Source organism: Salmo salar, chromosome ssa23, assembly GCF_905237065.1.
Source record: "Salmo salar chromosome ssa23, Ssal_v3.1, whole genome shotgun sequence".
NCBI lineage: Eukaryota > Metazoa > Chordata > Actinopteri > Salmoniformes > Salmonidae > Salmo > Salmo salar.
In genome coordinates, this window is record NC_059464.1 from 31,476 (window position 1) to 103,137 (window position 71,662).

Sequence of the window (71,662 nt, forward strand, 5' to 3'; positions counted from 1 at the left end):
GCCTGTCCAGAATGTCGATAGTTTGGCATGATCGGAGTCATCGTTTTTGGTGACAAAAATAGAAATATACAATTTTTTGTGAAAATGGTTTTACATTTTTTTTTTAGGCCTGTCCAGAATGTCGCTAGTTCGGCATGACCGGGGTCACTGTTTTTAGGGACAATATAGAAATCTGCAATTTTTTGTGAAAATGTTTTTAAAATGTTTTTTTAGGCCTGTCCAAAATCTCGCTAGTTCGGCATGATCGGAATCATCATTTTTGGTGACAAAAATAGAAACTGCAATTTTTTGTGGAAATGGTTTACATTTTTTTTTTTTAGGCCTGTCCAGAATGTCGCTAGTTCGGCATGACCGGGGTCACTGTTTTTGTGTCACGAAAATGAAAAAAAAATATCTGCAATTTTTTGTGAAAATGGTTTTACATTTTTTTTTTTGGCCTGTCCAGAATGTCACTTTTTCGGCATGATCGGAGTCATCGTTTTTAGGGACAATATAGAAATCTGCAATTTTTTGTGAAAATGGTTTTAAAATGTTTTTTAGGCCTGTCCAGAATGTCGCTAGTTCGGCATGACCGGGGTCACTGTTTTTGTGTCAATAAAATGAAAAAAAATATCTGCAATTTTTGTGAAAATGGGTTTTAAAATGTTTTTTTTAGGCCTGTCCAGAATGTCGATAGTTCGGCATGACCGGGGTCACTGTTTTTGTGTCACGAAAATGAAAAAAAATCATCTGCAATTTTTTGTGAACATGGTTCTAAAATGGGTTTTTTTAGGCCTGTCCAGAATGTCGATAATTCGGCATGACCGGGGTCACTGTTTTTGTGTCACGAAAAGGAAAAAAAAATATCTGCAATTTTTTGTGAAAATGGTTCTAAAATGGGGTTTTTTAGGCCTGTCCAAAATGTCGCTAGTTCGGCATGATCGGAGTCATCGTTTTTGGTGACAAAAATAGAAATCTACAATTTTTTGTGAAAATGGTTTTAAAATGTTTTTTTTAGGCCTGTCCAGAATGTCGCTTTTTCGGCATGATCGGAGTCATCGTTTTTAGGGACAAAATAGAAATCTGCAATTTTTGGTGAAAATGGTTTTAAAATGTTTTTTTAGGCCTGTCCAGAATGTCGATAGTTCGGCATGACCAGGGTCACTGTTTTTGTGTCACGAAAATGAAGAAAAAATATCTGCAATTTTTTGTGAAAATGGTTTTAAAATGTTTTTTTTAGGCCTGTCCAGAATGTCGCTTTTTCGGCATGATCGGAATTATCGTTTTTAGGGACAATATAGAAATCTGCAATTTTTTGTGAAAATGGTTTTACATTTTTTTTTAGGCCTGTCCAGAATGTCGCTTTTTCGGCATGATCGGAGTCATCGTTTTTAAGGACAATATGGAAATCTGCAATTTTTTGTGAAAATGGTTTTAAAATGTTTTTTTTAGGCCTGTCCAGAATGTCGCTAGTTCGGCATGACCGGGGTCACTGTTTTTGTGTTACGAAAATGAAAAAAAAATATCTGCAATTTTTTGTGAAAATTGTTTTAAAATGTTTTTTTAGGCCTGTCCAGAATGTTGCTAGTTCGGCATGACCGGGGTCACTGTTTTTGTGTCAAGAAAATGAAAAAAAATATCTGCAATTTTTTGTGAAAATGGTTTTAAAATGTTTTTTTTAGGCCTGTCCAGAAAGTCGCTTTTTCGGCATGATCGGGGTAACAGTTTTTGTGTCAAAAAAGAAAAAAAAGAATTCTGAGCTTTTTTTTTGAAAATGTTTCTAAAATGCTTTTTAGAAACATTTTGTGTCACGAAAATGAAGAAAAAATATCTGCAATTTTTTGTGAAAATGGTTTTAAAATGTCACTGTTTTTGTGTCACTGTTTTTGTGTCACGAAAATGAAGAAAAAATATCTGCAATTTTTTGTGAAAATGGTTTTAAATTGTTTTTTTTAGGCCTGTCCAGAATGTCGCTTTTTCGGCATGATCGGAGTCATCGTTTTTAGGGACAAAATAGAAATCTGCAATTTTTTGTGAAAATGGTTTTAAAATGTTTTTTAGGCCTGTCCAGAATGTCGATAGTTCGGCATGACCGGGGTAACAGTTTTTGTGTCAAAAAATTAAAAAAGAATTCTGAGCTTTTTTTTTGAAAATGTTTCTAAAATGCTTTTTTTTTTGGCCTGTCCAAAATGTTGATAGTTCGGCATGATTGGAGTCATCTTTTTTGGTGACAAAAATAGAAATCTACAATTTTTTGTGAAAATGGTTTTAAAATGTTTTTTTTAGGCCTGTCCAGAATGTCGCTTTTTCGGCATGATCGGAATTATCGTTTTTAGGGACAATATAGAAATCTGCAATTTTTTGTGAAAATGGTTTTACAATTTTTTTTTAGGCCTGTCCAGAATGTCGCTTTTTCGGCATGATCGGAATTATCGTTTTTAGGGACAATATAGAAATCTGCAATTTTTTGTGAAAATGGTTTTAAAATGTTTTTTAGGCCTGTCCAGAATGTCGCTAGTTCGGCATGACCGGGGTCACTGTTTTTGTGTCACGAAAATGAAAAAAAAAATCTGCAATTTTTTGTGAAAATGGTTTTTAAATGTTTTTTTAGGCCTGTCCAGAATGTCGCTTTTTCGGCATGATCGGAGTCATCGTTTTTAAGGACAATATGTAAATCTGCAATTTTTGTGAAAATGGTTTTAAAATGTTTTTTTAGGCCTGTCCAGAATGTCGCTTTTTCGGCATGATCGGAATTATCGTTTTTAGGGACAATATAGAAATCTGCAATTTTTGTGAAAATGGTTTTAAAATGTTTTTTTAGGCCTGTCCAGAATGTCGCTAGTTCGGCATGACCGGGGTCACTGTTTTTGTGTCACGAAAATGGAAAAAAAAAAATCTGCAATTTATTGTGAAAATAGTTTTTAAATGTTTTTTTTAGGCCTGTCCAGAATGTCGCTTTTTCGGCATGATCGGAATTATCGTTTTTAGGGACAAAATAGAAATCTGCAATTTTTTGTGAAAATGGTTTTAAAATGTTTTTTAGGCCTGTCCAGAATGTCGATAGTTCGGCATGACCGGGGTCACTGTTTTTGTGTCACGAAAATGAAGAAAAATATCTGCAATTTTTGTGAAAATGGTTTTAAAATGTTTTTTTAGGCCTGTCCAGAAAGTCGCTTTTTCGGCATGATCGGAGTCATCGTTTTTAGGGACAAAATAGAAATCTGCAATTTTTGTGAAAATGGTTTTAAAATGTTTTTTTAGGCCTGTCCAGAATGTCGCTAGTTCGGCATGACCGGGGTCACTGTTTTTGTGTCACGAAAATGAAAAAAAATATGTGAAATTTTTTGTGAAAAAGGTTTTTAAATGTTTTTTTAGGCCTGTCCAGAATGTCGCTAGTTCGGCATGACCGGGGTCACTGTTTTTGTGTCACGAAAATGAATAAAAAAATCTGCAATTTTTTGTGAAAATGGTTTTAAAATGGTTTTTTAGGCCTGTCCAGAATGTTGCTAGTTCGGCATGACCGGGGTCACTGTTTTTGTGTCACGAAAATGAAAAAAAAAAATCTGCAATTTTTTGTGAAAATGGTTTTAAAATTTTTTTTTAGGCCTGTCCAGAATGTCGCTTTTTCGGCATGATCGGAATCATCGTTTTTAGGGACAAAATAGAAAGCTGCAATTTTTTGTGAAAATGGTTTTAAAATGTTTTTTTAGGGTTGTCCAGAATGTCGCTAGTTCGGCATGACCGGGGTCACTGTTTTTGTGTCACGAAAATGAAAAAAAAATATCTGCAATTTTTTGTGAAAATGGTTTTAAAATGTTTTTTTTAGGCCTGTCCAGAATGTCGCTTTTTCGGCATGATCGGAGTCATCGTTTTTAGGGACAAAATAGAAATCTGCAATTTTTTGTGAAAATGGTTTTAAAATGTTTTTTTAGGGTTGTCCAGAATGTCGCTAGTTCGGCATGAAAGGGGTCACTGTTTTTGTGTCAAGAAAATGAAAAAAAAATATCTGCAATTTTTTGTGAAAATGGTTCTAAAATGTTTTTTTTAGGCCTGTCCAGAATGTCGATAGTTCGGCATGATCGGAGTCATCGTTTTTGGTGACAAAAATAGAAATATACAATTTTTTGTGAAAATGGTTTTACATTTTTTTTTTAGGCCTGTCCAGAATGTCGCTTAGTTCGGCATGACCGGGGTCACTGTTTTTAGGGACAATATAGAAATCTGCAATTTTTTGTGAAAATGTTTTTAAAATGTTTTTTTAGGCCTGTCCAAAATCTCGCTAGTTCGGCATGATCGGAATCATCATTTTTGGTGACAAAAATAGAAACTGCAATTTTTTGTGGAAATGGTTTACATTTTTTTTTTTTAGGCCTGTCCAGAATGTCGCTAGTTCGGCATGACTGGGGTCACTGTTTTTGTGTCACGAAAATGAAAAAAAAATATCTGCAATTTTTTGTGAAAATGGTTTTACATTTTTTTTTTTGGCCTGTCCAGAATGTCACTTTTTCGGCATGATCCGAGTCATCGTTTTTAGGGACAATATAGAAATCTGCAATTTTTTGTGAAAATGGTTTTAAAATGTTTTTTAGGCCTGTCCAGAATGTCGCTAGTTCGGCATGACCGGGGTCACTGTTTTTGTGTCAATAAAATGAAAAAAAATATCTGCAATTTTTGTGAAAATGGTTCTAAAATGGGTTTTTTAGGCCTGTCCAAAATGTCGCTAGTTCGGCATGATCGGAGTCATCGTTTTTGGTGACAAAAATAGAAATCTACAATTTTTGTGAAAATGGTTTTAAAATGTTTTTTTAGGCCTGTCCAGAATGTCGCTTTTTCGGCATGATCGGAGTCATCGTTTTTAGGGACAAAATAGAAATCTGCAATTTTTTGTGAAAATGGTTTTAAAATGTTTTTTAGGCCTGTCCAGAATGTCGATAGTTCGGCATGACCGGGGTCACTGTTTTTGTGTCACGAAAATGAAGAAAAAATATCTGCAATTTTTTGTGAAAATGGTTTTAAAATGTTTTTTTTAGGCCTGTCCAGAATGTCGCTTTTTCGGCATGATCGGAATTATCGTTTTTAGGGACAATATAGAAATCTGCAATTTTTTGTGAAAATGGTTTTACATTTTTTTTTTAGGCCTGTCCAGAATGTCGCTTTTTCGGCATGATCGGAGTCATCGTTTTTAAGGACAATATGGAAATCTGCAATTTTTTGTGAAAATGGTTTTAAAATGTTTTTTTAGGCCTGTCCAGAATGTCGCTAGTTCGGCATGACCGGGGTCACTGTTTTTGTGTCACGAAAATGAAAAAAATATCTGCAATTTTTGTGAAAATTGTTTTAAAATGTTTTTTAGGCCTGTCCAGAAAGTTGCTAGTTTGGCATGACCGGGGTCACTGTTTTTGTGTCAAGAAAATGAAAAAAAAATATCTGCAATTTTTGTGAAAATGGTTTTAAAATGTTTTTTTTAGGCCTGTCCAGAAAGTCGCTTTTTCGGCATGATCGGGGTAACAGTTTTTGTGTCAAAAAAAAAAAAAAAGAATTCTGAGCTTTTTTTTTGAAAATGTTTCTAAAATGCTTTTTAGAAACATTTTGTGTCACGAAAATGAAGAAAAAATATCTGCAATTTTTTGTGAAAATGGTTTTAAAATGTCACTGTTTTTGTGTCACTGTTTTTGTGTCACGAAAATGAAGAAAAAATATCTGCAATTTTTTGTGAAAATGGTTTTAAATTGTTTTTTTTAGGCCTGTCCAGAATGTCGCTTTTTCGGCATGATCGGAGTCATCGTTTTTAGGGACAAAATAGAAATCTGCAATTTTTTGTGAAAATGGTTTTAAAATGTTTTTTAGGCCTGTCCAGAATGTCGATAGTTTGGCATGACCGGGGTAACAGTTTTTGTGTCAAAAAATTAAAAAAAGGATTCTGAGCTTTTTTTTTGAAAATGTTTCTAAAATGCTTTTTTTTTTGGCCTGTCCAAAATGTTGATAGTTCGGCATGATTGGAGTCATCTTTTTTGGTGACAAAAATAGAAATCTACAATTTTTTGTGAAAATGGTTTTAAAATGTTTTTTTTAGGCCTGTCCAGAATGTCGCTTTTTCGGCATGATCGGAATTATCGTTTTAGGGACAATATAGAAATCTGCAATTTTTGTGAAAATGGTTTTACACATTTTTTTAGGCCTGTCCAGAATGTCGCTTTTTCGGCATGATCGGAGTCATCAATTTTAAGGACAATATGGAAATCTGCAATTTTTTGTGAAAATGGTTTTAAAATGTTTTTTTTAGGCCTGTCCAGAATGTCGCTAGTTCGGCATGACCGGGGTCACTGTTTTTGTGTCACAAAAATGAAAAAAAAATATCTGCAATTTTTTGTGAAAATTGTTTTAAAATGTTTTTTTAGGCCTGTCCAGAATGTTGCTAGTTCGGCATGACCGGGGTCACTGTTTTTGTGTCAAGAAAATGCAAAAAAAATATCTGCAATTTTTTGTGAAAATGGTTTTAAAATGTTTTTTTTAGGCCTGTCCAGAAAGTCGCTTTTTCGGCATGATCGGAGTCATCGTTTTTAGGGACAAAATAGAAATCTGCAATTTTTTGTGAAAATGGTTTTAAAATGTTTTTTTTAGGCCTGTCCAGAATGTTGCTAGTTCGGCATGACACTGTTTTTGTGTCAAGAAAATGAAAAAAAAAAATCTGCAATTTTTTGTGAAAATGGTTTTTAAATGTTTTTTTTAGGCCTGTCCAGAATGTCGCTTTTTCGGCATGATCGGAATTATCGTTTTTAGGGACAATATAGAAATCTGCAATTTTTTGTGAAAATGGTTTTAAAATGTTTTTTAGGCCTGTCCAGAATGTCGCTAGTTCGGCATGACCGGGGTCACTGTTTTTGTGTCACGAAAATGAAAAAAAAAAAATCTGCAATTTTTTGTGAAAATGGTTTTTAAATGTTTTTTTAGGCCTGTCCAGAATGTCGCTTTTTCGGCATGATCGGAGTCATCTTTTTTAAGAACAATATGTAAATCTGCAATTTTTGTGAAAATGGTTTTAAAATGTTTTTTTTAGGCCTGTCCAGAATGTCGCTTTTTCGGCATGATCGGAATTATCGTTTTTAGGGACAATATAGAAATCTGCAATTTTTGTGAAAATGGTTTTAAAATGTTTTTTAGGCCTGTCCAGAATGTCGCTAGTTCGGCATGACCGGGGTCACTGTTTTTGTGTCACGAAAATGGAAAAAAAAAATCTGCAATTTATTGTGAAAATAGTTTTTAAATGTTTTTTTAGGCCTGTCCAGAATGTCGCTTTTTCGGCATGATCGGAATTATCGTTTTTAGGGACAAAATAGAAATCTGCAATTTTTTGTGAAAATGTTTTTAAAATGTTTTTTTAGGCCTGTCCAGAATGTCGATAGTTCGGCATGACCGGGGTCACTGTTTTTGTGTCACGAAAATGAAGAAAAAATATCTGCAATTTTTTGTGAAAATGGTTTTACAATGTTTTTTTTAGGCCTGTCCAGAATGTCGCTTTTTCGGCATGATCGGAATTATCGTTTTTAGGGACAATATAGAAATCTGCAATTTTTTGTGAAAATGGTTTTAAAATGTTTTTTAGGCCTGTCCAGAATGTCGCTAGTTCGGCATGACCGGGGTCACTGTTTTTGTGTCACGAAAATGAAAAAAAAAAAATCTGCAATTTTTTGTGAAAATGGTTTTTAAATGTTTTTTTTAGGCCTGTCCAGAATGTCGCTTTTTCGGCATGATCGGAGTCATCTTTTTTAAGGACAATATGTAAATCTGCAATTTTTTGTGAAAATGGTTTTAAAATGTTTTTTTTAGGCCTGTCCAGAATGTCGCTTTTTCGGCATGATCGGAATTATCGTTTTTAGGGACAATATAGAAATCTGCAATTTTTTGTGAAAATGGTTTTAAAATGTTTTTTTAGGCCTGTCCAGAATGTCGCTAGTTCGGCATGACCGGGGTCACTGTTTTTGTGTCACGAAAATGGAAAAAAAAAAATCTGCAATTTATTGTGAAAATAGTTTTTAAATGTTTTTTTTAGGCCTGTCCAGAATGTCGCTTTTTCGGCATGATCGGAATTATCGTTTTTAGGGACAAAATAGAAATCTGCAATTTTTTGTGAAAATGTTTTTAAAATGTTTTTTTAGGCCTGTCCAGAATGTCGATAGTTCGGCATGACCGGGGTCACTGTTTTTGTGTCACGAAAATGAAGAAAAAATATCTGCAATTTTTTGTGAAAATGGTTTTAAAATGTTTTTTTTAGGCCTGTCCAGAAAGTCGCTTTTTCGGCATGATCGGAGTCATCGTTTTTAGGGACAAAATAGAAATCTGCAATTTTTTGTGAAAATGGTTTTAAAATGTTTTTTTTGGGCCTGTCCAGAATGTTGCTAGTTCGGCATGACACTGTTTTTGTGTCAAGAAAATGAAAAAAAAAATCTGCAATTTTTTGTGAAAATTGTTCAAACATTTTTTTTTAGGCCTGTCCAGAATGTTGCTAGTTCGGCATGACACTGTTTTTGTGTCACGAAAATGAAAAAAAAAAAATCTGCAATTTTTTGTGAAAATGGTTTTTAAATGTTTTTTTTAGGCCTGTCCAGAATGTCGCTTTTTCGGCATGATCGGAGTCATCTTTTTTAAGGACAATATGTAAATCTGCAATTTTTGTGAAAATGGTTTTAAAATGTTTTTTTAGGCCTGTCCAGAATGTCGCTTTTTCGGCATGATCGGAATTATCGTTTTTAGGGACAATATAGAAATCTGCAATTTTTTGTGAAAATGGTTTTAAAATGTTTTTTTAGCCCTGTCCAGAATGTCGCTAGTTCGGCATGACCGGGGTCACTGTTTTTGTGTCACGAAAATGGAAAAAAAAAATCTGCAATTTATTGTGAAAATAGTTTTTAAATGTTTTTTTAGGCCTGTCCAGAATGTCGCTTTTTCGGCATGATCGGAATTATCGTTTTTAGGGACAAAATAGAAATCTGCAATTTTTTGTGAAAATGTTTTTAAAATGTTTTTTAGGCCTGTCCAGAATGTCGATAGTTCGGCATGACCGGGGTCACTGTTTTTGTGTCACGAAAATGAAGAAAAAATATCTGCAATTTTTTGTGAAAATGGTTTTAAAATGTTTTTTTTAGGCCTGTCCAGAAAGTCGCTTTTTCGGCATGATCGGAGTCATCGTTTTTAGGGACAAAATAGAAATCTGCAATTTTTTGTGAAAATGGTTTTAAAATGTTTTTTTTGGGCCTGTCCAGAATGTTGCTAGTTCGGCATGACACTGTTTTTGTGTCAAGAAAATGAAAAAAAAAATCTGCAATTTTTTGTGAAAATTGTTCAAACATTTTTTTTTAGGCCTGTCCAGAATGTCGCTTTTTCGGCATGATCGGAGTCATTGTTTTTAGTGACAAAATAGAAATCTGCAATTTTTTGTGAAAATGGTTTTAAAATGTTTTTTTTGGGCCTGTCCAGAATGTCGATAGTTCGGCATGACCGGGGTCATTGTTTTTGTGTCAAAAAATGAAAAAAATAATTCTGAGGTTTTTTTTGGAAAATGTTTCTAAAATGCTTTTTTTTGGCCTGTCCAAAATGTTGATAGTTCGGCATGATTGGAGTCATCTTTTTGGTGACAAAAATAGAAATCTACAATTTTTGTGAAAATGGTTTTAAAATGTTTTTTTAGGCCTGTCCAGAATGTCGCTTCGGCATGATCGAGTCATCGTTTTTAGGGACAAAATAGAAATCTGCAATTTTTGTGAAAATGGTTTTAAAATGTTTTTTAGGCCTGTCCAGAATGTCGATAGTTCGGCATGACCGGGGTCACTGTTTTTGTGTCACGAAAATGAAGAAAAAATATCTGCAATTTTTAGTGAAAATGGTTTTAAAATGTTTTTTTTAGGCCTGTCCAGAATGTCGCTTTTTCGGCATGATCGGAATTATCGTTTTTAGGGACAATATAGAAATCTGCAATTTTTTGTGAAAATGGTTTTACATTTTTTTTTTTGGCCTGTCCAGAATGTCGCTTTCTCGGCATGATCGGAGTCATCGTTTTTAAGGACAATATGGAAATCTGCAATTTTTTGTGAAAATGGTTTTAAAATGTTTTTTTTAGGCCTGTCCAGAATGTCGCTAGTTCGGCATGACCGGGGTCACTGTTTTTGTGTCACGAAAATGAAAAAAAAATATCTGCAATTTTTTGTGAAAATTGTTTTAAAATGTTTTTTTAGGCCTGTCCAGAATGTTGCTAGTTCGGTATGACCGGGGTCACTGTTTTTGTGTCAAGAAAATGAAAAAAAATATCTGCAATTTTTTGTGAAAATGGTTTTAAAATGTTTTTTTTAGGCCTGTCCAGAAAGTCGCTTTTTCGGCATGATCGGGGTAACAGTTTTTGTGTCAAAAAATAAAAAAAAGAATTCTGAGCTTTTTTTTTGAAAATGTTTCTAAAATGCTTTTTAGAAACATTTTGTGTCACGAAAATGAAGAAAAAATATCTGCAATTTTTTGTGAAAATGGTTTTAAAATGTCACTGTTTTTGTGTCACTGTTTTTGTGTCACGAAAATGAAGAAAAAATATCTGCAATTTTTTGTGAAAATGGTTTTAAAATGTTTTTTAGGCCTGTCCAGAATGTCGATAGTTCGGCATGACCGGGGTAACAGTTTTTGTGTCAAAAAATTAAAAAAGAATTCTGAGCTTTTTTTTTTGGCCTGTCCAAAATGTTGATAGTTCGGCATGATTGGAGTCATCTTTTTTGGTGACAAAAATAGAAATCTACAATTTTTGTGAAAATGGTTTTAAAATGTTTTTTTAGGCCTGTCCAGAATGTCGCTAGTTCGGCATGACCGGGGTCACTGTTTTTGTGTCACGAAAATGAAAAAAAAATCTGCCATTTTTTGTGAAAATGGTTTTACAATTTTTTTAGGCCTGTCCAGAATGTCGCTTTTTCGGCATGATCGAGTCATCGTTTTTAGGGACAAAATAGAAATCTGCAATTTTTGTGAAAATGGTTTTAAATTTTTTTTTTTTAGGCCTGTCCAGAATGTCGCTAGTTCGGCATGACCGGGGTCACTGTTTTTGTGTCAAAAAATGAAAAAAAGAATTCTGAGCTTTTTTTTTAAAAATGGTTCTAAAATGCTTTTTTTTAGGCCTTTCCAAAATGTCGCTAGTTCGGCATGATCGGAGTCATCGTTTTTAGGGACAAAATAGAAATCTGCAATTTTTTGTGAAAATGGTTTTAAAATGTTTTTTTAGGCCTGTCCAGAATGTTGCTAGTTCGGTATGACCGGGGTCACTGTTTTTGTGTCAAGAAAATGAAAAAAAATATCTGCAATTTTTTGTGAAAATGGTTTTAAAATGTTTTTTTAGGCCTGTCCAGAATGTCGCTAGTTCGGCATGACCGGGGTCACTGTTTTTGTGTCACGAAAATGAAAAAAAATCTGCCTTTTTTGTGAAAATGGTTCTACAATTTTTTTAGGCCTGTCAGAATTCCATTTTGTCGGTCATCGCAAAATAGAAAAATCTGCAATTTTTGTGAAAATGGTTTTAAAATTTTTTTTAGGCCTGTCCACTGTCGCTTTCGCATGTCACTGTTTTTGTGTCAAAAATGAAAAAGAATTCTGGTTTTTTTTAAAATGGTTCTAAAATGCTTTTTTAGGCCTTTCCAAAATGTCGCTAGTTCGGCATGATCGGAGTCATCGTTTTTAGGGACAAAATAGAAATCTGCAATTTTTTGTGAAAATGGTTTTAAAATGTTTTTTTTAGGCCTGTCCAGAATGTTGCTACTTCGGCATGACCGGGGTCACTGTTTTTGTGTCACGAAAATGAAAAAAAAAAATCTGCAATTTTTTGTGAAAATTGTTTTTAAATGTTTTTTTTAGGCCTGTCCAGAATGTCGCTTTTTCGGCATGATCGGAATCATCGTTTTTAGGGACAAAATAGAAATCTGCAATTTTTGTGAAAATGGTTTTACATTTTTTTTAGGCCTGTCCAGAATGTCGCTTTTCGGCATGATCGGAGTCATCGTTTTTAGGGACAATATAGAAATCTGCAATTTTTGTGAAAATGGTTTTAAAATGTTTTTTTAGGCCTGTCCAGAATGTCGCTAGTTCGGCATGACCGGGGTCACTGTTTTTGTGTCACGAAAATGAAGAAAAAAAATCAGCAATTTTTGGTGAAAATGGTTTTAAAAAATTTTTTAGGCCTGTCCAGAATGTCGCTTTTTCTGCATGATCGGAGTCATCGTTTTTAGGGACAAAATAGAAATCTGCAATTTTTTGTGAAAATGGTTTTAAAATGTTTTTTAGGCCTGTCCAGAATGTTGATAGTTCGGCATGACCGGGGTCACTGTTTTTGTGTCACGAAAATGAAGAAAAAATATCTGCAATTTTTTGTGAAAAAGGTTTTAAAATGTTTTTTTTAGGCCTGTCCAGAATGTCGCTTTTTCGGCATGATCTGAGTCATCGTTTTTAGGGACAAAATAGAAATCTGCAATTTTTGTGAAAATGGTTTTAAAATGTTTTTTAGGCCTGTCCAGAATGTCGCTAGTTCGGCATGACCGGGGTCACTGTTTTTGTGTCACGAAAATGAAAAAAAAAAAATCTGCAATTTTTGTGAAAATGGTTTTTAAATGTTTTTTTAGGCCTGTCCAGAATGTCGCTTTTTCGGCATGATCGGAGTCATCTTTTTTAAGAACAATATGTAAATCTGCAATTTTTTGTGAAAATGGTTTTAAAATGTTTTTTTAGGCCTGTCCAGAATGTCGCTTTTTCGGCATGATCGGAATTATCGTTTTTAGGGACAATATAGAAATCTGCAATTTTTTGTGAAAATGGTTTTAAAATGTTTTTAGGCCTGTCCAGAATGTCGCTAGTTCGGCATGACCGGGGTCACTGTTTTTGTGTCACGAAAATGGAAAAAAAAAAATCTGCAATTTATTGTGAAAATAGTTTTTAAATGTTTTTTTTAGGCCTGTCCAGAATGTCGCTTTTTCGGCATGATCGGAATTATCGTTTTTAGGGACAAAATAGAAATCTGCAATTTTTTGTGAAAATGTTTTTAAAATGTTTTTTTAGGCCTGTCCAGAATGTCGATAGTTCGGCATGACCGGGGTCACTGTTTTTGTGTCACGAAAATGAAGAAAAAATATCTGCAATTTTTTGTGAAAATGGTTTTAAAATGTTTTTTTTAGGCCTGTCCAGAATGTCGCTTTTTCGGCATGATCGGAATTATCGTTTTTAGGGACAATATAGAAATCTGCAATTTTTTGTGAAAATGGTTTTAAAATGTTTTTTAGGCCTGTCCAGAATGTCGCTAGTTCGGCATGACCGGGGTCACTGTTTTTGTGTCACGAAAATGAAAAAAAAAAAATCTGCAATTTTTTGTGAAAATGGTTTTTAAATGTTTTTTTTAGGCCTGTCCAGAATGTCGCTTTTTCGGCATGATCGGAGTCATCGTTTTTAAGGACAATATGTAAATCTGCAATTTTTTGTGAAAATGGTTTTAAAATGTTTTTTTTAGGCCTGTCCAGAATGTCGCTTTTTCGGCATGATCGGAATTATCGTTTTTAGGGACAATATAGAAATCTGCAATTTTTTGTGAAAATGGTTTTAAAATGTTTTTTTAGGCCTGTCCAGAATGTCGCTAGTTCGGCATGACCGGGGTCACTGTTTTTGTGTCACGAAAATGGAAAAAAAAAATCTGCAATTTATTGTGAAAATAGTTTTTAAATGTTTTTTTAGGCCTGTCCAGAATGTCGCTTTTTCGGCATGATCGGAATTATCGTTTTTAGGGACAAAATAGAAATCTGCAATTTTTTGTGAAAATGTTTTTAAAATGTTTTTTAGGCCTGTCCAGAATGTCGATAGTTCGGCATGACCGGGGTCACTGTTTTTGTGTCACGAAAATGAAGAAAAAATATCTGCAATTTTTTGTGAAAATGGTTTTAAAATGTTTTTTTAGGCCTGTCCAGAAAGTCGCTTTTTCGGCATGATCGGAGTCATCGTTTTTAGGGACAAAATAGAAATCTGCAATTTTTTGTGAAAATGGTTTTAAAATGTTTTTTTTGGGCCTGTCCAGAATGTTGCTAGTTCGGCATGACACTGTTTTTGTGTCAAGAAAATGAAAAAAAAAATCTGCAATTTTTTGTGAAAATTGTTCAAACATTTTTTTTTAGGCCTGTCCAGAATGTTGCTAGTTCGGCATGACACTGTTTTTGTGTCACGAAAATGAAAAAAAAAAAATCTGCAATTTTTTGTGAAAATGGTTTTTAAATGTTTTTTTTAGGCCTGTCCAGAATGTCGCTTTTTCGGCATGATCGGAGTCATCTTTTTTAAGGACAATATGTAAATCTGCAATTTTTTGTGAAAATGGTTTTAAAATGTTTTTTTTAGGCCTGTCCAGAATGTCGCTTTTTCGGCATGATCGGAATTATCGTTTTTAGGGACAATATAGAAATCTGCAATTTTTTGTGAAAATGGTTTTAAAATGTTTTTTTAGGCCTGTCCAGAATGTCGCTAGTTCGGCATGACCGGGGTCACTGTTTTTGTGTCACGAAAATGGAAAAAAAAAAATCTGCAATTTATTGTGAAAATAGTTTTTAAATGTTTTTTTTAGGCCTGTCCAGAATGTCGCTTTTTCGGCATGATCGGAATTATCGTTTTTAGGGACAAAATAGAAATCTGCAATTTTTTGTGAAAATGTTTTTAAAATGTTTTTTTAGGCCTGTCCAGAATGTCGATAGTTCGGCATGACCGGGGTCACTGTTTTTGTGTCACGAAAATGAAGAAAAAATATCTGCAATTTTTTGTGAAAATGGTTTTAAAATGTTTTTTTAGGCCTGTCCAGAAAGTCGCTTTTTCGGCATGATCGGAGTCATCGTTTTTAGGGACAAAATAGAAATCTGCAATTTTTTGTGAAAATGGTTTTAAAATGTTTTTTTTGGGCCTGTCCAGAATGTTGCTAGTTCGGCATGACACTGTTTTTGTGTCAAGAAAATGAAAAAAAAAATCTGCAATTTTTTGTGAAAATTGTTCAAACATTTTTTTTTAGGCCTGTCCAGAATGTCGCTTTTTCGGCATGATCGGAGTCATTGTTTTTAGTGACAAAATAGAAATCTGCAATTTTTTGTGAAAATGGTTTTAAAATGTTTTTTTTGGGCCTGTCCAGAATGTCGATAGTTCGGCATGACCGGGGTCATTGTTTTTGTGTCAAAAAATGAAAAAAATAATTCTGAGGTTTTTTTTGGAAAATGTTTCTAAAATGCTTTTTTTTTTGGCCTGTCCAAAATGTTGATAGTTCGGCATGATTGGAGTCATCTTTTTTGGTGACAAAAATAGAAATCTACAATTTTTTGTGAAAATGGTTTTAAAATGTTTTTTTTAGGCCTGTCCAGAATGTCGCTTTTTCGGCATGATCGGAGTCATCGTTTTTAGGGACAAAATAGAAATCTGCAATTTTTTGTGAAAATGGTTTTAAAATGTTTTTTTAGGCCTGTCCAGAATGTCGATAGTTCGGCATGACCGGGGTCACTGTTTTTGTGTCACGAAAATGAAGAAAAAATATCTGCAATTTTTAGTGAAAATGGTTTTAAAATGTTTTTTTTAGGCCTGTCCAGAATGTCGCTTTTTCGGCATGATCGGAATTATCGTTTTTAGGGACAATATAGAAATCTGCAATTTTTTGTGAAAATGGTTTTACATTTTTTTTTTTGGCCTGTCCAGAATGTCGCTTTCTCGGCATGATCGGAGTCATCGTTTTTAAGGACAATATGGAAATCTGCAATTTTTTGTGAAAATGGTTTTAAAATGTTTTTTTTAGGCCTGTCCAGAATGTCGCTAGTTCGGCATGACCGGGGTCACTGTTTTTGTGTCACGAAAATGAAAAAAAATATCTGCAATTTTTGTGAAAATTGTTTTAAAATGTTTTTTTAGGCCTGTCCAGAATGTTGCTAGTTCGGTATGACCGGGGTCACTGTTTTTGTGTCAAGAAAATGAAAAAAATATCTGCAATTTTTTGTGAAAATGGTTTTAAAATGTTTTTTTTAGGCCTGTCCAGAAAGTCGCTTTTTCGGCATGATCGGGGTAACAGTTTTTGTGTCAAAAAATAAAAAAAAGAATTCTGAGCTTTTTTTTTGAAAATGTTTCTAAAATGCTTTTTAGAAACATTTTGTGTCACGAAAATGAAGAAAAAATATCTGCAATTTTTTGTGAAAATGGTTTTAAAATGTCACTGTTTTTGTGTCACTGTTTTTGTGTCACGAAAATGAAGAAAAAATATCTGCAATTTTTTGTGAAAATGGTTTTAAAATGTTTTTTTAGGCCTGTCCAGAATGTCGATAGTTCGGCATGACCGGGGTAACAGTTTTTGTGTCAAAAATTAAAAAAGAATTCTGAGCTTTTTTTTTGGCCTGTCCAAAATGTTGATAGTTCGGCATGATTGGAGTCATCTTTTTGGTGACAAAATAGAAATCTACAATTTTTTGTGAAAATGGTTTTAAAATGTTTTTTTTAGGCCTGTCCAGAATGTCGCTAGTTCGGCATGACCGGGGTCACTGTTTTTGTGTCACGAAAATGAAAAAAAAAAATCTGCCATTTTTTGTGAAAATGGTTTTACAATTTTTTTTTAGGCCTGTCCAGAATGTCGCTTTTTCGGCATGATCGAGTCATCGTTTTTAGGGACAAAATAGAAATCTGCAATTTTTGTGAAAATGGTTTTAAATTTTTTTTTTTTAGGCCTGTCCAGAATGTCGCTAGTTCGGCATGACCGGGGTCACTGTTTTTGTGTCAAAAAATGAAAAAAAGAATTCTGAGCTTTTTTTTTAAAAATGGTTCTAAAATGCTTTTTTTTAGGCCTTTCCAAAATGTCGCTAGTTCGGCATGATCGGAGTCATCGTTTTTAGGGACAAAATAGAAATCTGCAATTTTTTGTGAAAATGGTTTTAAAATGTTTTTTTAGGCCTGTCCAGAATGTTGCTAGTTCGGTATGACCGGGGTCACTGTTTTTGTGTCAAGAAAATGAAAAAAAATATCTGCAATTTTTTGTGAAAATGGTTTTAAAATGTTTTTTTTAGGCCTGTCCAGAAAGTCGCTTTTTCGGCATGATCGGGGTAACAGTTTTTGTGTCAAAAAATAAAAAAAAGAATTCTGAGCTTTTTTTTTGAAAATGTTTCTAAAATGCTTTTTAGAAACATTTTGTGTCACGAAAATGAAGAAAAAATATCTGCAATTTTTTGTGAAAATGGTTTTAAAATGTCACTGTTTTTGTGTCACTGTTTTTGTGTCACGAAAATGAAGAAAAAATATCTGCAATTTTTTGTGAAAATGGTTTTAAAATGTTTTTTTAGGCCTGTCCAGAATGTCGATAGTTCGGCATGACCGGGGTAACAGTTTTTGTGTCAAAAAATTAAAAAAAGAATTCTGAGCTTTTTTTTTTGGCCTGTCCAAAATGTTGATAGTTCGGCATGATTGGAGTCATCTTTTTTGGTGACAAAAATAGAAATCTACAATTTTTTGTGAAAATGGTTTTAAAATGTTTTTTTTAGGCCTGTCCAGAATGTCGCTAGTTCGGCATGACCGGGGTCACTGTTTTTGTGTCACGAAAATGAAAAAAAAAAATCTGCCATTTTTTGTGAAAATGGTTTTACAATTTTTTTTTAGGCCTGTCCAGAATGTCGCTTTTTCGGCATGATCGAGTCATCGTTTTTAGGGACAAAATAGAAATCTGCAATTTTTGTGAAAATGGTTTTAAAATTTTTTTTTTAGGCCTGTCCAGAATGTCGCTAGTTCGGCATGATCGGAATTATCGTTTTTAGGGACAAAATAGAAATCTGCAATTTTTTGTGAAAATGTTTTTAAAATGTTTTTTTAGGCCTGTCCAGAATGTCGATAGTTCGGCATGACCGGGGTCACTGTTTTTGTGTCACGAAAATGAAGAAAAAATATCTGCAATTTTTGTGAAAATGGTTTTAAAATGTTTTTTTAGGCCTGTCCAGAAAGTCGCTTTTTCGGCATGATCGGAGTCATCGTTTTTAGGGACAAAATAGAAATCTGCAATTTTTTGTGAAAATGGTTTTAAAATGTTTTTTTGGGCCTGTCCAGAATGTTGCTAGTTCGGCATGACACTGTTTTTGTGTCAAGAAAATGAAAAAAAAATCTGCAATTTTTGTGAAAATTGTTCAAACATTTTTTTAGGCCTGTCCAGAATGTTGCTAGTTCGGCATGACACTGTTTTTGTGTCACGAAAATGAAAAAAAAAATCTGCAATTTTTTGTGAAAATGGTTTTTAAATGTTTTTTTAGGCCTGTCCAGAATGTCGCTTTTTCGGCATGATCGGAGTCATCGTTTTTAAGGACAATATGTAAATCTGCAATTTTTTGTGAAAATGGTTTTAAAATGTTTTTTTTAGGCCTGTCCAGAATGTCGCTTTTTCGGCATGATCGGAATTATCGTTTTTAGGGACAATATAGAAATCTGCAATTTTTTGTGAAAATGGTTTTAAAATGTTTTTTTAGGCCTGTCCAGAATGTCGCTAGTTCGGCATGACCGGGGTCACTGTTTTTGTGTCACGAAAATGGAAAAAAAAAAATCTGCAATTTATTGTGAAAATAGTTTTTAAATGTTTTTTTTAGGCCTGTCCAGAATGTCGCTTTTTCGGCATGATCGGAATTATCGTTTTTAGGGACAAAATAGAAATCTGCAATTTTTTGTGAAAATGTTTTTAAAATGTTTTTTTAGGCCTGTCCAGAATGTCGATAGTTCGGCATGACCGGGGTCACTGTTTTTGTGTCACGAAAATGAAGAAAAAATATCTGCAATTTTTTGTGAAAATGGTTTTAAAATGTTTTTTTTAGGCCTGTCCAGAAAGTCGCTTTTTCGGCATGATCGGAGTCATCGTTTTTAGGGACAAAATAGAAATCTGCAATTTTTTGTGAAAATGGTTTTAAAATGTTTTTTTTGGGCCTGTCCAGAATGTTGCTAGTTCGGCATGACACTGTTTTTGTGTCAAGAAAATGAAAAAAAAAATCTGCAATTTTTTGTGAAAATTGTTCAAACATTTTTTTTTAGGCCTGTCCAGAATGTCGCTTTTTCGGCATGATCGGAGTCATTGTTTTTAGTGACAAAATAGAAATCTGCAATTTTTTGTGAAAATGGTTTTAAAATGTTTTTTTGGGCCTGTCCAGAATGTCGATAGTTCGGCATGACCGGGGTCATTGTTTTTGTGTCAAAAAATGAAAAAAATAATTCTGAGGTTTTTTTTGGAAAATGTTTCTAAAATGCTTTTTTTTTTGGCCTGTCCAAAATGTTGATAGTTCGGCATGATTGGAGTCATCTTTTTTGGTGACAAAAATAGAAATCTACAATTTTTGTGAAAATGGTTTTAAAATGTTTTTTTAGGCCTGTCCAGAATGTCGCTTTTTCGGCATGATCGGAGTCATCGTTTTTAGGGACAAAATAGAAATCTGCAATTTTTTGTGAAAATGGTTTTAAAATGTTTTTTAGGCCTGTCCAGAATGTCGATAGTTCGGCATGACCGGGGTCACTGTTTTTGTGTCACGAAAATGAAGAAAAATATCTGCAATTTTTAGTGAAAATGGTTTTAAAATGTTTTTTTTAGGCCTGTCCAGAATGTCGCTTTTTCGGCATGATCGGAATTATCGTTTTTAGGGACAATATAGAAATCTGCAATTTTTTGTGAAAATGGTTTTACATTTTTTTTTTTGGCCTGTCCAGAATGTCGCTTTCTCGGCATGATCGGAGTCATCGTTTTTAAGGACAATATGGAAATCTGCAATTTTTTGTGAAAATGGTTTTAAAATGTTTTTTTTAGGCCTGTCCAGAATGTCGCTAGTTCGGCATGACCGGGGTCACTGTTTTTGTGTCACGAAAATGAAAAAAAAATATCTGCAATTTTTTGTGAAAATTGTTTTAAAATGTTTTTTTAGGCCTGTCCAGAATGTTGCTAGTTCGGTATGACCGGGGTCACTGTTTTTGTGTCAAGAAAATGAAAAAAAATATCTGCAATTTTTTGTGAAAATGGTTTTAAAATGTTTTTTTTAGGCCTGTCCAGAAAGTCGCTTTTTCGGCATGATCGGGGTAACAGTTTTTGTGTCAAAAAATAAAAAAAAGAATTCTGAGCTTTTTTTTTGAAAATGTTTCTAAAATGCTTTTTAGAAACATTTTGTGTCACGAAAATGAAGAAAAAATATCTGCAATTTTTTGTGAAAATGGTTTTAAAATGTCACTGTTTTTGTGTCACTGTTTTTGTGTCACGAAAATGAAGAAAAAATATCTGCAATTTTTTGTGAAAATGGTTTTAAAATGTTTTTTTAGGCCTGTCCAGAATGTCGATAGTTCGGCATGACCGGGGTAACAGTTTTTGTGTCAAAAAATTAAAAAAGAATTCTGAGCTTTTTTTTTTGGCCTGTCCAAAATGTTGATAGTTCGGCATGATTGGAGTCATCTTTTTTGGTGACAAAAATAGAAATCTACAATTTTTTGTGAAAATGGTTTTAAAATGTTTTTTTTAGGCCTGTCCAGAATGTCGCTAGTTCGGCATGACCGGGGTCACTGTTTTTGTGTCACGAAAATGAAAAAAAAAAATCTGCCATTTTTTGTGAAAATGGTTTTACAATTTTTTTTTAGGCCTGTCCAGAATGTCGCTTTTTCGGCATGATCGAGTCATCGTTTTTAGGGACAAAATAGAAATCTGCAATTTTTGTGAAAATGGTTTTAAATTTTTTTTTTTAGGCCTGTCCAGAATGTCGCTAGTTCGGCATGACCGGGGTCACTGTTTTTGTGTCAAAAAATGAAAAAAAGAATTCTGAGCTTTTTTTTAAAAATGGTTCTAAAATGCTTTTTTTAGGCCTTTCCAAAATGTCGCTAGTTCGGCATGATCGGAGTCATCGTTTTTAGGGACAAAATAGAAATCTGCAATTTTTTGTGAAAATGGTTTTAAAATGTTTTTTTAGGCCTGTCCAGAATGTTGCTAGTTCGGTATGACCGGGGTCACTGTTTTTGTGTCAAGAAAATGAAAAAAAATATCTGCAATTTTTTGTGAAAATGGTTTTAAAATGTTTTTTTAGGCCTGTCCAGAAAGTCGCTTTTTTCGGCATGATCGGGGTAACAGTTTTTGTGTCAAAAAATAAAAAAAAGAATTCTGAGCTTTTTTTTTGAAAATGTTTCTAAAATGCTTTTTAGAAACATTTTGTGTCACGAAAATGAAGAAAAAATATCTGCAATTTTTTGTGAAAATGGTTTTAAAATGTCACTGTTTTTGTGTCACTGTTTTTGTGTCACGAAAATGAAGAAAAAATATCTGCAATTTTTTGTGAAAATGGTTTTAAAATGTTTTTTTAGGCCTGTCCAGAATGTCGATAGTTCGGCATGACCGGGGTAACAGTTTTTGTGTCAAAAAATTAAAAAAAGAATTCTGAGCTTTTTTTTTTGGCCTGTCCAAAATGTTGATAGTTCGGCATGATTGGAGTCATCTTTTTTGGTGACAAAAATAGAAATCTACAATTTTTGTGAAAATGGTTTTAAAATGTTTTTTTAGGCCTGTCCAGAATGTCGCTAGTTCGGCATGACCGGGGTCACTGTTTTTGTGTCACGAAAATGAAAAAAAAAATCTGCCATTTTTTGTGAAAATGGTTTTACAATTTTTTTTTAGGCCTGTCCAGAATGTCGCTTTTTCGGCATGATCGAGTCATCGTTTTTAGGGACAAAATAGAAATCTGCAATTTTTGTGAAAATGGTTTTAAAATTTTTTTTTTAGGCCTGTCCAGAATGTCGCTAGTTCGGCATGACCGGGGTCACTGTTTTTGTGTCAAAAAATGAAAAAAAGAATTCTGAGCTTTTTTTTTTAAAATGGTTCTAAAATGCTTTTTTTTAGGCCTTTCCAAAATGTCGCTAGTTCGGCATGATCGGAGTCATCGTTTTTAGGGACAAAATAGAAATCTGCAATTTTTTGTGAAAATGGTTTTAAAATGTTTTTTTTAGGCCTGTCCAGAATGTTGCTACTTCGGCATGACCGGGGTCACTGTTTTTGTGTCATGAAAATGAAAAAAAAAAATCTGCAATTTTTTGTGAAAATTGTTTTTAAATGTTTTTTTTAGGCCTGTCCAGAATGTCGCTTTTTCGGCATGATCGGAATCATCGTTTTTAGGGACAAAATAGAAATCTGCAATTTTTTGTGAAAATGGTTTTACATTTTTTTTTTAGGCCTGTCCAGAATGTCGCTTTTTCGGCATGATCGGAGTCATCGTTTTTAGGGACAATATAGAAATCTGCAATTTTTTGTGAAAATGGTTTTAAAATGTTTTTTTTAGGCCTGTCCAGAATGTCGCTAGTTCGGCATGACCGGGGTCACTGTTTTTGTGTCACGAAAATGAAGAAAAAAAAATCAGCAATTTTTGGTGAAAATGGTTTTAAAAAATTTTTTTAGGCCTGTCCAGAATGTCGCTTTTTCTGCATGATCGGAGTCATCGTTTTTAGGGACAAAATAGAAATCTGCAATTTTTTGTGAAAATGGTTTTAAAATGTTTTTTTAGGCCTGTCCAGAATGTTGATAGTTCGGCATGACCGGGGTCACTGTTTTTGTGTCACGAAAATGAAGAAAAAATATCTGCAATTTTTTGTGAAAAAGGTTTTAAAATGTTTTTTTTAGGCCTGTCCAGAATGTCGCTTTTTCGGCATGATCTGAGTCATCGTTTTTAGGGACAAAATAGAAATCTGCAATTTTTTGTGAAAATGGTTTTAAAATGTTTTTTTAGGCCTGTCCAGAATGTCGATAGTTCGGCATGACCGGGGTAACTGTTTTTGTGTCAAAAAATTTAAAAAATAATTCAGAGCTTTTTTTTGAAAATGTTTCTAAAATGCTTTTTTTTTTGGCCTATCCAAAATGTCGCTAGTTCGGCATGATTGGAGTCATCGTTTTTGGTGACAAAAATAGAAATCTACAATTTTTTGTGAAAATGGTTTTAAAATGTTTTTTTAGGCCTGTCCAGAATGTCGCTAGTTCGTCACTGTTTTTGTGTCACGAAAATGAAAAAAAAAATCTGCCATTTTTTGTGAAAATGGTTTTACATTTTTTTTAGGCCTGTCCAGAATGTCGCCGGCATGATCGGAATCATCGTTTTTAGGGACAAAATAGAAATCTGCAATTTTTGTGAAAATGGTTTTACATTTTTTTTTAGGCCTGTCCAGAATGTCGATAGTTCTGCATGATCAGAGTCATCGTTTTTAGGGACAATATAGAAATCGGCAATTTTTTGTGAAAATGGTTTTAAAATGTTTTTTTTAGGCCTGTCCAGAATGTCGCTAGTTCGGCATGACCGGGGTCACTGTTTTTGTGTCACGAAAATGAAGGAAAAAAAATCAGCAATTTTTGGTGAAAATGGTTTTAAAAAATTTTTTAGGCCTGTCCAGAATGTCGCTTTTTCGGCATGATCGGAGTCATCGTTTTTAGGGACAAAATAGAAATCTGCAATTTTTTGTGAAAATGGTTTTAAAATGTTTTTTTAGGCCTGTCCAGAATGTCGATAGTTCGGCATGACCGAGGTCACTGTTTTTGTGTTACGAAAATGAAAAAAAAATATCTGCAATTTTTTGTGAAAATGGTTATAAAATGTTTTTTTAGGCCTGTCCAGAATGTCGATAGTTCGGCATGACCCATGTCACTGTTTTTGTGTTACGAAAATGAAAAAAAAATATCTGCAATTTTTTGTGAAAATGGTTTTACATTTTTTTTTTAGGCCTGTCCAGAATGTCGCTTTTTCGGCATGATCGGAGTCATTGTTTTTAGGGACAATATAGAAATCTGCAATTTTTTGTGAAAATGGTTTTAAAATGTTTTTTTAGGCCTGTCCAGAATGTCGCTAGTTCGGCATGACCGGGGTCACTGTTTTTGTGTCACGAAAATGAAGAAAAAAAATCTGCAATTTTTTGTGAAAATGGTTTTTAAATGTTTTTTTTAGGCCTGTCCAGAATGTCGCTTTTTCGGCATGATCGGAATCATCGTTTTTAAGGACAAAATAGAAATCTGCAATTTTTTGTGAAAATGGTTTTACATTTTTTTTTTAGGCCTGTCCAGAATGTCGCATTTTCGGCATGATCGGAGTCATCGTTTTTAGGGACAAAATAGAAATCTGCAATTTTTTGTGAAAATGGTTTTAAAATGTTTTTTTAGGCCTGTCCAGAATGTCGATAGTTCGGCATGACCGAGGTCACTGTTTTTGTGTTACGAAAATGAAAAAAAAATATCTGCAATTTTTTGTGAAAATTGTTCCAAAAAATTTTTTTAGGCCTGTCCAGAAAGTCGCTTTTTTGGCATGATCGGAGTCATCGTTTTTAGGGACAAAATAGAAATCTGCAATTTTTTGTGAAAATGGTTTTACATTTTTTTTTTAGGCCTGTCCAGAATGTCGCTTTCTCGGCATGATCGGAGTCATCGTTTTTAAGGACAATATGGAAATCTGCAATTTTTGGTGAAAATGGTTTTAAAATGTTTTTTTTAGGCCTGTCCAGAATGTCGCTAGTTCGGCATGACCGGGGTCACTGTTTTTGTGTCAAAAAAAAAAAAAAAGAATTCTGAGCTTTTTTTTTGAAAATGTTTCTAAAATGCTTTTTAGAAACATTTTGTGTCACGAAAATGAAGAAAAAATATCTGCAATTTTTTGTGAAAATGGTTTTAAAATGTCACTGTTTTTGTGTCACTGTTTTTGTGTCACGAAAATGAAGAAAAAATATCTGCAATTTTTTGTGAAAATGGTTTTAAAATGTTTTTTTAGGCCTGTCCAGAATGTCGATAGTTCGGCATGACCGGGGTAACAGTTTTTGTGTCAAAAAATTAAAAAAAGAATTCTGAGCTTTTTTTTTGAAAATGTTTCTAAAATGCTTTTTTTTTTGGCCTGTCCAAAATGTTGATAGTTCGGCATGATTGGAGTCATCTTTTTTGGTGACAAAAATAGAAATCTACAATTTTTTGTGAAAATGGTTTTAAAATGTTTTTTTTAGGCCTGTCCAGAATGTCGCTAGTTCGGCATGACCGGGGTCACTGTTTTTGTGTCACGAAAATGAAAAAAAAAAATCTGCCATTTTTTGTGAAAATGGTTTTACAATTTTTTTTTAGGCCTGTCCAGAATGTCGCTTTTTCGGCATGATCGAGTCATCGTTTTTACGGACAAAATAGAAATCTGCAATTTTTGTGAAAATGGTTTTAAAATTATTTTTTTTAGGCCTGTCCAGAATGTCGCTAGTTCGGCATGACCGGGGTCACTGTTTTTGTGTCAAAAAATGAAAAAAAGAATTCTGAGCTTTTTTTTTGAAAATGGTTCTAAAATGCTTTTTTTTAGGCCTTTCCAAAATGTCGCTAGTTCGGCATGATCGGAGTCATCGTTTTTGGTGACAAAAATAGAAATCTTCAATTTTTTGTGAAAATGGTTTTAAATTTTTTTTTTAGGCCTGTCCAGAATGTCGCTTTTTCGGCATGATCGGAGTCATCGTTTTTAGGGACAAAATAGAAATCTGCAATTTTTTGTGAAAATGGTTTTAAAATGTTTTTTTTAGGCCTGTCCAGAATGTTGCTACTTCGGCATGACCGGGGTCACTGTTTTTGTGTCATGAAAATGAAAAAAAAAAATCTGCAATTTTTTGTGAAAATTGTTTTTAAAAGTTTTTTTTAGGCCTGTCCAGAATGTCGCTTTTTCGGCATGATCGGAATCATCGTTTTTAGGGACAAAATAGAAATCTGCAATTTTTTGTGAAAATGGTTTTACATTTTTTTTTTAGGCCTGTCCAGAATGTCGCTTTTTCGGCATGATCGGAGTCATCGTTTTTAGGGACAATATAGAAATCTGCAATTTTTTGTGAAAATGGTTTTAAAATGTTTTTTTTAGGCCTGTCCAGAATGTCACTAGTTCGGCATGACCGGGGTCACTGTTTTTGTGTCACGAAAATGAAGAAAAAAAAATCAGCAATTTTTGGTGAAAATGGTTTTAAAAAAATTTTTTAGGCCTGTCCAGAATGTCGCTTTTTCGGCATGATCGGACTCATCGTTTTTAGGGACAAAATAGAAATCTGCAATTTTTTGTGAAAATGGTTTTAAAATGTTTTTTTAGGCCTGTCCAGAATGTTGATAGTTCCGGCATGACCGGGGTCACTGTTTTTGTGTCACGAAAATGAAGAAAAAATATCTGCAATTTTTTGTGAAAAAGGTTTTAAAATGTTTTTTTTAGGCCTGTCCAGAATGTCGCTTTTTCGGCATGATCTGAGTCATCGTTTTTAGGGACAAAATAGAAATCTGCAATTTTTTGTGAAAATGGTTTTAAAATGTTTTTTTAGGCCTGTCCAGAATGTCGATATTTCGGCATGACCGGGGTAACTGTTTTTGTGTCAAAAAATTTAAAAAATAATTCAGAGCTTTTTTTTGAAAATGTTTCTAAAATGCTTTTTTTTTTGGCCTGTCCAAAATGTCGCTAGTTCGGCATGATTGGAGTCATCGTTTTTGGTGACAAAAATAGAAATCTACAATTTTTTGTGAAAATGGTTTTAAAATGTTTTTTTTTAGGCCTGTCCAGAATGTCGCTAGTTCGTCACTGTTTTTGTGTCACGAAAATGAAAAAAAAAATCTGCCATTTTTTGTGAAAATGGTTTTACATTTTTTTTTTAGGCCTGTCCAGAATGTCGCTTTTCGGAATGATCGGAATCATCGTTTTTAGGGACAAAATAGAAATCTGCAATTTTTTGTGAAAATGGTTTTACATTTTTTTTTTAGGCCTGTCCAGAATGTCGATAGTTCTGCATGATCAGAGTCATCGTTTTTAGGGACAATATAGAAATCGGCAATTTTTTGTGAAAATGGTTTTAAAATGTTTTTTTTAGGCCTGTCCAGAATGTCGCTAGTTCGGCATGACCGGGGTCACTGTTTTTGTGTCACGAAAATGAAGGAAAAAAAATCAGCAATTTTTGGTGAAAATGGTTTTAAAATTTTTTTTAGGCCTGTCCAGAATGTCGCTTTTTCGGCATGATCGGAGTCATCGTTTTTAGGGACAAAATAGAAATCTGCAATTTTTTGTGAAAATGGTTTTAAAATGTTTTTTTAGGCCTGTCCAGAATGTCGCTAGTTCGGCATGACCGGGGTCACTGTTTTTGTGTCACGAAAATGAAAAAAAAAAATCTGCAATTTTTGGTGAAAATGGTTTTTAAATGTTTTTTTTAGGCCTGTCCAGAATGTCGCTTTTTCGGCATGATCGGAATCATCGTTTTTAAGGACAAAATAGAAATCTGCAATTTTTTGTGAAAATGGTTTTACATTTTTTTTTTAGGCCTGACCAGAATGTCGCATTTTCGGCATGATCGGAGTCATCGTTTTTAGGGACAAAATAGAAATCTGCAATTTTTTGTGAAAATGGTTTTAAAATGTTTTTTTAGGCCTGTCCAGAATGTCGATAGTTCGGCATGACCGAGGTCACTGTTTTTGTGTTACGAAAATGAAAAAAAAATATCTGCAATTTTTTGTGAAAATTGTTCCAAAAAATTTTTTTAGGCCTGTCCAGAAAGTCGCTTTTTTGGCATGATCGGAGTCATCGTTTTTAGGGACAAAATAGAAATCTGCAATTTTTTGTGAAAATGGTTTTAAAATGTTTTTTAGGCCTGTCCAGAATGTCGATAGTTCGGCATGACCGAGGTCACTGTTTTTTGTGTTACGAAAATGAAAAAAAAATATCTGCAATTTTTTGTGAAAATTGTTAAAAAAATATTTTTTAGGCCTGTCCAGAATGTCGCTTTTTCGGCATGATCGGAGTCATCGTTTTTAGGGACAAAATAAAAATCTGCAATTTTTGTGAAAATGGTTTTACATTTTTTTTTTAGGCCTGTCCAGAATGTCGCTTTTTCGGCATGATCGGAGTCATCGTTTTTAGGGACAATATAGAAATCTGCAATTTTTGTGAAAATGGTTTTAAAATATTTTTTAGGCCTGTCCAGAATGTCGCTAGTTCGGCATGACCGGGGTCACTGTTTTTGTGTCACGAAAATGAAAAAAAAAATCTGCAATTTTTTGTGAAAATGGTTTTTAAATGTTTTTTTTAGGCCTGTCCAGAATGTCGCTTTTTCGGCATGATCGGAATCATCGTTTTTAGGGACAAAATAGAAATCTGCAATTTTTTGTGAAAATGGTTTTACATTTTTTTTAGGCCTGTCCAGAATGTCGCTTTTTGGCATGATCGGAGTCATCGTTTTTAGGGACAAAATAGAAATCTGCAATTTTTTGTGAAAATGGTTTTAAAATGTTTTTTTTAGGCCTGTCCAGAATGTTGCTAGTTCGGCATGACCGGGGTCACTGTTTTTGTGTCACGAAAATGAAAAAAAAAAATCTGCAATTTTTTGTGAAAATGGTTTTAAATAATTTTTTTTAGGCCTGTCCAGAATGTCGCTTTTTCGGCATGATCGGAATTATCGTTTTTAGGGACAAAATAGAAATCTGCAATTTTTTGTGAAAATGGTTTTACATTTTTTTTTTAGGCCTGTCCAGAATGTCGCTTTTTCGGCATGATCGGAGTCATCGTTTTTAGGGACAATATAGAAATCTGCAATTTTTTGTGAAAATGGTTTTAAAATGTTTTTTTAGGCCTGTCCAGAATGTCGATAGTTCGGCATGACCGAGGTCACTGTTTTTGTGTTACGAAAATGAAAAAAAATATCTGCAATTTTTTGTGAAAATTGTTCAAAAATTTTTTTTTAGGCCTGTCCAGAATGTCGCTTTTTCGGCATGATCGGAGTCATCGTTTTTAGGGACAAAATAAAAATCTGCAATTTTTTGTGAAAATGGTTTTAAAATGTTTTTTTTAGGCCTGTCCAGAATGTCGATAGTTCAGCATGACCGAGGTCACTGTTTTTGTGTTACGAAAATGAAAAAAAAATATCTGCAATTTTTAGTGAAAATTGTTCAAAAAATTTTTTTTAGGCCTGTCCAGAATGTCGCTTTTTCGGCATGATCGGAGTCATCGTTTTTAGGGACAAAATAGAAATCTGCAATTTTTTGTGAAAATGGTTTTACATTTTTTTTTTAGGCCTGTCCAGAATGTCGCTTTTTCGGCATGATCGGAGTCATCGTTTTTAGGGACAATATAGAAATCTGCAATTTTTTGTGAAAATGGTTTTAAAATGTTTTTTTAGGCCTGTCCAGAATGTCGATAGTTCGGCATGACCGAGGTCACTGTTTTTGTGTTACGAAAATGAAAAAAAAATATCTGCAATTTTTTGTGAAAATTGTTCCAAAAAATTTTTTTAGGCCTGTCCAGAATGTCGCTTTTTCGGCATGATCGGAGTCATCGTTTTTAGGGACAAAATAGAAATCTGCAATTTTTTGTGAAAATGGTTTTAAAATGTTTTTTTTAGGCCTGTCCAGAATGTTGCTAGTTCGGCATGACCGGGGTCACTGTTTTTGTGTCAAGAAAATGAAAAAAAAAAATCTGCAATTTTTTGTGAAAATGGTTTTAAATGTTTTTTTTAGGCCTGTCCAGAATGTCGCTTTTTCGGCATGATCGGAATTATCGTTTTTAGGGACAAAATAGAAATCTGCAATTTTTTGTGAAAATGGTTTTACATTTTTTTTTTTGGCCTGTCCAGAATGTCGCTTTTTCGGCATGATCGGAGTCATCGTTTTTAGGGACAATATAGAAATCTGCAATTTTTTGTGAAAATGGTTTTAAAATGTTTTTTTAGGCCTGTCCAGAATGTCGCTAGTTCGGCATGACCGGGGTCACTGTTTTTGTGTCACGAAAATGAAAAAAAAAAATCTGCAATTTTTTGTGAAAATGGTTTTTAAATGTTTTTTTTAGGCCTGTCCAGAATGTCGCTTTTTCGGCATGATCGGAGTCATCGTTTTTAGGGACAATATAGAAATCTGCAATTTTTTGTGAAAATGGTTTTAAAATGTTTTTTAGGCCTGTCCAGAATGTCGATAGTTCGGCATGACCGAGGTCACTGTTTTTGTGTTACGAAAATGAAAAAAAAATATCTGCAATTTTTTGTGAAAATTGTTCAAAAATTTTTTTTTAGGCCTGTCCAGAATGTCGCTTTTTCGGCATGATCGGAGTCATCGTTTTTAGGGACAAAATAAAAATCTGCAATTTTTTGTGAAAATGGTTTTAAAATGTTTTTTTTTAGGCCTGTCCAGAATGTCGATAGTTCAGCATGACCGAGGTCACTGTTTTTGTGTTACGAAAATGAAAAAAAAATATCAGCAATTTTTTGTGAAAATGGTTTTACATTTTTTTTTTAGGCCTGTACAGAATGTCACTTTTTCGGCACGATCGGAGTCATCGTTTTTAGGGACAATATAGAAATCTGCAATTTGTTGTGAAAATGGTTTTAAAATGTTTTTTTAGGCCTGTCCAGAATGTCGATAGTTCGGCATGACCGGGGTCACTGTTTTTGTGTCACTGTTTTTGTGTCACGAAAATTTAATAAAAAAAATCAGCAATTTTTGGTGAAAATGGTTTTAAAATGTTTTTTTTAGGCCTGTCCAGAATGTCGATAGTTCGGCATGACCGAGGTCACTGTTTTTGTGTTACGAAAATGAAAAAAAAATATCTGCAATTTTTTGTGAAAATTGTTCCAAAAAATTTTTTTAGGCCTGTCCAGAAAGTCGCTTTTTTGGCATGATCGGAGTCATCGTTTTTAGGGACAAAATAGAAATCTGCAATTTTTGGTGAAAATGGTTTTAAAATGTTTTTTTAGGCCTGTCCAGAATGTCGATAGTTCGGCATGACCGAGGTCACTGTTTTTGTGTTACGAAAATGAAAAAAAAATATCTGCAATTTTTTGTGAAAATTGTTCAAAAAATTTTTTTTAGGCCTGTCCAGAATGTCGCTTTTTCGGCATGATCGGAGTCATCGTTTTTAGGGACAAAATAAAAATCTGCAATTTTTTGTGAAAATGGTTTTACATTTTTTTTTTAGGCCTGTCCAGAATGTCGCTTTTTCGGCATGATCGGAGTCATCGTTTTTAGGGACAATATAGAAATCTGCAATTTTTTGTGAAAATGGTTTTAAAATATTTTTTTAGGCCTGTCCAGAATGTCGCTAGTTCGGCATGACCGGGGTCACTGTTTTTGTGTCACGAAAATGAAAAAAAAAAATCTGCAATTTTTTGTGAAAATGGTTTTTAAATGTTTTTTTTAGGCCTGTCCAGAATGTCGCTTTTTCGGCATGATCGGAATCATCGTTTTTAGTGACAAAATAGAAATCTGCAATTTTTTGTGAAAATGGTTTTACATTTTTTTTTAGGCCTGTCCAGAATGTCGCTTTTTTGGCATGATCGGAGTCATCGTTTTTAGGGACAAAATAGAAATCTGCAATTTTTTGTGAAAATGGTTTTAAAATGTTTTTTTTAGGCCTGTCCAGAATGTTGCTAGTTCGGCATGACCGGGGTCACTGTTTTTGTGTCACGAAAATGAAAAAAAAAAATCTGCAATTTTTTGTGAAAATGGTTTTAAATGTTTTTTTTAGGCCTGTCCAGAATGTCGCTTTTTCGGCATGATCGGAATTATCGTTTTTAGGGACAAAATAGAAATCTGCAATTTTTTGTGAAAATGGTTTTACATTTTCTTTTTAGGCCTGTCCAGAAAGTCGCTTTTTTGGCATGATCGGAGTCATCGTTTTTAGGGACAAAATAGAAATCTGCAATTTTTTGTGAAAATGGTTTTAAAATGTTTTTTTAGGCCTGTCCAGAATGTCGATAGTTCGGCATGACCGAGGTCACTGTTTTTGTGTTACGAAAATGAAAAAAAAATATCTGCAATTTTTTGTGAAAATTGTTCAAAAAATTTTTTTAGGCCTGTCCAGAATGTCGCTTTTTCGGCATGATCGGAGTCATCGTTTTTAGGGACAAAATAAAAATCTGCAATTTTTTGTGAAAATGGTTTTACATTTTTTTTTTAGGCCTGTCCAGAATGTCGCTTTTTCGGCATGATCGGAGTCATCGTTTTTAGGGACAATATAGAAATCTGCAATTTTTTGTGAAAATGGTTTTAAAATATTTTTTTAGGCCTGTCCAGAATGTCGCTAGTTCGGCATGACCGGGGTCACTGTTTTTGTGTCACGAAAATGAAAAAAAAAAATCTGCAATTTTTTGTGAAAATGGTTTTTAAATGTTTTTTTTTAGGCCTGTCCAGAATGTCGCTTTTTCGGCATGATCGGAATCATCGTTTTTAGGGACAAAATAGAAATCTGCAATTTTTTGTGAAAATGGTTTTACATTTTTTTTTAGGCCTGTCCAGAATGTCGCTTTTTTGGCATGATCGGAGTCATCGTTTTTAGGGACAAAATAGAAATCTGCAATTTTTTGTGAAAATGGTTTTAAAATGTTTTTTTTAGGCCTGTCCAGAATGTTGCTAGTTCGGCATGACCGGGGTCACTGTTTTTGTGTCACGAAAATGAAAAAAAAAAATCTGCAATTTTTTGTGAAAATGGTTTTAAATGTTTTTTTTAGGCCTGTCCAGAATGTCGCTTTTTCGGCATGATCGGAATTATCGTTTTTAGGGACAAAATAGAAATCTGCAATTTTTTGTGAAAATGGTTTTACATTTTCTTTTTAGGCCTGTCCAGAATGTCGCTTTTTCGGCATGATCGGAGTCATCGTTTTTAGGGACAATATAGAAATCTGCAATTTTTTGTGAAAATGGTTTTAAAATGTTTTTTTAGGCCTGTCCAGAATGTCGATAGTTCGGCATGACCGAGGTCACTGTTTTTGTGTTACGAAAATGAAAAAAAAATATCTGCAATTTTTTGTGAAAATTGTTCAAAATTTTTTTTTTAGGCCTGTCCAGAATGTCGCTTTTTCGGCATGATCGGAGTCATCGTTTTTAGGGACAAAATAAAAATCTGCAATTTTTTGTGAAAATGGTTTTAAAATGTTTTTTTTTAGGCCTGTCCAGAATGTCGATAGTTCAGCATGACCGAGGTCACTGTTTTTGTGTTACGAAAATGAAAAAAAAATATCTGCAATTTTTAGTGAAAATTGTTCAAAAAAATTTTTTTAGGCCTGTCCAGAATGTCGCTTTTTCGGCATGATCGGAGTCATCGTTTTTAGGGACAAAATAGAAATCTGCAATTTTTTGTGAAAATGGTTTTACATTTTTTTTTTAGGCCTGTCCAGAATGTCGCTTTTTCGGCATGATCGGAGTCATCGTTTTTAGGGACAATATAGAAATCTGCAATTTTTTGTGAAAATGGTTTTAAAATGTTTTTTTAGGCCTGTCCAGAATGTCGATAGTTCGGCATGACCGAGGTCACTGTTTTTGTGTTACGAAAATGAAAAAAAAATATCTGCAATTTTTAGTGAAAATTGTTCAAAAAATTTTTTTTAGGCCTGTCCAGAATGTCGCTTTTTCGGCATGATCGGAGTCATCGTTTTTAGGGACAAAATAGAAATCTGCAATTTTTTGTGAAAATGGTTTTAAAATGTTTTTTTTAGGCCTGTCCAGAATGTTGCTAGTTCGGCATGACCGGGGTCACTGTTTTTGTGTCAAGAAAATGAAAAAAAAAAATCTGCAATTTTTTGTGAAAATGGTTTTAAATGTTTTTTTTAGGCCTGTCCAGAATGTCGCTTTTTCGGCATGATCGGAATTATCGTTTTTAGGGACAAAATAGAAATCTGCAATTTTTTGTGAAAATGGTTTTTAAATGTTTTTTTTAGGCCTGTCCAGAATGTCGCTTTTTCGGCATGATCGGAGTCATCGTTTTTAGGGACAATATAGAAATCTGCAATTTTTTGTGAAAATGGTTTTAAAATGTTTTTTTAGGCCTGTCCAGAATGTCGATAGTTCGGCATGACCGAGGTCACTGTTTTTGTGTTACGAAAATGAAAAAAAAATATCTGCAATTTTTTGTGAAAATTGTTCAAAAAAATTTTTTAGGCCTGTCCAGAATGTCGCTTTTTCGGCATGATCGGAGTCATCGTTTTTAGGGACAAAATAGAAATCTGCAATTTTTTGTGAAAATGGTTTTACATTTTTTTTTAGGCCTGTCCAGAATGTCGCTTTTTCGGCATGATCGGAGTCATCGTTTTTAGGGACAATATAGAAATCTGCAATTTTTGTGAAAATGGTTTTAAAATGTTTTTTTAGGCCTGTCCAGAATGTCGATAGTTCGGCATGACCGAGGTCACTGTTTTTGTGTTACGAAAATGAAAAAAAATATCTGCAATTTTTAGTGAAAATTGTTCAAAAATTTTTTTTAGGCCTGTCCAGAATGTCGCTTTTTCGGCATGATCGGAGTCATCGTTTTTAGGGACACAATAGAAATCTGCAATTTTTGTGAAAATGGTTTTAAAATGTTTTTTTAGGCCTGTCCAGAATGTCGCTAGTTCGGCATGACCGGGGTCACTGTTTTTGTGTCAAGAAAATGAAAAAAAAAATCTGCAATTTTTGTGAAAATGGTTTTAAATGTTTTTTTAGGCCTGTCCAGAATGTCGCTTTTTCGGCATGATCGGAATTATCGTTTTTAGGGACAAAATAGAAATCTGCAATTTTTTGTGAAAATGGTTTTACATTTTTTTTTTAGGCCTGTCCAGAATGTCGCTTTTTCGGCATGATCGGAGTCATCGTTTTTAGGGACAATATAGAAATCTGCAATTTTTGTGAAAATGGTTTTAAAATGTTTTTTAGGCCTGTCCAGAATGTCGCTAGTTCGGCATGACCGGGGTCACTGTTTTTGTGTCACGAAAATGAAAAAAAAAAATCTGCAATTTTTTGTGAAAATGGTTTTTAAATGTTTTTTTTAGGCCTGTCCAGAATGTCGCTTTTTCGGCATGATCGGAATTATCGTTTTTAGGGACAAAATAGAAATCTGCAATTTTTTGTGAAAATGGTTTTACATTTTTTTTTAGGCCTGTCCAGAATGTCGCTTTTTCGGCATGATCGGAGTCATCGTTTTTAGGGACAATATAGAAATCTGCAATTTTTTGTGAAAATGGTTTTAAAATGTTTTTTTAGGCCTGTCCAGAATGTCGCTAGTTCGGCATGACCGGGGTCACTGTTTTTGTGTCACGTAAATGAAAAAAAAAATCTGCAATTTTTTGTGAAAATGGTTTTAAATGTTTTTTTTAGGCCTGTCCAGAATGTCGCTTTTTCGGCATGATCGGAGTCATCGTTTTTAGGGACAATATAGAAATCTGCAATTTTTTGTGAAAATGGTTCTAAAATGTTTTTTAGGCCTGTCCAGAATGTCGCTAGTTCGGCATGACCGGGGTCACTGTTTTTGTGTCACGAAAATGAAAAAAAAAAATCTGCAATTTTTTCTGAAAATGGTTTTTAAATGTTTTTTTTAGGCCTGTCCAGAATGTCGCTTTTTCGGCATGATCGGAGTCATCGTTTTTAGGGACAATATAGAAATCTGCAATTTTTTGTGAAAATGGTTTTAAAATGTTTTTTTAGGCCTGTCCAGAATGTCGATAGTTCGGCATGACCGAGGTCACTGTTTTTGTGTCACGAAAATGAAAAAAAAAAATCTGCAATTTTTTGTGAAAATGGTTTTTAAATGTTTTTTTTAGGCCTGTCCAGAATGTCGCTTTTTCGGCATGATCGGAATCATCGTTTTTAGGGACAAAATAGAAATCTGCAATTTTTTGTGAAAATGGTTTTACATTTTTTTTTAGGCCTGTCCAGAATGTCGCTTTTTTGGCATGATCGGAGTCATCGTTTTTAGGGACAAAATAGAAATCTGCAATTTTTTGTGAAAATGGTTTTAAAATGTTTTTTTAGGCCTGTCCAGAATGTTGCTAGTTCGGCATGACCGGGGTCACTGTTTTTGTGTCACGAAAATGAAAAAAAAAAATCTGCAATTTTTTGTGAAAATGGTTTTAAATATTTTTTTAGGCCTGTCCAGAATGTCGCTTTTTCGGCATGATCGGAATTATCGTTTTTAGGGACAAAATAGAAATCTGCAATTTTTTGTGAAAATGGTTTTACATTTTTTTTTTAGGCCTGTCCAGAATGTCGCTTTTTCGGCATGATCGGAGTCATCGTTTTTAGGGACAATATAGAAATCTGCAATTTTTTGTGAAAATGGTTTTAAAATGTTTTTTTAGGCCTGTCCAGAATGTCGATAGTTCGGCATGACCGAGGTCACTGTTTTTGTGTTACGAAAATGAAAAAAAATATCTGCAATTTTTTGTGAAAATTGTTCAAAATTTTTTTTTTAGGCCTGTCCAGAATGTCGCTTTTTCGGCATGATCGGAGTCATCGTTTTTAGGGACAAAATAAAAATCTGCAATTTTTTGTGAAAATGGTTTTAAAATGTTTTTTTTTAGGCCTGTCCAGAATGTCGATAGTTCAGCATGACCGAGGTCACTGTTTTTGTGTTACGAAAATGAAAAAAAAATATCTGCAATTTTTAGTGAAAATTGTTAAAAAAAATTTTTTAGGCCTGTCCAGAATGTCGCTTTTTCGGCATGATCGGAGTCATCGTTTTTAGGGACAAAATAGAAATCTGCAATTTTTTGTGAAAATGGTTTTACATTTTTTTTTTAGGCCTGTCCAGAATGTCGCTTTTTCGGCATGATCGGAGTCATCGTTTTTAGGGACAATATAGAAATCTGCAATTTTTTGTGAAAATGGTTTTAAAATGTTTTTTTAGGCCTGTCCAGAATGTCGATAGTTCGGCATGACCGAGGTCACTGTTTTTGTGTTACGAAAATGAAAAAAAAATATCTGCAATTTTTAGTGAAAATTGTTGCAAAAAATTTTTTTAGGCCTGTCCAGAATGTCGCTTTTTCGGCATGATCGGAGTCATCGTTTTTAGGGACAAAATAGAAATCTGCAATTTTTTGTGAAAATGGTTTTAAAATGGGTTTTTTTAGGCCTGTCCAGAATGTTGCTAGTTCGGCATGACCGGGGTCAATGTTTTTGTGTCAAGAAAATGAAAAAAAAAATCTGCAATTTTTTGTGAAAATGGTTTTAAATGTTTTTTTAGGCCTGTCCAGAATGTCGCTTTTTCGGCATGATCGGAATTATCGTTTTTAGGGACAAAATAGAAATCTGCAATTTTTTGTGAAAATGGTTTTTAAATGTTTTTTTTAGGCCTGTCCAGAATGTCGCTTTTTCGGCATGATCGGAGTCATCGTTTTTAGGGACAATATAGAAATCTGCAATTTTTTGTGAAAATGGTTTTAAAATGTTTTTTTAGGCCTGTCCAGAATGTCGATAGTTCGGCATGACCGAGGTCACTGTTTTTGTGTTACGAAAATGAAAAAAAAATATCTGCAATTTTTTGTGAAAATTGTTCAAAAAAAATTTTTTAGGCCTGTCCAGAATGTCGCTTTTTCGGCATGATCGGAGTCATCGTTTTTAGGGACAAAATAGAAATCTGCAATTTTTTGTGAAAATGGTTTTACATTTTTTTTTTAGGCCTGTCCAGAATGTCGCTTTTTCGGCATGATCGGAGTCATCGTTTTTAGGGACAATATAGAAATCTGCAATTTTTTGTGAAAATGGTTTTAAAATGTTTTTTTAGGCCTGTCCAGAATGTCGATAGTTCGGCATGACCGAGGTCACTGTTTTTGTGTTACGAAAATGAAAAAAAAATATCTGCAATTTTTAGTGAAAATTGTTGCAAAAAATTTTTTTAGGCCTGTCCAGAATGTCGCTTTTTCGGCATGATCGGAGTCATCGTTTTTAGGGACAAAATAGAAATCTGCAATTTTTTGTGAAAATGGTTTTAAAATGTTTTTTTAGGCCTGTCCAGAATGTTGCTAGTTCGGCATGACCGGGGTCACTGTTTTTGTGTCAAGAAAATGAAAAAAAAATCTGCAATTTTTTGTGAAAATGGTTTTAAATGTTTTTTTTAGGCCTGTCCAGAATGTCGCTTTTTCGGCATGATCGGAATTATCGTTTTTAGGGACAAAATAGAAATCTGCAATTTTTTGTGAAAATGGTTTTACATTTTTTTTTTAGGCCTGTCCAGAATGTCGCTTTTTCGGCATGATCGGAGTCATCGTTTTTAGGGACAATATAGAAATCTGCAATTTTTTGTGAAAATGGTTTTAAAATGTTTTTTTAGGCCTGTCCAGAATGTCGCTAGTTCGGCATGACCGGGGTCACTGTTTTTGTGTCACGAAAATGAAAAAAAAAAATCTGCAATTTTTTGTGAAAATGGTTTTTAAATGTTTTTTTTAGGCCTGTCCAGAATGTCGCTTTTTCGGCATGATCGGAATTATCGTTTTTAGGGACAAAATAGAAATCTGCAATTTTTTGTGAAAATGGTATTACATTTTTTTTTTAGGCCTGTCCAGAATGTCGCTTTTTCGGCATGATCGGAGTCATCGTTTTTAGGGACAATATAGAAATCTGCAATTTTTTGTGAAAATGGTTTTAAAATGTTTTTTTAGGCCTGTCCAGAATGTCGCTAGTTCGGCATGACCGGGGTCACTGTTTTTGTGTCACGAAAATGAAAAAAAAAATCTGCAATTTTTTGTGAAAATGGTTTTTAAATGTTTTTTTTAGGCCTGTCCAGAATGTCGCTTTTTCGGCATGATCGGAGTCATCGTTTTTAGGGACAATATAGAAATCTGCAATTTTTTGTGAAAATGGTTTTAAAATGTTTTTTTAGGCCTGTCCAGAATGTCGATAGTTCGGCATGACCGAGGTCACTGTTTTTGTGTTACGAAAATGAAAAAAAAATATCTGCAATTTTTTGTGAAAATTGTTAAAAAAAAAAATTTTAGGCCTGTCCAGAATGTCGCTTTTTCGGCATGATCGGAGTCATCGTTTTTAGGGACAAAATAAAAATCTGCAATTTTTTGTGAAAATGGTTTTAAAATGTTTTTTTTTAGGCCTGTCCAGAATGTCGATAGTTCAGCATGACCGAGGTCACTGTTTTTGTGTTACGAAAATGAAAAAAAAATATCAGCAATTTTTTGTGAAAATGGTTTTACATTTTTTTTTTAGGCCTGTACAGAATGTCACTTTTTCGGCACGATCGGAGTCATCGTTTTTAGGGACAATATAGAAATCTGCAATTTGTTGTGAAAATGGTTTTAAAATGTTTTTTTAGGCCTGTCCAGAATGTCGATAGTTCGGCATGACCGGGGTCACTGTTTTTGTGTCACTGTTTTTGTGTCACGAAAATTTAATAAAAAAAATCAGCAATTTTTTGTGAAAATGGTTTTAAAATGTTTTTTTTAGGCCTGTCCAGAATGTTGCTAGTTCGGCATGACCGGGGTCACTGTTTTTGTGTCACGAAAATGAAGAAAAAAAAATCAGCAATTTTTTGTGAAAATGGTTTTACATTTTTTTTTTAGGCCTGTCCAGAATGTCGCTTTTTCGGCATGATCGGAATCATCGTTTTTAGGGACAAAATAGAAATCTGCAATTTTTTGTGCAAATGGTTTTAAAAAAAATGTTTAGGCCTGTCCAGAATGTCGCTTTTTCGGCATGATCGGAGTCATCGTTTTTAGGGACAATATAGAAATCTGCAATTTTTTGTGAAAATGGTTTTAAAATGTTTTTTTAGGCCTGTCCAGAATGTCGATAGTTCGGCATGACTGGGGTCACTGTTTTTGTGTCACGAAAATGAAAAAAAAATATCTGCAATTTTTTGTGAAAATGGTTCTAAAATGTTTTTTTTTAGGCCTGTCCAGAATGTCGATAATTCGGCATGACCGGGGTCACTGTTTTTGTGTCACGAAAAAGAAAAAAAACATCTGCAATTTTTTGTGAAAATGGTTCTAAAATGTTTTTTTTAGGCCTGTCCAGAATGTCGCTAGTTCGGCATGACCGGGGTCACTGTTTTTGTGTCACGAAAATGAAAAAAAAATATCTGCAATTTTTTGTGAAAATGGTTCTAAAATGTTTTTTTTAGGCCTGTCCAGAATGTCGCTAGTTCGGCAATGACCGGGGTCACTGTTTCTGTGTCACGAAAATGAAAAAAAAAAATCAGCAATTTTTTGTGAAAATGGTTTTACATTTTTTTTTAGGCCTGTCCAGAATGTCACTTTTTCGGCATGATCGGAGTCATCGTTTTTAGGGACAATATAGAAATCTGTAATTTTTTGTGAAAATGGTTTTAAAATGTTTTTTTAGGCCTGTCCAAAATCTCGCTAGTTCGGCATGATCGGAGTCATCATTTTTGGTGACAAAAACAGAAACTGCAATTTTTTGTGGAAATGGTTTACATTTTTTTTTTTTAGGCCTGTCCAGAATGTTGCTAATTCGGCATGACCGGGGTCACTGTTTTTGTGTCACTAAAATGAAAAAAAAAAAAATCTTTAATTTTTTGTGAAAATGGTTTTAAAATGTTTTTTTTAGGCCTGTCCAGAATGTCGCTAGTTCGGCAATGACCGGGGTCACTGTTTCTGTGTCACGAAAATGAAAAAAAAAAATCAGCAATTTTTGGTGAAAATGGTTTAATAACCTCTTGGGGCTAGGTGGGACGCTAGCGTGCCACCCGTGGTGCACTCCATCAACAGCAGGTGCATTTCAAGAGCGGCAAATTTGAATCCAAATAAATGTCATAATTCAAATTTTTCAAATATACAACTATTTTACACCATTTGAAAGATAAACATCTCCTTAATCTAACCACGTTTTACGATTTCAAAAAGGTTTTACGGCGAAAGCATAAATTTAGAGTATGTTAGGACAGTACATTTACAAGAGTTGTGTGTAATGTTTTGTCAAGTCAAAGACAGGGTCACCAAAACCATAAAACCAGCTAAAATGATGCACTAACCTTTTACAATCTCCATCAGATGACACTCCTAGGACATTATGTTAGACAATGCATGCATTTTTAGTTCTATCAAGTTCATATTTATATCCAAAAACAGCGTTTTACTATGGCATTGATGTTGAGGAAATCGTTTCCCTCCAATAACCGGCAGTCAAGTCAGCGTAACAAATTAAATAATTAAAATTAGAAAACATTGGTAAAATATTATATTGTCATTTAAAGAATTATAGATTTACATCTCTTGAACGCAATCAACTTGCCAGATTTAAAAATAACCTTACTGGGAAATCACACTTTGCAATAATCTGAGCACTGCGCCCAGAAAAATACGCGTTGCGATACAGACTAGACGTCATGTTGGGGAGATCTAAAATCGAAAATACTATGTAAATAATCCATTACCTTTGATTCTCTTCATCAGATGTCACTTCCAGGTATCACAGGTCCATTTTTTTTTGGAAAAAATAATTTATTACAATCAATGCCATTCATACAATACAAAACAATACAAACTCATACATTCCATCCAAACACAAATCATAATGGCATTTTTAAATTCAAAACCAAACGAAAACCCAAAACAAAAACTCAGGGGAGCATCATCCCTCCCCGTCATCCTAAACACTAACTTTCCCTATCTTCCCGTCCCTAATCTAAAATAACCCCAGCCCTAATCCCCCCTTCCATCTCTCCCAGGCAGCATGCTGCCCCCACTTCCTCTCCTCCCTCTTCATCCTCCCTCTCAAATCTCCTTCCACCCTCCTCACTATCCCTTCCACCCCCCAATCTTTCCCTGTCTTAACCATGTTCTGCCTGGCTTCCCACAGCCCCCGCTTAAAGAGGCTCATGAGAAGCCAGAGCAGAAACCTATCCCTATCCGTCCCCTCGCTCTCCCTACACCTCTCTCTAACCTAGCCCACGTCAATACAAAATCACCTCTAACCCTTCCTAACAACACCCGTGCCTTTGCCCATACTACTCCGGCAATGGCACAGTCCCAAAAGACATGGCGCACAGTCTCCTCCCTGCCACAAGAAAGTCTTGGACAGGTGGGGGATCGCGCCAAGCTATGCCGGTACATGGTGGAGCGTACCGGCAAACACTTGTGGAGGCTCAACCAATTCAGGTCCTTGAGCCTGTTGTCCAGGCCCCGCGCCTGCACTCCCTCCCAGACCGCCGCCGGGATGCCCACTACAGGTGCCGGACTTACTGCCCGTCTAACCTCCTCGTACAGGTGCCTGTGATCTAAACCTACTCGGGCGACTTCAACCTCGGGGTGCGCACGCAGCCACTTGGCCGCATGGCCAAAGTGCCACGGCAGCTGTTCCGCCCGAGGACCCGTGTTAGACCACACCATTATGCTTCTCGCCTGATACGAGAAGAACACCCGCAGGAGGTAACCGGACGGGTGTAGTACTGGCTGAGCAAGCTCCGCCAACAGAAAAGAAACAAAAATTGCGTCCAGCTTGAGGGGGAGATGTGGTACCCCCCTACCTCCCTCCCCGATGGGACAGATCATGCGTGCCCTGGCGACCCACTCGTACCTGCCACCCCACATGAACTGAAACACCAGCCTCACTAGAGGCCTCCTCAGACAAGCCGGCAATGGGTAGATGTACGCCAAGTACAATAGAGATGGCAATACATCCACCTTTAGAACCAGGACCTTGCCTAAAAAAGACAAAGACCTAGCCCTCCACATCGCTAGCTTCCTCTGTACCACTGCGATGCGCATGTTCCAGTTCAGCGTCGCTGAGCCGGAGGTCTCAAAATGGACCCCGAGAATCCTCAGGGCCCCGTTACAGAGAGATAACCCTCCGGGCACATCCGTCCTACCACTCCATCTTCCGAAAAACTTAACGGAAGACTTCACGTGGTTAAGAACCGCTCCCGACGCTTGGGTGAAGTCCCCAATGATGGCAAGGGACCTTGTCAGGCACGAGTCCTTGCAAAGCAGCAAGGAGGTGTCGTCGGCGTACTGCGTCAACTTGACACGGTGACCGCCACTTCCAGGTATCAGCAATCCCTCCACCCCTGTGTCTGCCCTAATGGCAGCCCCCAGAGGCTCCATGTACAGAACGAAGAGGAGAGCCGAGAGCGGGCATCCCTGCCTGACCCCAGACGAGAGGTCAAAAACGTCACCTAAGTGACTGTTTACGCTAACTCGGCACCCCGCTCCGACATATAAAGTACGGATCCATCCTATAAACTTTTCCCCAAATCCTAATCTACCTAACACCCTGAATAGAAAGGATCTATTCACGCGATCAAAGGCTTTCGCCTGATCTAGCGCTGCTACCATTAAAGGCAGCCCTCTGTCTTCTACCCACGCGATGGAGTCCCTGATCAACTGTAGGTTCCACCTAATAGAGCGGCCCTCTACCCCGCACGTCTGATCCTCATGGACGACGTAGGGAAGGGCTGTGCGCAACCGGTCCGCTAAGACCTTTGCTAACAACTTATAGTCTACGCACAGCATGGTCAACGGCCGCCAGTTGCTAAGGTCTGTTACTTCCCCCTTCTTGTAAAGATGTGACAGCACACCGACAGCCATTGATCCCCCCCGGGACCCCCGTCTCAAGGATGGCCTTCAAGACTTCGAGGACCACTGGTCCAAGTATACCCCAAAACTTGAGGTAAAACTCGGCCGGCAGCCCATCCATCCCAGGCACCTTCCCTTTTCCCATCCTCCTGAGAGCGCTCTCAACCTCCTCGAGGGAGATCTGAGCCTCCATCACGTCTCTAATGTCCTCCGGCAAACGCCGGGACAAGTGTTCTAAAAACACATTTCCCTGCTCTACATCTATTACCCTCTCTTTAAATAAACCTCGGAAATGATCAGTTGTCACCCTGACCATCTCCTCCGGCTTTCTAACTATACTGCCATTTTCTTCCCTAACCCCATGCATTACCTTCCTACTCTGCCTGCCCCTAACTGACTTAAAGAACATAGCGGAACAAGTCTCATTGTGTTCTAAAAAGCCATTATGCGCACGCTCCAGGAAAGCTCGAGCCTTCCGCTCCTGCAGCTCCCTGAGCTGCGCCTTCAGGGCTGTGGATCTCTCCCAGTCAATCGACCCGCCGAGGTTGCCTGCCTCATACTCGAGTTCAATCAACCTTTGGATATGATCCACCTCCCTCCTTTCCTCCCTTTTTTTCCTCCTGCAATACCCTATTATAAAAGCCCTAATCCTTACCTTAACTAAATCCCACCACTCTAACACCCCCTCGCACATGGACCGGAGGCCTTCAAGCCTCCGAAAGAAACCAAAAAAAGCGTCGACGAAAGCTTGCTCCTCCAGCACCTCCCGATCTAACTTCCAGTACCCCCCTACCGAAGAGGCAGACTGGCGACCCCACCTGCAGGAGCACCCCGTCGGGGTCTGAGAAGAACACAGGCAACAGCCGCCCAGACAACCGACCCAAAGACCTTGATAGAAAAATATAGTCGAGCCTCCGCGCAACCCCCCGGGAGTTGCGCCATGTGGGACCAGCCATTGTCGGAGTAGTGTGCAGGCCTCCATCAACCAGACCATGGCAAGCCATTAGCCCAGTGATGGAGCCTGCACTACTATCCCCCCTACCCCTAAATCTATATTAAAATCCCCTCCTATCACTAAGTGCCTATTTGTAACACACAGGGGCGCCAGACAGTCCACCATCTCCCTTCTGTCTGCCGCCACCTGTGGCCCGTACACCACCACTAATCTAAATTTACAATCTCTTACAGTGACATCCACCCCCAACACCCTCCCCTGCATAACCACAAAATAACCCTCCACCTTTACCTCCCTATGCCCACACAAAATCCCTACCCCCGATGAGTGCACCCCCCTATACTCCAAACCGACTCCCCCTTGTCCCACTCCCTCCTAAACCTACTGATATCCCCTCCATCCCTCAGGTGAACCTCCTGCAAAAACAAAAATCAAAACCCACACCTTCCAAATAACTAAAAACCGCCCTCCTCTTAACAAAATCCCTTAATCCCCTTACGTTTAAACTAACAAACGTAAAATTTAACCCCATGAATAATTATAATAAATAAAACAAATCAACCTTTACTCAAGAAAAAAACTAAACCCCAACAGAAAAACAAAAAACAGGAGACTCACCCGATGCTCCCCTGCTCCATGTCTACCGGCGGGAACGCCGTCCGTACACCCGACGTGTCCTCCATTTCACCAACCCAGGATGCAGGAATGGTGTTTGGCACCGGGGTGCCCTGCATCCTGGGTCTACCCGCACACTCCTCCCCTCCCCAGCGCTATAGCTGGTCTGAAAGAGAATAGGGGAGACGGAGTCCCCAAACAAAAAACTCCCCACCTCCTCATCCACCCAGCCCTGGGCCTTGTTAGGTGGGTCCCCCCCCACCAGAAGTTGAGGGTTTGGGGAATCTAGCGGCAACCCAGAGGTCTCTCCCGCCCCCATCGGTCTCTTGGCCTCCCTCTCACTGTCAGCCAAACGCACCCTCCTCTTCGCCCTCTTCTTTGGTGATGGTGGTAGAGGAGAGATACCCCCTCTGTCCCCGCCAGCTCCTCCACCATACCCCTCATCTCTTCCACCAGGGCACTTTCCCCCCCACTCCCGCCTCCCCCCCTCCTCCTCCTCCTCCACTGGTCCTTCCACCGTCTCCTTCGCCACCACCCCCCCCTCGCGCTCTTCTCTCTCAGGCTCCTCCACTCTCTTGCATTCCTCCTCCTCCTCTCTTCCCAGTTCTTTTGCTCCCGTTCCTTCCTTGTCTGCCTCCACTCCTGTTGCCGCTCCTTGTTCCTCCTCCTTCCTTGTGGCCTTCCCCTCGGGGCCTGTGCTCACGTCCTGAGCCGGCCTTCCATCCCCTCCTCTTCTTCCCCCATCCCCCGCTCCTGCTCCCCCCCCAGCTGCAGACGCGTATGACCTCTGGCGAGCCGGGCACTCCCGCCACAGGTGTGCAGACGAGCCACACCCGTGGCACACCTTTGGCACATCGCAGTCCCTCGCCTCGTGCTCTCCAGATCCACAAAATCTGCACTTTTTTGTACTGCACGAGGCGAGGGTATGGCCGTAGGCCATACAACGCCTGCAAAACGGGGGCTGACGTGCATAAAACAACGTCCCCCTGTCAGCCCCCAGGGAGAACATAGCGGGGGGATGGAGGTAGCCACCCTGTCCCTTTGGGTCCTCCCTGAGTAGGGCCTGGAACCCTCTCCTCCCATTCCAAAACCCCAGGGAGTCCCTGAGGAGCCTTGCTGAGGATACCTTGTCCATATACCTCCCCAGAAAGGCCCTCACCTCTTTGTCCTTGACATGGGGGTTATAGATGTTTACGGTTACCACCCTGAAATTATTCCTCGCCAAGCTTGTGACCTCGTAATGGCACATCGGCCTTCCAGCTCCAACTTCTCTCACCTTCTGCATGATCTCATCATGTTTTTCTTCATTGTAAAAAGTCACATCATAAGCGGCTTCTGTGGGATTCCCCTGGAGGCAAAAAACGTCTTTAACCGCCAGCTTCAATACCCCCATCAGGATCGTCCTCCCAAAGGTTTCTCTCCCGGCTGGCTCCAACTCCTTATCCCTCCATGCAAACCGTACCGTGTTTGCTAGACCCATACCAGGAACCGATCTGCAATTTTTTGTGAAAATGGTTTTAAAATGTTTTTTTAGGCCTGTCCAGAATGTCGCTAGTTCGGCATGACCGGGGTCACTGTTTTTGTGTCGTGAAAATGAAAAAAAAAATCCTGGCTTTTTTTGTGAAAATTGTCGCTTTTTGTGTCAAAAAATGAAGAAAAAAAAAAATCTGAGCTTTTTTGGTGAAAATGGTTCTAAAATGTATTTTTAGGCCTGTCCAAAATGTCGCTAGTTTGGCATGATCGGAGTCATTGTTTTTGGTGCCAAAAATAGAAATCTGCAATTTTTAGTGAAAATGGTTTTTAAACATTTTTTTAGGCCTGTTCAGAATGAAGCTTTTTCGGCATGATCGGAGTCATGATCGGGACAAAATAGAAATCTGCAATTTTTTGTGAAAATGGTCTTAAAATGTTTATTTAGGCCTGTCCAGAATGTCGCTAGTTCGGCATGACCGGTGTCACTGTTTTTGTGTCACGAAAATGAAAATAAAAAATCAGCAATTTTTTGTGAAAATGGTTTTAAAATTTTTTTTTAGGCCTGTCCAGTATGTCGCTAGTTCGGCATGACCGGGGTCACTGTTTTTGTGTCACGAAAATGAAAAAAAAATATCTGCAATTTTTGGTGAAAATGGTTTTAAAATGTTTTTTTAGGCCTGTCCAGAATGTCGATAGTTCGGCATGACCGGGGTCACTGTTTTTGTGTCAAAAAATGAAAAAAAAAAATCTGAGCTTTTTTTGTGAAAATGGTTCTAAAATGTTTTTTTAGGCCTGTCCAGAATGTTGCTAGTTCGGCATGACCGGGGTCACTTTTTTTGTGTTACGCAAATGAAAAAAAAATATCTGCAATTTTTTGTGAAAATGGTTATAAAATGTTTTTTTAGGCCTGTCCAGAATGTCGATATTTCGGCATGACCGGGGTCACTGTTTTTGTGTCAAAAAATGAAGAAAAAAAAATCCTGGCTTTTTTTGTGAAAATTGTTCTAAAATGTTTTTTTAGGCCTGTCCAGAATGTCGCTAGTTCGGCATGACCGGGGTCACTGTTTTTGTGTCGTGAAAATGAAAAAAAAATATCTGCAATTTTTTGTGAAAATTGTTATAAAATGTTTTTTTAGGCCTGTCCAGAATGTCGCTAGTTCGGCATGACCGGGGTCACTGTTTTTGTGTCACGAAAATGAAAAAAAAAATATCTGCAATTTTTTGTGAAAATGGTTCTACAAAGTTTTTTTAGGCCTGTCCAAAATGTCGCTAGTTCGGCATGATCGGAGTCATCGTTTTTGGTGACAAAAATAGAAATCTGCAATTTTTAGTGAAAATAGTTTTAAACATTTTTTTTAGGCCTGTCCAGAATGATGCTTTTTCGGCATGATCGGAGTCATCGTTTTTAGGGACAAAATAGAAATCTGCAATTTTATGTGAAAATGGTTTTAAAATGTTTTTTTAGGCCTGTCCAGAATGTCGCTAGTTCGGCATGACCGGGGTCACTGTTTTTGTGTCACGAAAATGAAAAAAAAAATATCTGCAATTTTTGGTGAAAATGGTTTTAAAATGTTTTTTTAGGCCTGTCCAGAATGTCGATAGTTCGGCATGACCGGGGTCACTGTTTTTGTGTCAAAAAATGAAAAAGAAAAAATCTGAGCTTTTTTTGTGAAAATGGTTCTAAAATGTATTTTTAGGCCTGTCCAAAATGTTGCTAGTTCGGCATGATCGGAGTCATCGTTTTTGGTGACAAAAATAGAAATCTGCTATTTTTTGTGAAAATGGTTTTAAAATGTTTTTTTAGGCCTGTCCAGAATGTCGCTAGTTCGGCATGACCGGGGTCACTGTATTTGTGTCTTAAAAATGAAAAAAAAAATCCTGGCTTTTTTTGTGAAAATTGTGGCTTTTTGTGTCAAAAAATGAAAAAAAAAAATCTGAGCTTTTTTTGTGAAAATGGTTCTAAAATGTATTTTTAGGCCTGTCCTAAATGTCGCTAGTTCGGCATGACCGGGTCACTGTTTTTGTGTCGTGAAAATGAAAAAAAAAAATCAGCAATTTTTTGTGAAAATGGTTGCAAATTTTTTTTTTAGGCCTGTCCAGTATGTCGCTAGTTCAGCATGACCGGGGTCACTGTTTTTGTGTCACGAAAATGAAAAAAAAAATATCTGCAATTTTTTGTGAAAATGGTTCTAAAATGTTTTTTTAGGCCTGTCCAAAATGTCGCTAGTTCGGCATGATCGGAGTCATCGTTTTTGGTGACAAAAATAGAAATCTGCAATTTTTAGTGAAAATAGTTTTAAACATTTTTTTTAGGCCTGTCCAGAATGACGCTTTTTCGGCATGATCGGAGTCATCGTTTTTAGGGACAAAATAGAAATCTGCAATTTTTTGTGAAAATGGTTATAAAATGTTTTTTTAGGCCTGTCCAGAATGTCGCTAGTTCGGCATGACCGGGGTCACTGTTTTTGTGTCAAAAAATGAAGAAAAAAAAATCCTGGCTTTTTTTGTGAAAATTGTTCTAAAATGTTTTTTTAGGCCTGTCCAGAATGTCGCTAGTTCGGCATGACCGGGGTCACTGTTTTTGTGTCGTGAAAATGAAAAAAAAATATCTGCAATTTTTTGTGAAAATGGTTTTAAAATGTTTTTTTAGGCCTGTCCAGAATGTCGCAAGTTCGGCATGACCGGGGTCACTGTTTTTGTGTCAAAAAATGAAGAAAAAAAAATCCTGGCTTTTTTTGGGAAAATTGTTCTAAAATGTTTTTTTAGGCCTGTCCAGAATGTCGCTAGTTCGGCATGATTGGAGTCATCATTTTTGGTGACAAAAATAGAAACTGCAATTTTTTGTGGAAATGATTTACATTTTTTTTTTTTAGGCCTGTCCAGAATGTCGCTAGTTCGGCATTGTTTTTGTGTCACGAAAATGAAAAAAAAATATCTGCAATTTTTTGTGAAAATGTTTTTAAAATGTTTTTTTTAGGCCTGTCCAGAATGTCGCTTTTTCGGCATGATCGGAGTCATCGTTTTTAGGGACAAAATAGAAATCTGCAATTTTGGTGAAAATGGTTTTAAAATGTTTTTTTAGGCCTGTCCAGAATGTCGATAGTTCGGCATGACCGAGGTCACTGTTTTTGTGTCACGAAAATGAAAAAAAAATATCTGCAATTTTTTGTGAAAATGGTTCTAAGATGTTTTTTTAGGCCTGTCCAAAATGTCGCTAGTTCGGCATGATCGGAGTCATCGTTTTTGGTGACAAAAATAGAAATCTGCAATTTTTAGTGAAAATAGTTTTAAACATTTTTTTAGGCCTGTCCAGAATGACGCTTTTTCGGCATGATCGGAGTCATCGTTTTTACGGAGAATATAGAAATCTGCAATTTTTTGTGAAAATGGTTATAAAATGTTTTTTTAGGCCTGTCCAGAATGTCGCTAGTTCGGCATGACCGGGGTCACTTTTTTTGTGTTACGCAAATGAAAAAAAAATATCTGCAATTTTTTGTGAAAATGGTTATAAAATGTTTTTTTAGGCCTGTCCAGAATGTCGCTAGTTCGGCATGACCGGGGTCACTGTTTTTGTGTCAAAAATGAAGAAAAAAAATCCTGGCTTTTTTTGTGAAAATTGTTCTAAAATGTTTTTTTAGGCCTGTCCAGAATGTCGCTAGTTCGGCATGATTGGAGTCATCATTTTTGGTGACAAAAATAGAAACTGCAATTTTTTGAGGAAATGATTTACATTTTTTTTTTTTAGGCCTGTCCAGAATGTCGCTAGTTCGGCATGACCGGGGTCACTGTTTTTGTGTCACGAAAATGAAAAAAAAATATCTGCAATTTTTTGTGAAAATGTTTTTAAAATGTTTTTTTTAGGCCTGTCCAGAATGTCGCTTTTTCGGCATGATCGAAGTCATCGTTTTTAGGGACAAAATAGAAATCTGCAATTTTTGTGAAAATGGTTTTAAAATGTTTTTTTAGGCCTGTCCAGAATGTCGATAGTTCGGCATGACCGAGGTCACTGTTTTTGTGTCACGAAAATGAAAAAAAAATATCTGCAATTTTTTGTGAAAATGGTTCTAAAATGTTTTTTTAGGCCTGTCCAAAATGTCGCTAGTTCGGCATGATCGGAGTCATCGTTTTTGGTGACAAAAATAGAAATCTGCAATTTTTTGTGAAAATAGTTTTAAACATTTTTTTTAGGCCTGTCCAGAATGACGCTTTTTCGGCATGATCGGAGTCATCGTTTTTACGGAGAATATAGAAATCTGCAATTTTTTGTGAAAATGGTTATAAAATGTTTTTTTAGGCCTGTCCAGAATGTCGCTAGTTCGGCATGACCGGGGTCACTTTTTTTGTGTTACGCAAATTAAAAAAAAATATCTGCAATTTTTTGTGAAAATGGTTATAAAATGTTTTTTTAGGCCTGTCCAGAATGTCGCTAGTTCGGCATGACCGGGGTCACTGTTTTTGTGTCAAAAAATGAAGAAAAAAAAATCCTGGCTTTTTTTGTGAAAATTGTTCTAAAATGTTTTTTTAGGCCTGTCCAGAATGTCGCTAGTTCGGCATGATTGGAGTCATCATTTTTGGTGACAAAAATAGAAACTGCAATTTTTTGTGGAAATGATTTACATTTTTTTTTTTTAGGCCTGTCCAGAATGTCGCTAGTTCGGCATGACCGGGGTCACTGTTTTTGTGTCACGAAAATGAAAAAAAAATATCTGCAATTTTTTGTGAAAATGTTTTTAAAATGTTTTTTTTAGGCCTGTCCAGAATGTCGCTTTTTCGGCATGATCGAAGTCATCGTTTTTAGGGACAAAATAGAAATCTGCAATTTTTGTGAAAATGGTTTTAAAATGTTTTTTTAGGCCTGTCCAGAATGTCGATAGTTCGGCATGACCGAGGTCACTGTTTTTGTGTCACGAAAATGAAAAAAAATATCTGCAATTTTTAGTGAAAATGGTTCTAAAATGTTTTTTTAGGCCTGTCCAAAATGTCGCTAGTTCGGCATGATCAGAGTCATCGTTTTTGGTGACAAAAATAGAAATCTGCAATTTTTTGTGAAAATAGTTTTAAACTTTTTTTTTAGGCCTGTCCAGAATGACGCTTTTTCGGCATGATCGGAGTCATCGTTTTTAGGGACAAAATAGAAATCTGCAATTTTTTGTGAAAATGGTTATAAAATGTTTTTTTAGGCCTGTCCAGAATGTCGCTAGTTCGGCATGACCGGGGTCACTTTTTTTGTGTTACGCAAATGAAAAAAAAATATCTGCAATTTTTTGTGAAAATGGTTATAAAATGTTTTTTTTAGGCCTGTCCAGAATGTCGATAGTTCGGCATGACCGGGGTCACTGTTTTTGTGTCAAAAAATGAAGAAAAAAAAATCCTGGCTTTTTTTGTGAAAATTGTTCTAAAATGTTTTTTTAGGCCTATCCAGAATGTCGCTAGTTCGGCATGACCGGGGTCACTGTTTTTGTGTCGTGAAAATGAAAAAAAAATATCTGCAATTTTTTGTGAAAATTGTTATAAAATGTTTTTTTAGGCCTGTCCAGAATGTCGCTAGTTCGGCATGACCGGGGTCACTGTTTTTGTGTCACGAAAAAGAAAAAAAAAATATCTGCAATTTTTTGTGAAAATGGTTTTAAAATGTTTTTTAGGCCTGTCCAGAATGTCGCTAGTTCGGCATGACCGGGGTCACTGTTTTTGTGTCGTGAAAATGAAAAAAAAAAATCAGCAATTTTTTGTGAAAATGGTTTTAAATTTTTTTTTAGGCCTTCCAGTATGTCGCTAGTTCGGAATGACCGGGGTCACTGTTTTTGTGTCACGAAAATGAAAAAAAAAATATCTGCAATTTTTTGTGAAAATGGTTTTAAAATGTTTTTTTAGGCCTGTCCAGAATGTCGCTTGTTCGGCATGACCGGGGTCACTGTTTTTGTGTCGTGAAAATGAAAAAAAAAAATCAGCAATTTTTTGTGAAAATGGTTTTACATTATTTTTTTTGGCCTGTCCAGTATGTCGCTAGTTCGGCATGACCGGGGTCACTGTTTTTGTGTCACGAAAATGAAAAAAAAAATATCTGCAATTTTTTGTGAAAATGGTTCTAAAATGTTTTTTTAGGCCTGTCCAAAATGTCGCTAGTTCGGCATGATCGGAGTCATCGTTTTTGGTGACAAAAATAGAAATCTGCAATTTTTAGTGAAAATAGTTTTAAACATTTTTTTTAGGCCTGTCCAGAATGACGCTTTTTCGGCATGATCGGAGTCATCGTTTTTAGGGACAAAATAGAAATCTGCAATTTTTTGTGAAAATGGTTATAAAATGTTTTTTGAGGCCTGTCCAGAATGTCGATAGTTCGGCATGACCGAGGTCACTGTTTTTGTGTCACGAAAATGAAAAAAAATATCTGCAATTTTTAGTGAAAATGGTTCTAAAATGTTTTTTTAGGCCTGTCCAAAATGTCGCTAGTTCGGCATGATCAGAGTCATCGTTTTTGGTGACAAAAATAGAAATCTGCAATTTTTTGTGAAAATAGTTTAAAACTTTTTTTTTAGGCCTGTCCAGAATGACGCTTTTTCGGCATGATCGGAGTCATCGTTTTTAGGGACAAAATAGAAATCTGCAATTTTTTGTGAAAATGGTTATAAAATGTTTTTTTAGGCCTGTCCAGAATGTCGCTAGTTCTGCATGACCGGGGTCACTTTTTTTGTGTTACGCAAATGAAAAAAAAATATCTGCAATTTTTTGTGAAAATGGTTATAAAATGTTTTTTTTAGGCCTGTCCAGAATGTCGATAGTTCGGCATGACCGGGGTCACTGTTTTTGTGTCAAAAAATGAAGAAAAAAAAATCCTGGCTTTTTTTGTGAAAATTGTTCTAAAATGTTTTTTTTAGGCCTGTCCAGAATGTCGCTAGTTCGGCATGACCGGGGTCACTGTTTTTGTGTCACGAAAATGAAAAAAAAAATATCTGCAATTTTTTGTGAAAATGGTTCTAAAATGTTTTTTTAGGCCTGTCCAAAATGTCGCTAGTTCGGCATGATCGAAGTCATCGTTTTTGGTGACAAAAATAGAAATCTGCAATTTTTAGTGAAAATAGTTTTAAACATTTTTTTTAGGCCTGTCCAGAATGACGCTTTTTCGGCATGATCGGAGTCATCGTTTTTAGGGACAAAATAGAAATCTGCAATTTTTTGTGAAAATGGTTTTAAAATGTTTTTTTAGGCCTGTCCAGAATGTCGCTAGTTCGGCATGACCGGGGTCACTGTTTTTGTGTCGTGAAAATGAAAAAAAAATATCTGCAATTTTTTGTGAAAATTGTTATAAAATGTTTTTTTAGGCCTGTCCAGAATGTCGATAGTTCGGCATGACCGGGGTCACTGTTTTTGTGTCAAAAAATGAAGAAAAAAAATCTGAGCTTTTTTTGTGAAAATTGTTTTAAAATGTTTTTTTTTAGGCCTGTCCAGAATGTCGATTGTTCGGCATGAACGGGGTCACTGTTTTTGTGTCAAAAAATGAAAAAAAAAAATCTGAGCTTTTTTTGTGAAAATTGTTATAAAATGTTTTTTTAGGCCTGTCCAGAATGTCGCTAGTTCGGCATGACCGGGGTCACTGTTTTTGTGTCGTGAAAATGAAAAAAAAATATCTGCAATTTTTTGTGAAAATTGTTATAAAATGTTTTTTTAGGCCTGTCCAGAATGTCGCTAGTTCGGCATGACCGGGGTCACTGTTTTTGTGTCGTGAAAATGAAAAAAAAAAATTCTGGCTTTTTTTGTGAAAATTGTCGCTTTTTGTGTCAAAAAATGAAGAAAAAAAAAAATCTGAGCTTTTTTTGTGAAAATGGTTCGAAAATGTATTTTTAGGCCTGTCCAAAATGTCGCTAGTTTGGCATGATCGGAGTCATCGTTTTTGGTGACAAAAATAGAAATCTGCAATTTTTAGAGAAAATGGTTTTAAACATTTTTTTTAGGCTTGTTCAGAATGAAACTTTTTCGGCATGATCGGAGTCATCGTTTTTAGGGACAAAATAGAAATCTGCAATTTTTTGTGAAAATGGTCTTAAAATGTTTTTTTAGCCCTGTCCAGAATGTCGCTAGTTCGGCATGACCGGTGTCACTGTTTTTGTGTAACGAAAATGAAAAAAAAAAATCAGCAATTTTTTGTGAAAATGGTTTTAAAATTTTTTTTTAGGCCTGTCCAGTATGTCGCTAGTTCGGCATGACCGGGGTCACTGTTTTTGTGTCACGAAAAAAAAAAAAAAATATCTGCAATTTTTGGTGAAAATGGTTTTAAAATGTTTTTTTAGGCCTGTCCAGAATGTCGATAGTTCGGCATGACCGGGGTCACTGTTTTTGTGTCAAAAAATGAAGAAAAAAAAATCCTGGCTTTTTTTGTGAAAATTGTTCTATAATGTTTTTTTAGTCCTGTCCAGAATGTCGCTAGTTCGGCATGACCGGGGTCACTGTTTTTGTGTCGTGAAAATGAAAAAAAAAAATCCTGGCTTTTTTTGTGAAAATTGTCGCTTTTTGTGTCAAAAAATGAAGAAAAAAAAAAATCTGAGCTTTTTTTGTGAAAATGGTTCTAAAATGTATTTTTAGGCCTGTCCAAAATGTCGCTAGTTTGGCATGATCGGAGTCATCGTTTTTGGTGACAAAAATAGAAATCTGCAATTTTTAGAGAAAATGGTTTTAAACATTTTTTTTAGGCTTGTTCAGAATGAAGCTTTTTCGGCATGATCGGAGTCATCGTTTTTAGGGACAAAATAGAAATCTGCAATTTTTTGTGAAAATGGTCTTAAAATGTTTTTTTAGGCCTGTCCAGAATGTCGCTAGTTCGGCATGACCGGTGTCACTGTTTTTGTGTAACGAAAATGAAAAAAAAAAATCAGCAATTTTTTGTGAAAATGGTTTTAAATTTTTTTTTTAGGCCTGTCCAGTATGTCGCTAGTTCGGCATGACGAGGGTCACTGTTTTTGTGTCACGAAAATGAAAAAAAAATATCTGCAATTTTTTGTGAAAATTGTTCTAAAATGGGTTTTTTTAGGCCTGTCCAGAAGGTCGATAGTTCGGCATGAACGGGGTCACTGTTTTTGTGTCAAAAAATGAAAAAAAAAAATCTGAGCTTTTTTTGTGAAAATGGTTCTAAAATGTTTTTTTAGGCCTGTCCAGAATGTCGATAGTTCGGCATGACCGGGGTCACTGTTTTTGTGTCGTGAAAATGAAAAAAAAATATCTGCAATTTTTTGTGAAAATGGTTATAAAATGTTTTTTTAGGCCTGTCCAGAATGTCGCTAGTTCGGCATGACCGGGGTCACTGTTTTTGTGTCGTGAAAATGAAAAAAATATCTGCAATTTTTTGTGAAAATTGTTATAAAATGTTTTTTAGGCCTGTCCAGAATGTCGCTTAGTTCGGCATGACCGGGGTCACTGTTTTTGTGTCGTGAAAATGAAAAAAAAATCAGCAATTTTTTGTGAAAATGGTTTTAAAATGTTTTTTAGGCCTGTCCAAAATGTCGCTAGTTCGGCATGACCGGGGTCACTGTTTTTGTGTCACGAAAATGAAAAAAAAATCTGCAATTTTTGTGAAAATTGTCGCTTTTTGTGTCAAAAAATGAAAAAAACAAATCTGAGCTTTTTTGTGAAAATGGTTCTAAAATGTTTTTTTAGGCCTGTCCAGAATGTCGCTTTTTCGGCATGATCGGAGTCATCGTTTTTAGGGACAAAATAGAAATCTGCAATTTTTTGTGAAAATGTTTTTAAAATGTTTTTTTAGGCCTGTCCAGAATGTCGCTAGTTCGGCATGACCGGGGTCACTGTTTTTGTGTCGTGAAAATGAAAAAAAAAATCCTGGCTTTTTTTGTGAAAATTGTCACTTTTTGTGTCAAAAAATGAAGAAAAAAAAAATCTGAGCTTTTTTTGTGAAAATGGTTCTAAAATGTTTTTTTAGGCCTGTCCAAAATGTCGCTAGTTTGGCATGATCGGAGTCATCGTTTTTGGTGACAAAAATAGAAATCTGCGATTTTTAGTGAAAATGGTCTTAAAATGTTTTTTTAGGCCTGTCCAGAATGTCGCTAGTTCGGCATGACCGGTGTCACTGTTTTTGTGTCACGAAAATGAAAAAAAAAATCAGCAATTTTTGGTGAAAATGGTTTTAAACATTTTTTTTAGGCCTGTCCAGTATGTCGCTAGTTCGGCATGACCGGGGTCACTGTTTTTGTGTCACGAAAATGAAAAAAAAATATCTGCAATTTTTGGTGAAAATGGTTTTAAAATGTTTTTTTAGGCCTGTCCAGAATGTCGATAGTTCGGCATGACCGGGGTCACTGTTTTTGTGTCAAAAAATGAAAAAAAAATCTGAGCTTTTTTGTGAAAATGGTTCTAAAATGTTTTTTTTAGGCCTGTCCAGAATGTCGCTAGTTCGGCATGACCGGGGTCACTGTTTTTGTGTCGTGAAAATGATAAAAAAAATCCTGGCTTTTTTTGTGAAAATTGTTCTAAAATGTATTTTTAGGCCTGTCCAGAATGTCGCTAGTTCGGCATGACCGGGGTCACTGTTTTTGTGTCGTGAAAATGAAAACAAAAAATCAGCAATTTTTTGTGAAAATGGTTTTAAATTTTTTTTTAGGCCTTCCAGTATGTCGCTAGTTCGGCATGACCGGGGTCACTGTTTTTGTGTCACGAAAATGAAAAAAAAAATATCTGCAATTTTTTGTGAAAATGGTTTTAAAATGATTTTTTAGGCCTGTCCAGAACGTCGCTAGTTCGGCATGACCGGGGTCATCGTTTTTGGTGACAAAAATAGAAATCTGCAATTTTTAGTGAAAATGGTCTTAAAATGTTTTTTTAGGCCTGTCCAGAATGTCGCTAGTTCGGCATGACCGGTGTCACTGTTTTTGTGTCACGAAAATGAAAAAAAAAATCAGCAATTTTTGGTGAAAATGGTTTTAAACATTTTTTTTAGGCCTGTCCAGTATGTCGCTAGTTCGGCATGACCGGGGTCACTGTTTTTGTGTCACGAAAATGAAAAAAAAATATCTGCAATTTTTGGTGAAAATGGTTTTAAAATGTTTTTTTAGGCCTGTCCAGAATGTCGCTAGTTCGGCATGACCGGGGTCACTGTTTTTGTGTCGTGAAAATGATAAAAAAAAATCCTGGCTTTTTTTGTGAAAATTGTTCTAAAATGTATTTTTAGGCCTGTCCAGAATGTCGCTAGTTCGGCATGACCGGGGTCACTGTTTTTGTGTCGTGAAAATGAAAACAAAAAATCAGCAATTTTTTGTGAAAATGGTTTTAAAAAATTTTTTAGGCCTTCCAGTATGTCGCTAGTTCGGCATGACCGGGGTCACTGTTTTTGTGTCACGAAAATGAAAAAAAAAATATCTGCAATTTTTTGTGAAAATGGTTTTAAAATGATTTTTTAGGCCTGTCCAGAACGTCGCTAGTTCGGCATGACCGGGGTCACTGTTTTTGTGTCAAAAAATGAAAAAAAAATATCTGCAATTTTTGGTGAAAATGGTTTTAAAATGTTTTTTTAGGCCTGTCCAGAATGTCGCTAGTTCGGCATGACCGGGGTCACTGTTTTTGTGTCGTGAAAATGAAAAAAAAAAATCAGCAATTTTTTGTGAAAATGGTTTTAAAATGTTTTTTTAGGCCTGTCCAAAATGTCGCTAGTTCGGCATGACCGGGGTCACTGTTTTTGTGTCACGAAAATGAAAAAAAAAATCTGCAATTTTTTGTGAAAATTGTCGCTTTTTGTGTCAAAAAATGAAAAAAACAAATCTGAGCTTTTTTTGTGAAAATGGTTCTAAAATGTTTTTTTAGGCCTGTCCAGAATGTCGCTTTTTCGGCATGATCGGAGTCATCGTTTTTAGGGACAAAATAGAAATCTGCAATTTTTTGTGAAAATGTTTTTAAAATGTTTTTTTAGGCCTGTCCAGAATGTCGCTAGTTCGGCATGACCGGGGTCACTGTTTTTGTGTCGTGAAAATGAAAAAAAAAATCCTGGCTTTTTTTGTGAAAATTGTCACTTTTTGTGTCAAAAATGAAGAAAAAAAAAATCTGAGCTTTTTTTGTGAAAATGGTTCTAAAATGTTTTTTTAGGCCTGTCCAAAATGTCGCTAGTTTGGCATGATCGGAGTCATCGTTTTTGGTGACAAAAATAGAAATCTGCGATTTTTAGTGAAAATGGTCTTAAAATGTTTTTTTAGGCCTGTCCAGAATGTCGCTAGTTCGGCATGACCGGTGTCACTGTTTTTGTGTCACGAAAATGAAAAAAAAATCAGCAATTTTTGGTGAAAATGGTTTTAAACATTTTTTTTAGGCCTGTCCAGTATGTCGCTAGTTCGGCATGACCGGGGTCACTGTTTTTGTGTCACGAAAATGAAAAAAAAATATCTGCAATTTTTGGTGAAAATGGTTTTAAAATGTTTTTTTAGGCCTGTCCAGAATGTCGATAGTTCGGCATGACCGGGGTCACTGTTTTTGTGTCAAAAAATGAAAAAAAAAATCTGAGCTTTTTTTGTGAAAATGGTTCTAAAATGTTTTTTTTTAGGCCTGTCCAGAATGTCGCTAGTTCGGCATGACCGGGGTCACTGTTTTTGTGTCGTGAAAATGATAAAAAAAAATCCTGGCTTTTTTTGTGAAAATTGTTCTAAAATGTATTTTTAGGCCTGTCCAGAATGTCGCTAGTTCGGCATGACCGGGGTCACTGTTTTTGTGTCGTGAAAATGAAAACAAAAAATCAGCAATTTTTTGTGAAAATGGTTTTAAATTTTTTTTTAGGCCTTCCAGTATGTCGCTAGTTCGGCATGACCGGGGTCACTGTTTTTGTGTCACGAAAATGAAAAAAAAAATATCTGCAATTTTTTGTGAAAATGGTTTTAAAATGATTTTTTAGGCCTGTCCAGAACGTCGCTAGTTCGGCATGACCGGGGTCATCGTTTTTGGTGACAAAAATAGAAATCTGCAATTTTTAGTGAAAATGGTCTTAAAATGTTTTTTTAGGCCTGTCCAGAATGTCGCTAGTTCGGCATGACCGGTGTCACTGTTTTTGTGTCACGAAAATGAAAAAAAAAATCAGCAATTTTTGGTGAAAATGGTTTTAAACATTTTTTTTAGGCCTGTCCAGTATGTCGCTAGTTCGGCATGACCGGGGTCACTGTTTTTGTGTCACGAAAATGAAAAAAAAATATCTGCAATTTTTGGTGAAAATGGTTTTAAAATGTTTTTTTAGGCCTGTCCAGAATGTCGCTAGTTCGGCATGACCGGGGTCACTGTTTTTGTGTCGTGAAAATGATAAAAAAAAATCCTGGCTTTTTTTGTGAAAATTGTTCTAAAATGTATTTTTAGGCCTGTCCAGAATGTCGCTAGTTCGGCATGACCGGGGTCACTGTTTTTGTGTCGTGAAAATGAAAACAAAAAATCAGCAATTTTTTGTGAAAATGGTTTTAAAAAATTTTTTAGGCCTTCCAGTATGTCGCTAGTTCGGCATGACCGGGGTCACTGTTTTTGTGTCACGAAAATGAAAAAAAAAATATCTGCAATTTTTTGTGAAAATGGTTTTAAAATGATTTTTTAGGCCTGTCCAGAACGTCGCTAGTTCGGCATGACCGGGGTCACTGTTTTTGTGTCAAAAAATGAAAAAAAAATATCTGCAATTTTTGGTGAAAATGGTTTTAAAATGTTTTTTTAGGCCTGTCCAGAATGTCGCTAGTTCGGCATGACCGGGGTCACTGTTTTTGTGTCGTGAAAATGAAAAAAAAAATCAGCAATTTTTGTGAAAATGGTTTTAAATTTTTTTTTAGGCCTGTCCAGTATGTCGCTAGTTCGGCATGACCGGGTCACTGTTTTTGTGTCACGAAAATGAAAAAAAAATATCTGCAATTTTTTGTGAAAATGGTTCTAAAATGTTTTTTAGGCCTGTCCAAAATGTCGCTAGTTCGGCATGATCGGAGTCATCGTTTTTGGTGACAAAAATAGAAATCTGCAATTTTTGTGAAAATAGTTTTAAACATTTTTTTAGGCCTGTCCAGAATGACGCTTTTTCGGCATGATCGGAGTCATCGTTTTTAGGGACAAAATAGAAATCTGCAATTTTTGTGAAAATGGTTTTAAAATGTTTTTTAGGCCTGTCCAGAATGTCGCTAGTTCGGCATGACCGGGGTCACTGTTTTTGTGTCACGAAAATGAAAAAAAATCTGCAATTTTTTGTGAAAATTGTCGCTTTTTGTGTCAAAAATGAAAAAAACAAATCTGAGCTTTTTTTGTGAAAATGGTTCTAAAATGTTTTTTAGGCCTGTCCAGAATGTCGCTTTTTCGGGATGATCGGAGTCATCGTTTTTAGGGACAAAATAGAAATCTGCAATTTTTGTGAAAATGTTTTTAAAATGTTTTTTTAGGCCTGTCCAGAATGTCGCTAGTTCGGCATGACCGGGGTCACTGTTTTTGTGTCGTGAAAATGAAAAAAAAATCCTGGCTTTTTTTGTGAAAATTGTCACTTTTTGTGTCAAAAATGAAGAAAAAAAAATCTGAGCTTTTTTTGTGAAAATGGTTCTAAAATGTTTTTTAGGCCTGTCCAAAATGTCGCTAGTTTGGCATGATCGGAGTCATCGTTTTTGGTGACAAAAATAGAAATCTGCAATTTTTAGTGAAAATGGTCTTAAAATGTTTTTTTAGGCCTGTCCAGAATGTCGCTAGTTCGGCATGACCGGTGTCACTGTTTTTGTGTCACGAAAATGAAAAAAAAAATCAGCAATTTTTTGTGAAAATGGTTTTAAACATTTTTTTTAGGCCTGTCCAGTATGTCGCTAGTTCGGCATGACCGGGGTCACTGTTTTTGTGTCACGAAAATGAAAAAAAAATATCTGCAATTTTTGGTGAAAATGGTTTTAAAATGTTTTTTTTAGGCCTGACCAGAATGTCGATAGTTCGGCATGACCGGGGTCACTGTTTTTGTGTCAAAAAATGAAAAAAAAAAATCTGAGCTTTTTTTGTGAAAATGGTTCTAAAATGTTTTTTTTTAGGCCTGTCCAGAATGTCGCTAGTTCGGCATGACCGGGGTCACTGTTTTTGTGTCGTGAAAATGATAAAAAAAAATCCTGGCTTTTTTTGTGAAAATTGTTCTAAAATGTATTTTTAGGCCTGTCCAGAATGTCGCTAGTTCGGCATGACCGGGGTCACTGTTTTTGTGTCGTGAAAATGAAAACAAAAAATCAGCAATTTTTTGTGAAAATGGTTTTAAAATTTTTTTTAGGCCTTCCAGTATGTCGCTAGTTCGGCATGACCGGGGTCACTGTTTTTGTGTCACGAAAATGAAAAAAAAAATATCTGCAATTTTTTGTGAAAATGGTTTTAAAATGATTTTTTAGGCCTGTCCAGAACGTCGCTAGTTCGGCATGACCGGGGTCACTGTTTTTGTGTCACGAAAATGAAAAAAAAATATCTGCAATTTTTGGTGAAAATGGTTTTAAAATGTTTTTTTAGGCCTGTCCAGAATGTCGCTAGTTCGGCATGACCGGGGTCACTGTTTTTGTGTCGTGAAAATGAAAAAAAAAATCAGCAATTTTTTGTGAAAATGGTTTTAAATTTTTTTTTAGGCCTGTCCAGTATGTCGCTAGTTCGGCATGACCGGGGTCACTGTTTTTGTGTCACGAAAATGAAAAAAAAAATATCTGCAATTTTTTGTGAAAATGGTTCTAAAATGTTTTTTTAGGCCTGTCCAGAACGTCGCTAGTTCGGCATGACCGGGGTCACTGTTTTTGTGTCACGAAAATGAAAAAAAAATATCTGCAATTTTTGGTGAAAATGGTTTTAAAATGTTTTTTAGGCCTGTCCAGAATGTCGCTAGTTCGGCATGACCGGGGTCACTGTTTTTGTGTCGTGAAAATGAAAAAAAAAATCAGCAATTTTTTGTGAAAATGGTTTTAAATTTTTTTTTTAGGCCTGTCCAGTATGTCGCTAGTTCGGCATGACCGGGGTCACTGTTTTTGTGTCACGAAAATGAAAAAAAAAATATCTGCAATTTTTTGTGAAAATGGTTCTAAAATGTTTTTTTAGGCCTGTCCAAAATGTCGCTAGTTCGGCATGATCGGAGTCATCGTTTTTGGTGACAAAAATAGAAATCTGCAATTTTTTGTGAAAATGGTTCTAAAATGTTTTTTTAGGCCTGTCCAGAATGACGCTTTTTCGGCATGATCAGAGTCATCGTTTTTAGGGACAAAATAGAAATCTGCAATTTTTTGTGAAAATGGTTTTAAAATGTTTTTTTTAGGCCTGTCCAGAATGTCGCTTTTTCTGCATGATCGGAGTCATCGTTTTTAGGGACAAAATAGAAATCTGCAATTTTTTGTGAAAATGGTTTTAAAATGTTTTTTTTTAGGCCTGTCCAGAATGTCGCTAGTTCGGCATGACCGGGGTCACTGTTTTTGTGTCACGAAAATGAATAAAAAAAATCTGCAATTTTTTGTGAAAATGGTTTTAAAATGTTTTTTTTTTAGGCCTGTCCAGAATGTTGCTAGTTCGGCATGACCGGGGTCACTGTTTTTGTGTCACGAAAATGAAAAAAAAAAATCTGCAATTTTTTGTGAAAATGTTTTTTAAATTTTTTTTGGGCCTGTCCAGAATGTCGCTTTTTCGGCATGATCGGAATCATCGTTTTTAGGGACAAAATAGAAATCTGCAATTTTTTGTGAAAATGGTTTTAAAATGTTTTTTTAGGCCTGTCCAAAATCTCGCTAGTTCGGCATGACCGGGGTCACTGTTTTTGTGTCAAGAAAATGAAAAAAAATATCTGCAATTTTTTGTGAAAATGGTTTTAACCTCTTGGGGCTAGGTGGGACGCTAGCATGCCACCCGTGGTGCACTCCATCAACAGCAGGTGCATTTCAAGAGCGGCAAATTTGAATCCAAATAAATGTCAAAATTCAAATTTTTCAAAAATACAACTATGTTACAGCATTTGAAAGATAAACATCTCCTTAATCTAACCACGTTTTACGATTTCAAAAAGGTTTTACGGCGAAAGCATAAATTTAGAGTATGTTAGGACAGTACATTTACAAGAGTTGTGTGTAATGTTTTGTCAAGTCAAAGACAGGGTCACCAAAACCATAAAACCAGCTAAAATGATGCACTAACCTTTTACAATCTCCATCAGATGACACTCCTAGGACATTATGTTAGACAATGCATGCATTTTTAGTTCTATCAAGTTCATATTTATATCCAAAAACAGCGTTTTACTATGGCATTGATGTTGAGGAAATCGTTTCCCTCCAATAACCGGCAGTCAAGTCAGCGTCAGAAATTAAATAATTAAAATTAGAAAACATTGGTAAAATATTATATTGTCATTTAAAGAATTATAGATTTACATCTCTTGAACGCAATCAACTTGCCAGATTTAAAAATAACCTTACTGGGAAATCACACTTTGCAATAATCTGAGCACTGCGCCCAGAAAAATACGCGTTGCGATACAGACTAGACGTCATGTTGGGGAGATCTAAAATCGAAAATACTATGTAAATAATCCATTACCTTTGATTCTCTTCATCAGATGTCACTTCCAGGTATCACAGGTCCATAACGAATGTAGTTTTGTTCAAAAAAGCTCATCATTTATGTCCAAAAATCTCCGTCTCGTTAGCACATGATGTAAGCCAGCCGGACTTCTCGTCATGAACGAGGGGAAAAAATATATTTCCGTTCGTTCAAACATGTCAAACGTTGTATAGCATAAATCATTAGGGCCTTTTTAACCAGAACATGAATAATATTCAAGGTGGACGAATGCATACTCTTTTATAACGTATTGGAACGAGGGTACCCAACATGAACTAGCGCGCCAGGTGTCTAATGGGACATCACCGTTCCATGGCTCTTGTTCGGTCAGATCTCCCTCCAGAAGACTCAAAACACTTTGTAAAGGCTGGTGACATCTAGTGGAAGCAATAGGAAGTGCCAAAATATTCCTAAACCCCTGTGTTTTTCAATGGGATAGGTTTAAAGTCAATACAACACATCAGGTATCCACTTCCTGTCAGAAAATGTCTCAGGGTTTTGCCTGCCAAATGAGTTCTGTTATACTCACAGACACCATTCAAACAGTTTTGGAAACTTTAGAGTGTTTTCTATCCATATATAATAAGTATATGCATATTCTAGTTACTGGGTAGGATTAGTAACCAGATTAAATCGGGTACATTTTTTTTATCCAGACGTGCAAATGCTGCCCCCTAGACCCAACAGGTTAAAATGTTTTTCTTAGGCCTGTCCAGAATGTCGCTTTTTCGGCATGATCGGAGTCATCGTTTTTAGGGACAATATAGAAATCTGCAATTTTTGTGAAAATGGTTTTAAAATGTTTTTTTAGGCCTGTCCAGAATGTCGCTAGTTCGGCATGACCGGGGTCACTGTTTTTGTGTCAAGAAAATGAAAAAAAAATATCTGCAATTTTTTGTGAAAATGGTTTTAAAATGTTTTTTTAGGCCTGTCCAGAATGTCGCTAGTTCGGCATGACCGGGGTCACTGTTTTTGTGTCAAGAAAATGAAAAAAAAATATCTGCAATTTTTTGTGAAAATGGTTTTAAAATGTTTTTTTTAGGCCTGTCCAGAATATCGCTTTTTCGGCATGATCGGAGTCATCGTTTTTAGGGACAATATAGAAATCTGCAATTTTTTGTGAAAATGTTTTTAAAATGTTTTTTTAGGCCTGTCCAAAATCTCGCTAGTTCGGCATGATCGGAGTCATCATTTTTGGTGACAAAAATAGAAACTGCAATTTTTTGTGGAAATGGTTTACATTTTTTTTTTTAGGCCTGTCCAGAATGTCGCTAGTTCGGCATGACCGGGGTCACTGTTTTTGTGTCACGAAAATGAAAATAAAATATCTGCAATTTTTTGTGAAAATGGTTTTAAAATGTTTTTTTTAGGCCTGTCCAGAATGTCGCTAGTTCGGCAATGACCGGGGTAACTGTTTTTGTGTCACGAAAATGAAAAAAAAAAATCAGCAATTTTTGGTGAAAATGGTTTTTAAAAAAATGTTTAGGCCTGTCCAGAATGTCGCTTTTTCGGCATGATCGGAGTCATCGTTTTTAGGGACAAAATAGAAATCTGCAATTTTTGTGAAAATGGTTTTAAAATGTTTTTTTAGGCCTGTCCAGAATGTCGATAGTTCGGCATGACCGAGGTCACTGTTTTTGTGTCACGAAAATGAAAAAAAAATATCTGCAATTTTTTGTGAAAATTGTTAAAAAAAATAAATTTAGGCCTGTCCAGAATGTCGCTTTTTCAGCATGATCGGAGTCATCGTTTTTAGGGACAAAATAGAAATCTGCAATTTTTTGTGAAAATGGTTTTAAAATGTTTTTTTTAGGCCTGTCCAGAATGTCGCTAGTTCGGCATGATCGGAGTCATCGTTTTTGGTGACAAAAATAGAAATCTACAATTTTTTGTGAAAATGGTTTTACATTTTTTTTTTAGGCCTGTCCAGAATGTCGCTTTTTCGGCATGATCGGAGTCATCGTTTTTAGGGACAATATAGAAATCTGCAATTTTTGTGAAAATGGTTTTAAAATGTTTTTTAGGCCTGTCCAGAATGTCGATAGTTCGGCATGACCGGGGTCACTTTTTTTGTGTCACGAAAATGAAAAAAAAATATCTGCAATTTTTTGTGAAAATGGTTATAAAATGTTTTTTTAGGCCTGTCCAGTATGTCGCTAGTTCGGCATGACCGGGGTCACTGTTTTTGTGTTAAAAAATGAAAGAAAAAAATCGGAGCTTTTTTTGTGAAAATGGTTCTAAAATGTTTTTTTTTAGGCCTGTCCAAAATGTCGCTAGTTCGGCATGACCGGGGTCACTGTTTTTGTGTCACGAAAATGAAAAAAAAAATATCTGCAATTTTTTGTGAAAATGGTTTTTAAATTTTTTTTTTGGTCTGTCCAGAATGTCTCTTTTTCGGCATGATCGGAATCATCGTTTTTAGGGACAAAATAGAAATCTGCAATTTTTTGTGAAAATGGTTTTACATTTTTTTTTTAGGCCTGTCCAGAATGTCGCTTTTTCGGCATGATCGGAGTCATCGTTTTTAGGGACAATATAGAAATCTGCAATTTTTTGTGAAAATGGTTTTAAAATGTTTTTTTAGGCCTGTCCAGAATGTCGCTAGTTCGGCATGACCGGGGTCACTGTTTTTGTGTCACGAAAATGAAAATAAAATATCTGCAATTTTTTGTGAAAATGTTTTTAAAATGTTTTTTTTAGGCCTGTCCAGAATGTCGCTAGTTCGGCAATGACCGGGGTAACTGTTTTTGTGTCACGAAAATGAAAAAAAAAAATCTGCAATTTTTGGTGAAAATGGTTTTTAAAAAAATGTTTAGGCCTGTCCAGAATGTCGCTTTTTCGGCATGATCGGAGTCATCGTTTTTAGGGACAAAATAGAAATCTGCAATTTTTGTGAAAATGGTTTTAAAATGTTTTTTTAGGCCTGTCCAGAATGTCGATAGTTCGGCATGACCGAGGTCACTGTTTTTGTGTCACGAAAATGAAAAAAAAATATCTGCAATTTTTTGTGAAAATTGTTAAAAAAAATAAATTTAGGCCTGTCCAGAATGTCGCTTTTTCAGCATGATCGGAGTCATCGTTTTTAGGGACAAAATAGAAATCTGCAATTTTTTGTGAAAATGTTTTTAAAATGTTTTTTTAGGCCTGTCCAGAATGTCGCTAGTTCGGCATGACCGGGGTCACTGTTTTTGTGTCGTGAAAATGAAAAAAAAAATCCTGGCTTTTTTTGTGAAAATTGTCACTTTTTGTGTCAAAAAATGAAGAAAAAAAAAAATCTGAGCTTTTTTTGTGAAAATGGTTCTAAAATGTTTTTTTAGGCCTGTCCAAAATGTCGCTAGTTTGGCATGATCGGAGTCATCGTTTTTGGTGACAAAAATAGAAATCTGCGATTTTTAGTGAAAATGGTCTTAAAATGTTTTTTTAGGCCTGTCCAGAATGTCGCTAGTTCGGCATGACCGGTGTCACTGTTTTTGTGTCACGAAAATGAAAAAAAAAATCAGCAATTTTTGGTGAAAATGGTTTTAAACATTTTTTTTAGGCCTGTCCAGTATGTCGCTAGTTCGGCATGACCGGGGTCACTGTTTTTGTGTCACGAAAATGAAAAAAAAATATCTGCAATTTTTGGTGAAAATGGTTTTAAAATGTTTTTTTAGGCCTGTCCAGAATGTCGATAGTTCGGCATGACCGGGGTCACTGTTTTTGTGTCAAAAAATGAAAAAAAAAAATCTGAGCTTTTTTTGTGAAAATGGTTCTAAAATGTTTTTTTTTAGGCCTGTCCAGAATGTCGCTAGTTCGGCATGACCGGGGTCACTGTTTTTGTGTCGTGAAAATGATAAAAAAAAATCCTGGCTTTTTTTGTGAAAATTGTTCTAAAATGTATTTTTAGGCCTGTCCAGAATGTCGCTAGTTCGGCATGACCGGGGTCACTGTTTTTGTGTCGTGAAAATGAAAACAAAAAATCAGCAATTTTTTGTGAAAATGGTTTTAAAAATTTTTTTAGGCCTTCCAGTATGTCGCTAGTTCGGCATGACCGGGGTCACTGTTTTTGTGTCACGAAAATGAAAAAAAAAATATCTGCAATTTTTTGTGAAAATGGTTTTAAAATGATTTTTTAGGCCTGTCCAGAACGTCGCTAGTTCGGCATGACCGGGGTCATCGTTTTTGGTGACAAAAATAGAAATCTGCAATTTTTAGTGAAAATGGTCTTAAAATGTTTTTTTAGGCCTGTCCAGAATGTCGCTAGTTCGGCATGACCGGTGTCACTGTTTTTGTGTCACGAAAATGAAAAAAAAAATCAGCAATTTTTGGTGAAAATGGTTTTAAACATTTTTTTAGGCCTGTCCAGTATGTCGCTAGTTCGGCATGACCGGGGTCACTGTTTTTGTGTCACGAAAATGAAAAAAAATATCTGCAATTTTTGGTGAAAATGGTTTTAAAATGTTTTTTTAGGCCTGTCCAGAATGTCGCTAGTTCGGCATGACCGGGGTCACTGTTTTTGTGTCGTGAAAATGATAAAAAAAATCCTGGCTTTTTTGTGAAAATTGTTCTAAAATGTATTTTTAGGCCTGTCCAGAATGTCGCTAGTTCGGCATGACCGGGGTCACTGTTTTTGTGTCGTGAAAATGAAAACAAAAAATCAGCAATTTTTGTGAAAATGGTTTTAAAAATTTTTTAGGCCTTCCAGTATGTCGCTAGTTCGGCATGACCGGGGTCACTGTTTTTGTGTCACGAAAATGAAAAAAAAATATCTGCAATTTTTTGTGAAAATGGTTTTAAAATGATTTTTTAGGCCTGTCCAGAACGTCGCTAGTTCGGCATGACCGGGGTCACTGTTTTTGTGTCAAAAAATGAAAAAAAAATATCTGCAATTTTTGGTGAAAATGGTTTTAAAATGTTTTTTTAGGCCTGTCCAGAATGTCGCTAGTTCGGCATGACCGGGGTCACTGTTTTTGTGTCGTGAAAATGAAAAAAAAAAATCAGCAATTTTTTGTGAAAATGGTTTTAAAATTTTTTTTTAGGCCTGTCCAGTATGTCGCTAGTTCGGCATGACCGGGGTCACTGTTTTTGTGTCACGAAAATGAAAAAAAAAATATCTGCAATTTTTTGTGAAAATGGTTCTAAAATGTTTTTTAGGCCTGTCCAAAATGTCGCTAGTTCGGCATGATCGGAGTCATCGTTTTTGGTGACAAAAATAGAAATCTGCAATTTTTTGTGAAAATAGTTTTAAACATTTTTTTTAGGCCTGTCCAGAATGACGCTTTTTCGGCATGATCGGAGTCATCGTTTTTAGGGACAAAATAGAAATCTGCAATTTTTTGTGAAAATGGTTTTAAAATGTTTTTTTAGGCCTGTCCAGAATGTCGCTAGTTCGGCATGACCGGGGTCACTGTTTTTGTGTCACGAAAATGAAAAAAAAAATCTGCAATTTTTTGTGAAAATTGTCGCTTTTTGTGTCAAAAAATGAAAAAAACAAATCTGAGCTTTTTTTGTGAAAATGGTTCTAAAATGTTTTTTTAGGCCTGTCCAGAATGTCGCTTTTTCGGCATGATCGGAGTCATCGTTTTTAGGGACAAAATAGAAATCTGCAATTTTTTGTGAAAATGTTTTTAAAATGTTTTTTTAGGCCTGTCCAGAATGTCGCTAGTTCGGCATGACCGGGGTCACTGTTTTTGTGTCGTGAAAATGAAAAAAAAAATCCTGGCTTTTTTTGTGAAAATTGTCACTTTTTGTGTCAAAAAATGAAGAAAAAAAAAATCTGAGCTTTTTTTGTGAAAATGGTTCTAAAATGTTTTTTTAGGCCTGTCCAAAATGTCGCTAGTTTGGCATGATCGGAGTCATCGTTTTTGGTGACAAAAATAGAAATCTGCAATTTTTAGTGAAAATGGTCTTAAAATGTTTTTTTAGGCCTGTCCAGAATGTCGCTAGTTCGGCATGACCGGTGTCACTGTTTTTGTGTCACGAAAATGAAAAAAAAAATCAGCAATTTTTTGTGAAAATGGTTTTAAACATTTTTTTTAGGCCTGTCCAGTATGTCGCTAGTTCGGCATGACCGGGGTCACTGTTTTTGTGTCACGAAAATGAAAAAAAAATATCTGCAATTTTTGGTGAAAATGGTTTTAAAATGTTTTTTTAGGCCTGACCAGAATGTCGATAGTTCGGCATGACCGGGGTCACTGTTTTTGTGTCAAAAAATGAAAAAAAAAATCTGAGCTTTTTTTGTGAAAATGGTTCTAAAATGTTTTTTTTAGGCCTGTCCAGAATGTCGCTAGTTCGGCATGACCGGGGTCACTGTTTTTGTGTCGTGAAAATGATAAAAAAAATCCTGGCTTTTTTTGTGAAAATTGTTCTAAAATGTATTTTTAGGCCTGTCCAGAATGTCGCTAGTTCGGCATGACCGGGGTCACTGTTTTTGTGTCGTGAAAATGAAAACAAAAAATCAGCAATTTTTGTGAAAATGGTTTTAAAATTTTTTTAGGCCTTCCAGTATGTCGCTAGTTCGGCATGACCGGGGTCACTGTTTTTGTGTCACGAAAATGAAAAAAAAATATCTGCAATTTTTTGTGAAAATGGTTTTAAAATGATTTTTTAGGCCTGTCCAGAACGTCGCTAGTTCGGCATGACCGGGGTCACTGTTTTTGTGTCACGAAAATGAAAAAAAATATCTGCAATTTTTGGTGAAAATGGTTTTAAAATGTTTTTTAGGCCTGTCCAGAATGTCGCTAGTTCGGCATGACCGGGGTCACTGTTTTTGTGTCGTGAAAATGAAAAAAAAAACAGCAATTTTTTGTGAAAATGGTTTTAAATTTTTTTTTAGGCCTGTCCAGTATGTCGCTAGTTCGGCATGACCGGGGTCACTGTTTTTGTGTCACGAAAATGAAAAAAAAAATATCTGCAATTTTTTGTGAAAATGGTTCTAAAATGTTTTTTTAGGCCTGTCCAGAACGTCGCTAGTTCGGCATGACCGGGGTCACTGTTTTTGTGTCACGAAAATGAAAAAAAAATATCTGCAATTTTTGGTGAAAATGGTTTTAAAATGTTTTTTTAGGCCTGTCCAGAATGTCGCTAGTTCGGCATGACCGGGGTCACTGTTTTTGTGTCGTGAAAATGAAAAAAAAAAATCAGCAATTTTTTGTGAAAATGGTTTTAAATTTTTTTTTTAGGCCTGTCCAGTATGTCGCTAGTTCGGCATGACCGGGGTCACTGTTTTTGTGTCACGAAAATGAAAAAAAAAATATCTGCAATTTTTTGTGAAAATGGTTCTAAAATGTTTTTTTAGGCCTGTCCAAAATGTCGCTAGTTCGGCATGATCGGAGTCATCGTTTTTGGTGACAAAAATAGAAATCTGCAATTTTTTGTGAAAATGGTTCTAAAATGTTTTTTTAGGCCTGTCCAGAATGACGCTTTTTCGGCATGATCGGAGTCATCGTTTTTAGGGACAAAATAGAAATCTGCAATTTTTTGTGAAAATGGTTTTAAAATGTTTTTTTTAGGCCTGTCCAGAATGTCGCTTTTTCTGCATGATCGGAGTCATCGTTTTTAGGGACAAAATAGAAATCTGCAATTTTTTGTGAAAATGGTTTTAAAATGTTTTTTTTAGGCCTGTCCAGAATGTCGCTAGTTCGGCATGACCGGGGTCACTGTTTTTGTGTCACGAAAATGAATAAAAAAAATCTGCAATTTTTTGTGAAAATGGTTTTAAAATGTTTTTTTTTAGGCCTGTCCAGAATGTTGCTAGTTCGGCATGACCGGGGTCACTGTTTTTGTGTCACGAAAATGAAAAAAAAAAATCTGCAATTTTTTGTGAAAATGTTTTTAAATTTTTTTGGCCTGTCCAGAATG